Genomic DNA, 60,948 nt, shown 5'->3' with positions numbered 1-60,948 from the left:
AACACACATTCACTCACAAGTGTTCACAATGCAGAGAAGTTGTTTCATCTTGAGTGAGGTTAATCTGTCAAGATTGTGTTACCATTATAGTGTGCGTGCGTGTGTGTGTGTGTGTGTGTGTGTGTGTGTGTGTGTGTGCGTGCGTGCGTGCGTGCGTGCGTGTGTGTGTGTGTGTGTAATCAGGTAGAGAAGTCAGAATAATTATGGGTTTTGTCTCTATTAATGCAAAGAAATGAGAGTTATTTTTCGCTCTCATAGAAGCTTCCTTGCTTTATATGTTGTAGCCTTGAATTGAAAAGTCTAACATTAACGAAAAAAGTCAGACAAAGTGTTTAAGATCTACTTCTACTTGCCTAACTCATCCTTTTTTCTATGCTTTGTAAGTAGCGTTCGTCTTCGCTTTTGAAACCTGGAACTTTATTGAATTTTTTTTTGTGATGAAGATGGACATTAAATGTATGAAGGTGACTCTCACGCATCCAACTCTAATTTACATCTTACACAGTTTTTCTTAGTTGTTCATGTTTTATGTTCGAACCAGAAAAAACGTCTGCTGCCTTCGTAATTAGTTTTGGAGATATTACCATTTGCAGCTACCTTTAAGATTAGTTTTCATGCCAGAGTTTCTTTGACGCCTCAGGATTAATGAGATAAACGTCAGTGTTCTGGGGACTGGATACCCAACATCTACTATATACCACTTTGTTTAATGTGAAACACCTCCAACTAATGCAGAATCACTGCACACTTAAAGTGACAAATGAATGACTGCTTAATTGATTCTCCCTTGCCCATATGTGGGTAGTTATCCCAGCAGCCTGCAATTATTGATGAATTACCATATCATCAATATTAGAGTAATCTCTCATTGCGCAACCAAAAAAGAAAGATTATAATGGGCTGCGATTTGTGAAATATTAAGAGAGGGAGACAGGATCCTTACTGCAGCTCCCTCTGTGATGAGGGAGTAAATGTTCTGGAGGAGTGGCATCTTTTTCTCCCATTACCAAGAGGGCAGCCTTTCCCACTGGCTCCACATCGACGGGGGAGTCAGACATTTGAAGGACAATTGCCAACTTGTGAAAATTTAATCAGGGCCATGCATTAATCAATAAAAGAGGGAGGATAAATGAAGCAAGCACGTGTGCCTAAATGATGACAGGGGAGGCCCCATGGCCCACTGCTACACTTACTTCCTAAATAAATCATTTCCTCTGACTGCCTGGAATGTTCTTTGGAGCATCCGTTCCCAGACTCCAAATCTTCTCCTTCCTGAACCTCTTCTTTGTGGATCTCAAGGCTGTGACAGAGCGCTGGGAGCTGAGTCTGGAGATTCGCCCAACCCAGATAGACCCACTCAGAATATTTGTCACACACAGCACCATTTAATTTCTTATGGGAGCCAATTTAGGGAAAGCTTTGCCTGTCGATGTCATGCAATTAAACCTTATAAACCGGTGTGTTCCATTGCTATGTGCAGTAGCATGTTGGTACTTAATTGCAATGGTGTAAAGTCGCAGGGGAACAAGCTTAATATTTTCCTCTGTCCATAGGCAGTTCACTTTACCCTCAGTGTGCCTCCACGATAATTGCAGGCTATACCTCTTTTTAATACGTTAGCATGGAACCACAGGGGGCTGATGGGTGTTAGTGATGGGCTCTTGGTAGTTCGGGGGTCTTGATTACAAGCTCACACAACACAAATTATTAATTTTAAAGCCAGTGCCTGCAGGAATCAAGAATTCTGTAACAGCAAACCTTAGAGCTTGTGTAACGTGAAGGAGCTGCACACCCAATTGCTCTGAAATCAAGTAGGTTTCTGCAAGTAAACCTGAGAATGGTATCTTGTGCTTAAGGTTGACTTGTTTCCCTGTGGGTTAAGGCTCAGGATCATCTGTCTGTCTGAATGCAATATGCATTCATACATATTTGGGTCTGCCTTCCATCCATGTGAATACGATATCTGAAATGTAAAAGTACCTGGAGTGGAAAATGGTAACTTGAGCCCCGGTGAGGATAATAGCTAAGTCCACATCAAATTGAAAATGCATGCTTGTGGAAAAAGTGTGAAAAAGAACACACTCAGAGACACATTAGGTACACTAGGACCTATACAAAAGAGATAATCTATATAATTTATGAGATGAAGAGGAGAAAAAGAGAAGTAGATGAGAGAATGAGAAAGACATCAAGACACCTCTCTACCAAGGTCAAAAGTGAAAGACACAAAATAAGACAAGAAGAAGCAGGCAGGAGCTTAAACAGGCAAAGATTCCCGTTGGCGCTGTACTGTGCCTGGAGCTCGGTATGAGTGTAGGTAACCAGCTATAGCAGCATGGTATCTCCTGTGCACTGATGTCTTCTATCTCATCCTCAACACTCAGTGGAGCACAGCAATCATTCCTCTCCACACCCTTCCACAGATCTGCACCCGCAATTACACCCCAAATCAAATGACTGTGGGACCAAGAGATGGAGGGACGGCTAGATCAGGGAGGGGCGGAGAGGAGGAGAACCGGGATGGTTATGGCAGATGTGCATTCACATTTATCATGCCTGCTCTGGATATGAGTGGTCGGGAGAGAGAAAGTGGAGAGTGAAGCAGAATTGAGTGATTTAAAATTCATCTAAAGCCTGTTGGTTTAGAAAGGGCATTCATGCAGAGAATGGCTTCAGCATTTTCGCTGAGATTCAGCTTGAACAATAGTGCATGTAAAAAAAGATTTGTCCCTTGAAGCCGAAACAGCTCTTTCTTTTTTTTTTTCTTTTTTTTTTTTTGCATTTTTATGCAAATAGTGTGCTGATATCTACAGCCACCCAAAGGGGAAAACATACGGTGATACCCTGTGAAGACAGGCAAGAAGGAGGTCAGAAACAGGAGTAGGAAGTGTGTGCACGCACGCATGCATACGTGTGTGCATGTGTGTGTGTGTGTGTGTGTGTGTGTGTGTGTGTGTGTGTGTGTGTGTGTGTGTGTGTGTGTGTGTGTGTGTGTGTATGTGTGTGTGTGCATGTTTTCCATTATTCGCTATGCTTTCACAGTCCAGGGACGAAATACTGTGAAATAAAATCTGAAAGATGTGGGTGTGTTTTGTTCGTAGCAGCTAATTTAGCCATGGACAGCTAACAAAAACCTGGTGAGATCACTTTATTCTAAACTTCAGTCAGTTTATATCATTTTCAAAACTCAAAGCAGCGTGGAACTTGGACTCATGTGACATCACTTGAGGTAATTTGTCAGTCTCCTAACACAAATGATTTATCCAACCTTCACATATAACCTGTAGTAGGCTACTTCCCAGGGCAGTAGCAGACCATCTGGTTGGTTGGTTGGTTGGTTGATTGATTGATTGATTGATTGATTGATTGATTGATTGATCATTGGATGGACATCTCTACCTACACCGAAGCAAGTGAAGCCCTTAAAGCTGCACTAATTATTCACTCGTTTTTAACGCGTTTCATGAAATTACCATGCATAACATAAAAGAGGCCGTTCTTGAAACCTGTCGTGCTCAAAATAGCAATCAGACTCAGCTGAGTTAGCAGGTGGAGAATTAACGTACACGAGCATTTAGCATTTCTAGACGCTGAGTCGGCCCAGACCATCTGGCACTGCTCACGTACAAATTGTATTTTCTCACATCCCTTCTGTTCCACCTGCAACCCTACTGCTGACTTCCTTTTATTTTTAATTTGTCTTTCAAGTTGAGTCACTTAGTCAAACTTTATATAGAGAACTTTTCAACTGCATATATTATGCTATATACTCATCACTTATGGATATTTACATAATATATATGTATCTCATAAATACACAATAACTATGACAGGAATATTTCATCCATTATTGCTACAGAAGGTATGCTAAATATATCTGCCTCAAGGTCAAAGAAATACTGTTATTTTTCCTGATTTTTAAAAAGCCAGAAAAGTTCAAAATATCATATATTTATTTCATCCTAGTTTGTCAAAAGGCCTCACTGTCCAGATAGAAGCCCCTTGTGATGAATGTTAGCAGTCACTGATGTATTATCACTGCAAACCTCAAATACTGGATGTTCAACATTGGTGCATCAATAATAGATAAAAATTAACTTAACATGTGTATTTTTTTATAAATACAACTCAACTGTTACATGACATCTCCTTAATTGAAAACTGTTTCTGTTGATTATAAATGTGATGATTACATCTAAAGCTGTAATGCCTCATAGTCCTTTAACAAAACGATGAATTTTAAAATTCTATGAATTTGTAAAATGATGCATCTTCTTTAAAGACTCCAGTGAATTGTCACAACAACTTGTCTTTACTTGATAAATTCATTCCTGCAGACATAGAGAGACTTAATTTGCCTAGGACCATGTTAATTTATTTGTGCTGTAATATTTTGGCACCCGACCATAATGTTTGCAGGCTAGGGTCAAACTTTCGTGGTTAATTTAAAACAGGTTAATTAAAAAAAAAACGATAACAACAGGAAGAAGAAGTTACAGCTGTGGTTCTTCATTCACATCACGTCTGATGCTGTTGCATGAGATGCTTGAATGGAATGAAGAGGCTCATGATCCTGAGCTGAATGTAGAAACACTGACAAAGGTGGAGAAAACAACTAAGAGTTGAAAATCAGTACAAACTGCCCAAATTTAAGTTGGAACTCACCACAACTCTCATGTTGAATTTGACTCAGAAACCTATGTGTATAACAATCAAACCCCTGCTGTGGCATAAGCAATGGCACCTTTATATTATAAGTGATATAAGCCTGATTTCTTACCTAATTCTTTGTAGATATGGGCATAAATTTGTTTGGAATGTGTAAGAGGTGGATTTTTAAGGTTACTTTTACAAATGTGGGAAGTACTCTAGCAGAATTGTGAATGTTTAAAAAAATATATGGTATAGTATCTAAGGTGTCAACCAAGCCTTGTATATTCTCCGCAACCCAGTTTTTGTGTAAATCAAGCAGTACTGCAAATCTAATTAATTGAAGAAAAAAAAAGTGTTCTGGCTTATGCAGTTTATAGAAACTGTCTTTTGCACATAATCCACTGTGACGTCATTATATGCGCCAACCTCTCAGCACCAGCTGCTCTCACTTTTTTACAGGATTTCTGATTGGCTTACAGCACAGATTAAGTTGTGTAGCTTTTGACTGAAATACAATTAAACAGCATTTGATCAAGTATCAGGTTAACATCAACTCTTTATGACCTTGTTTACTCTTCATTCTAAACAGATGTCAGCAGAGACCTGGCAGGTTAAGCTAGATGTGACTGATGTGCATATAAAAACTAGCTGCTGGCATCAGTTTTTGAGGCACCACCTGTTGTAATTCCACGTAACAAACATCTAGGCTTAAATTATTTGAAGTCTATTTGGCATGCTTGACCTTACAAAGGGCCAAGGTGGCAAATCTTGATTTAACAAAAGGCTTAAACTGTTTTATTTAAATGTGAGTAAATTATACCTTTTCCTTCAGTATTTTTTTAAATTTTAATTCTTATGTTCTGTTTTGTTTTTTTGTTTTGCATTTGAGATAAGTACTAGTTTTAATTACTCTAACAAATTTGATTATATTCTCTTGTGTAGACATTAGTATTTGTTTTTTTCCACATGAAATTCATCTTTGCAGTTTCACAAGAAAACTAATCCTCAGTTGTGGATTTTGACAAATTGTTTCGACACGAGATGGGCCCACCTCTAAACAGCTGAGAAGTGTAAATGCTTCAGTGTGAATGACTCAAAGACGAAGTGAATCAGGCAACAGAGCGACTGGTCCATTTCCCCTTAAAAGAGACACTGAAAATGGAGAGCCGGTCTTTGTTTTCCTTCAGAGAACGGAGCAAGAGTGTAGAGGGTGTTTTATTCCGTGTGAGTGAGACAGAATGAACAGATGGGTAGAGAGGGGAGATAAGGTTCATTAGAGAAGGTGTGCAGGAACAAACCCTAATCTCCATTTTAACCTTAGCTTTCGAGGAAGACTGCAGTTGTTGCCGTGATAAAGGACCAGTGCAGCCCTAAACTATGCATGGAATACCGATCAATCCTGTACCATTGTTATCAGGAGGCGTCAGTTAATGCTGCGATGCTAAATCACACTCATCTGCAGGGGCTGAGTACTTTTTTTTTCCTCTGTCTGTTCCCTTTCTTTCATCATGCTCTAGTCTATCTGTCTCTCTCTTCGTGATGTAGGAATGAGTGCCTAGGGCCTCTGATGGCATAAGGGGGCGTTAGTGTTTTGATAAGTATTGATATCAATCTTATAAATCTGAATTTAATGACCTGACGTCCCTGGACTGTGGACATTTGTCAGGAAATCCTCATATGAGGAATAAAGCTAAATAGGTTCTCTGGATTCACATCGACTCATCCAGATAGAAGATCGCTGGCTTTCTGAATTATAATCTGCGATGACTAAAATCCTGTGTTTCTGCCATCAACTCACCCTGCTAAATGCACAGTAGAGAAACTCTAAATAAGGTGTGGGGAGTGTGAGATGACTCTAGGGAAAAGAGAGTAGGAAAGTGAAGGAAGACATGGAGCGAGAATGTTAAAAAGGACGAACAGGAAAAAATACAAGAAGACACACACTACAGAGGAAGAGCCACTGAATCTCAGCCATGGTTGTTACCATCCTCCCCTGTTTCCCTCCTCGTCCTCCTCCCCTCTCTCTTTGGACTGTCTCTTGTGATGGATTGGCCCATCAGTTAGAAATAATTAGGATGAGCTCTACTCTTGTCGTGCTGAATGCAGCATCGCCAGGGAGCAGGGTCAAGCCTTAAAAACAGAACTTCATCCTGCCTTCACTTTATATTCCTGCAGAGTGGGTGCACATAAAACTGCATCATTGTGCTTTATTACTCTGATACCTCTATACAAGATCATGCAAAGACAAGCAGTTCCAAGACTAGTCGCTACTTACAGCATGTTGTAGGCTGTAATTTTTACCTGCACAACTACCGGCCTCAGCTTGATCAAACATTACATTGTAGTCGTGCACACAATATGCTGCAGAACTCCTCTCTGTATGTTACTGATAGAAACAAGGTTTGAGCCTGATGGTATCATCAATTACACATTCTCCCTTCTGACGATACGTTCATTCAGTTATAAATGAAGATGAACTCTCTCTTCAGCTGATGCTTTTGTCCAGACTTCAAGTGTTGTGGTGTTTCGTTAAATATAACATGCAGGGTTGAAACATAGCAGACATACAGGTATTGTGTGATGACATCTTCCTGTGTTGTCAAAACAGTGTGAGGGTGACATAAAGGATTTGTTAAGTCTCAACACACAGACTGATGCGACACTATCAGTAAAGAACAGATTTTCATATTCGTGAATGATGAGAAATTAACAGCAGAGTGGAACAGTGGGTAGTGTGAGTGTGGCTCCACAGTGCACCGGATTATCCACTGGAGTGTCCCCCCTCCAACCCCAACTCTACCCTTAACCCTAAACCCTAATCCTCTGAACCCTAACTTTAACCCCTAACCTTAACCTTTACCTTTAACCTCAAACCCCTAACCCTAATCCTAATCCTACCCTAAGGTTTTAAAATCTTATTTTTTACTTTCAGGTCAGATGAGGTTTTTGAAGTCCCACAAATGTTTGACCATCAAAATACGACTCCTTGATCATGAAAACCCACTCCTGGAATTTGGAATCACATTGATATCTTTATTGACTTGATTCAAGAAAGATTTGATTTGATTAATGAAGATTTCTCTGAGGACCTTGATCAGTAACATCAGAAACGTCAAATCTGTCACCAAACAGTTTCAGTTTTAATTTGATCTTAATTAAAAATCTGTCTCATTATTATCTTTCATCTCAGAAAAGTGACTTTTCATTTTGTGCTATAAATGTAACCATCCTGGATCACCAGTTCTTGACTGTTACTTGGATCTTGATCAGACTGGAATTTGTGGTAAATCTTAAAGGGATGTCATTGTGTAATTCTTTTCCAAGCACTGTAGACATTTTCTATCAAGTCAGATGCGAAAGTTTTATAATTATCTCATTCCTGAATCTTAAAAACATGTCGAGATCCAGATGATAATCTGATGTAGAAGTGGGTTTTTTTTGTTTTGTTTTGTTTTGCACTGGTTGCTCTTAAAATTGAAGCTCTTTGAAACTGAATAGCTTCACTTCAAAAAGACATGGCCAGACTGTTCTTTTCCGTCATTTTCTTTTCACCTACCACTGACCATGCTGCTTTGTGCAACATCCCATCGCTATGATGCTGCAATCAGCTGCTTCAAATCTATAATGTTCGAAATTAACTGTGGAGAAAGATATGAATGTTAGATCCACACCAAGGCCACCAAATCTCTAAAATGTCATTGATGTTGCCCACATACTGTGCATACATACAACATCTTTTTATGCTGTGGAATGTCTTCATTCAGAATAATCCATGTCAACCAATCGGATATCTTGTTTAAAACTGACTGAGATGAATGCAAGTCTAAATGTGTGGAGGTAAATTTGAAGTTTTTCATCTCAGTGCAAGGAACGATCTCTGACACAGCCCTAAATTAATAGCATTGTCTCTGCAGCAGGAAAGAGGACCCCAGACATCTCTGCTCATTTGTAACGACACCCATCCCACTTTGGGTTACTCTTGCCATCTTGGATGCCTCGACCTGTCTCCGGTATCTAATGTCTGCTACCTCCCTCTCTGTCCTTTCCACTGATGAGACCCGAGCCCCAGCGGACCATCTCACCCTTCCAGATAATGGCTTTTTTTGTCAGGACGGTCTGACCTTCTGCACAGTCATTATCGTCATCATCGCCATCTCTCTGTCTCTATTTTTCTCCTGTTTGGCATATATGTAAGACCAAAGGAAGGAATCATTTATATTTTGATGTCTGTGACGTTGGGGTTTTTTTTCACTCTCACACTCTCATGTTTGATCAGTTCCCTCCTCTAGAAAGTTTGGCTAGACTGTCTGCAAGTGTCCCTAAAAGACGTTCCCTGCCTCATCTCACTTGAGCAAAACCATCCAAAACTCAGACGTCTGGGCTGCAGTTCAAACCCTGTGGACTCATCATTTAGAGGACGACCCTTCTTCCTCCTCTTCTTTGTATTTAAAATCAACACCTCTATGACTTTTATCATATAGACATAGCAAACTGATCGTTTGATGAGGTGCCATGACTGTTTTCTCCTACAGGAGAGTGGATGCAGCCATCAAGCAGCTGAAGTGTGTGAATTTTTGCTTGTCTATTTCAGAATCTCATCGTCCAAAAGACAGGAATTGAAGGGTAGAAAATTTGTGTGTATGTATGTTAGCCTGAACGTGTGTTCCTGGGTGTTTGCCGAGCCTTTCAAGTCCATTGAATGCTGCCTTGTCCGTGTCGGGCTTCACATACTGATCACAACGAGTGGCTCAGCTGGCTAGAGAGGAGTTGGAAAGCTTTACGTGAAAAATGACTGGTCACCTCTTTTCATGACCGTCATCCTTTAATGTCCCATAGTTGGCACCAGGTGTGTGCTCTGAGTGTGTCCAGGATTCAACACAAAGCCCTTCATCCCTAAATTGCCCTCTGTCCCCTGGATGGCCTCGTTTTTTATCTCCAAAGAGCCTCAAAGCTCATGTATGTTTAGATAGAAAAAAAAAGTTATCTTATCGCTTTATACCAGATAGACTTCACCTTTGAAATAACCAATTAAAGTTGTGCCATTAATGCTGTGTGTAAGAAACATGTTCTGTCATCAATAAGCCTCCTTGTCTCTGCAGTCAGGATATATTTTACACGATGGTCACAGCAAAACCCTCTTCACCCTGAACTGAAGGGAGGAAGATGGAATTCAATCTCCTGAACACAAACCCATTTTCATTTACACAAAAACAACTCACGCACAGAATGTAAGCCTGTGCGTGTTTGTGTTCTTGTTTAAGAAAGGGATTGCTCTAAAGTGCAGTACAATTTTTGAGAAAATGAGAAAAAAGTTACTACATCCCAAGTTTGAGAACACATTATGCTTATTGAGGAGCAAAATGCATGCTCTTTGTTTTATGTGACAGCCTGATAAGGACAGGTATGCTGCCCTTTTTTTTTGTGATGGAGAAAAATATTTTTGCTCCAATGTTGTCCAGAGACTTGTTTTTAAAAGTGCAACAACAAGCTGTTTCCGAACCACACTGGGGATCACGGCATGGATTTAATGGAGGATAGAAACAACATGGCTATGGATGTTTTCTACACACCACTAGATGATATGTCAGTGTTATCACCAGGAAAGAAATTCAGCCACAACTTCCTCCATCTTCCTCCCACTCCCCACCAAAAAATAAAAAATTAAAAAACCAGTCACCATCTTACATTTTAAAGATCAACATTTCACAAACCATCACTGATATGATTCAGGGAAATTAACATGTCTGACTGCTTTTCATCTTCCTTTTCTTGGAAGTGCAAATATCAGCCTTCCATCACACCGTGGAAAATGTCACATTCAAATCAAATTAAGCAAAGAAAAGAAGAAAAAAAAAGCTCATCTGGTTGTAACGGCCAACTTTTTTTTTTTTGTCACATCTCTGATTAAAAACTTCTCTGCATTCAGAATTTCCTTCATTTTTATGATGCATCATCCTTGTCAGTCCACAAAAGTGTGTACGTCATCCTAAGTTTGGTAAACACAAACCAGAGCACCGTTTGACCGCAAATCCCTCATGTGGGGATGTGTGGTGTGGATCACAAACTGGGACTGGTACGGTGTATCTCTGTGATTGTTGTGGAACAGAAGGAACATATAGAATCGGTGGTATTTTAAGTATTTGCAGATATTTTTCTGCAGAACCCAGCTCTCCTTATGTTGTGTTTATTTACTGCTACTCGTCTCACCAATTATATTGTGTTTTGAACTAGGAGCACAGGCAATGTTTTTCTGTGCTGCAGTTGTTGTTTTTTATTTACCATTCAAATGTTTTCAAACGTGGACAAAGATCAGGACGGAGAACCATTTTTCCTCATCATACAGGGACATGCACAGGTAGAGTCTCAGTTGTCCAGCTCTGGGGATGTGGTATTTCGTATGCTCATTCAGACACATAATGGAATGGGGCCATCGCTAAGGCTGGGACTACAAAGGGGCCACGAATGTCCCTCACTTTGAACACATCCACTCACATTTAATTTAATTTCTTTTCTTTTTTTTACACATTTCAAAAGGATCCACATTGTCTTTAGGAGCTTCCTCCTCATTCTCATTTTATTTGGGTTAAATTGCAGGTTGCCTGAATTTCCTGAAGAAACTGAACTGTTTTGATTCATTGTGCAGGAGCCAAAGAATATCTACAGACATTCTTGTCACTCCTTCTGGTACTTGCTGGTTTAATCGGGTTGAAAGTATCAAACCTCCCACTAGGCCAATGCATTATGAGTGGCAGGAACGCAATTCAGGCAATGTTGTTTTTCTTGGAATGGTGTGCGAAGAAATCCCTCTATTGTGAACAATTTCACTCAACAGTCTGAATTTGGGCTGTATATTACATCTGGAGAAAGTCAAAGTAATAGCAACAGAAAATATCAGGGCCAAGCTCCCACTGCTGCAGCGGGGCTGTATTTTTAGGGTACAACTATTATCTCTGGTGGACATTCTAGACTGAACTATGAATGAAATGATGCAGGACTTTAAATGTATAATTTGCACTACCAAAGCAAATGTAGAATGCAAGCTTACAGTGTGAGAGCGGTTCAAGGAGATGAGAATTTTGGAGGCATGTGGCTTAGAATTCTGTCCCTTTAAGCCCTGTGAGATATCATTCTGGGACGGGTTCCAATTGAAACTTCAAATCCATCTTTTCTCTTTGGTTTCTAATTAGCAGTTAACAGATGATGCATCCCGGAGACAGAAGGGAGAGAGCACGGAATGGTGTACAGCAAAGCCTCTGGTGACGGATATCAACACCTTATGTCACCCAGTTCTTGTGATTTTGAGATTTTTCAGGTGAGTGAGTTCCCCTTTCATTTGCACGTCACAGATCGTGGTTAGGCTGATCTCAGTTAAACTCTTAATAAGCCCTATTTCACGGCATGCAGCCAAGAGATTAGATCTGACAGGGCAAGCGTGGGCTAGTACTGAGACTACAGATCTGTAGGCTAAGCTCTGGATTGGAAATGCTCCAAACCCTGGTACAGCTTGTTGGATGGAGAGCTCCTTACTGCATGATAATACCAGGAGTATGATTGCTTGAAATCCCAGATTCCCTATTGACCAAACCACCTACTATTCTACGCTAAAATCCAGGCCTCTCTGTCCTCCTGAGAGAAACAGCTGTGGGTCGATTTTTTTATTTTTTTTTTACGACACGAGGTAACACATCCAACTTTCTCAATTTCAGATGTTTGTGGAGTTTTCCACTGCTGACCTATCCCACCTTCCACCCTGGAGGAGCTCTGCCTGCATGGCATGAAGTGTGAACTGTTGGTTTGAGCTGCAGCAGCATATGAATCATATTCCATAGGAATCTTAAGATGTGTTCTCTCAGCCCAGGGCACAAGCAGGTGAACTTAGCTTGCCATATGGCTTAGGGGAAGCTTATTAGGATCTGCGCAGAAAACACATTATCCACAGTGGACCAAGGCCACCGAGAGATGATTTCCATTATGAAAGCCTTTAATTCCTCAGCCACGAGTAGCGGGTGAGGGGTGGAAATGTAGAAAAACGCTGCAGGAGAGGAGCTGGCTGCTTGTCTGGCATATAGATGGATGATATCCTGAAGGTCTGTTGACGTCTGACCTCCATTAAACGAGTGATGTTGTTCCCTGAACACGTTTTTTATTGATGAGTGACTTCACTAATTACATTGGTGATGGTGAAAAGGACCAACCGTCAGGTCTCACTGACTTTCCTTGATTTAAGTTTGAACAGATTTAAGAGAAAACTCAAGGCGTGTAAACAAACACATCTGAAATGCATTGTTAGATAAGAGTAAAAAAACAATGATATCTGATATTTCATTTGTGTTCAAAAATTCAACAGATTGTCGATTAAAGTACATTTCATTCACAACAAATGAGAGCGTTTGTCAATTAAAAAAAACCCGACATGCATGATTTTGTCCATTGCAATTAAACATTATAATAAAATTATACTTTGTCAAAATTTCTGGAAAAACATATTTGAAAAACAGCAAAGTGGACAGATCTGCCATTTCCCATGCACACTTGCCATTTTTACCATGAACACAAAATTAACCGCAGAGAGTGAATTATTGGCCTGCGGCATAGCAGCATTGCCAACTTGTTTTTGCCCTTACTATGCACCTGTTATTTATTCAGACAGTATTTGTTATTTTTGTGCTTTTCAACGGGGTGAATCATGGACATTTTCCTTCCTGTCAAGCCTTATTGTAAACCTCAAATATTGAAAATATCAATCTTTTGTAAATGTGGGCTAGAAATCCGCGTCGCCCACGTCGGTAATGTGTACATACTGCCCCCTTGAGGTCAAGTGTTGTAACTGCAGACAGCCAGAGCTGCATAATCCCAGAAGGATGGATGGACTTTGGTTTAAGGTACAGTAATACCTGTGATCATTTTATTAATTACTTATTTAATTATCACTATAAATGTAGTTTTTCTTGCTACGGTGTGAAAATACTGCAGATAGATCACACTACACTTCAAATAAAGGCTACTTGACAAACAGCGCTCGTGCTTGAATTGAGTGTACCTGAAGCTGTGCTGCATCTTCAAATATTATTTGAGGATTATTTTGTTTGTCGTCTCCATGCCAAGGAGCACATCTTAGAGAGTGTGCATCATTTGTTTTTGTAACCTGTAAGAGTAGTAAGAGCATAAAATTGAATTCCTTCCCGAGTTGATATGGGAGCTGTGTGAGGAATGCAAAGTTGAGGAGTATGATACAGCCGACATGATCCTCAGTCAACTGCTCTTATCTCCTGATACCTGCTGTGATGCTAGTTTCATCCAGACACTCAGAAACACAGACAGGCATGCGCTCATCTCTCTGAAATACTTAAGCAAATGTTGTGCAGGTGGCAGAAGAATGAAAGAAAGAAATGGCAAGGTAAAAAAAAAAATTTTAAAAACTCGTGGTTGTGATGTAGAGAAAATATTGCTGTATGAAAGATGCTAGCCAAAAGAAAATAGAATGTCACTCTATCAAATGGCAGAGGCAACTGACCTCCACAGATTGTGCCATTGTGACGCCACCTTCACAAGCATCAAAGGAGACGAAATGAGAGCTGAGAGATTTCCTCCGAAGAGATGGTTTGGCCTCTCCTCTTCCCCTTGAGCTCGTCACCCAGAGTCACCGCTGTGGCTTTGTAACCAACAACAGAAAGTAAGAACTCTGCATGAACCTGCTCAAGAGCATAGCATAACTGTGGCAGTAAATCCACCTCCCTGCTTTTCAAGGTTATTGATGAATAAGCAGAGGAAGTCAGCAATCGGATTTATTTATGCAGGTCTCCTTCTGCTGAATCTCTCACACTTGGTTCCAGAGGGAGAAGATATCCGGCAGAGCATTTGAATGCAAACAGAGAAGATGGGTGGTGCAGCAAATCAGGATGCTGCAGACAGAATGCAAGAGCCTCTAGCTATGGTAACCTGCCTTTATGTGGCTGCTCATGGCCAATAAACCTAAATGCATTAAGCAAGATGCACTATAAGCACCAATAACATCTGTCACTAGACTGAGTGAATCAAAAGACTTTCAACTTATAAAATGTGAAATATGCGTCAAGTATTTAAGTTTTTTTTACATAAAAGAGCACAGAAATAAACTAATTTTCACTCTCTTCAAGCACGAGAATTATACCTGATTTAAAATCCTTATAAATTATCATTAAAGGTACAGTTTTTAAGTGTTGATGTGGATGTCGATGCGACTATCAGACAAGCCGTGTGTAAATAGTTGTGATGTATCTGATAATTGTGGTCTCTATACAATTGAGTGAATGACATGAGGTTTGAAACTTAATTTAATGACAAAATTAAAGTTCCATCATCATGTCATGTCCACACAAACCCACAGGACACCATTACTGCATGTAAGATGACCAACATGTTTATGATTTATCAATAACACAGTAAGTCTAAAAACAGAACGATAGTTGGAGCATCCAGACCATTGTTTAGAATAACATTATTAAATCAGTAACAAAAATGTGATTTTATCCTGCCTAAAATTAAAATAAATTATATCTAAATCCAATGGTTGATACTGAATGCACATAGTCAGTACTGGGTCATTTGTTTTGCAATTAATATGCAAGTTGCCCCACTTCTGAATACAATGTGTGAATGTTGTTCTGTATATTAATATCCTGTTCCAGCTGAACAGGCAGTTTTCAGCTATTTGACTCCCTGATTACTGACACATGTTGGGGATTTTGTATTCTAAACGTTTTATGTGACCATCCCATGACAACAAATAAATGGTACTTTTAAAGGAGAGTAACTTTGAGTTTCCTAATGATTCTCATGTCCCTATAAAACAAGGACCTTTAAGAGGCTAATTTTTAATCAAAGATTTACCCCTTTCCTTGTTTTGTTTTGGTTGTTTGTTTGTTTTTGTTTTGTTTTATGGGGGTTGTTTATTTCTTTTGGGGGTTTTTTGTTTGGTTGGTTGGGGTTTTTTTGTATGCATGTACAGCATATAGCAAGATATGACAGGTACTGTATATAGAAATATCAATGTCAGAGCAAAAACCACTACCACTAGAAAAAAGAAAAACAAAGAAATACACTTTATTGTGCCGTTGGTGGGGGTTTTTTTAAGATAATTTATTTTGCACGCATAATTAATTCAATAAAGCAGAAGTTCTTCATTCTTCTGATCAGGGATAAATATAGTACCAGAGGTGTCCACAAGGTGGCAGGACACACATGTTGGAGAGTTGTGATCTGTTCTAAAGAACAAACGGGCTAATTTAAACGGAATTAGGTTCCACGTGTGTCTGCATGTTACTAATCTCTAATGTTACTAATCTCTTGATTGTTGAATACATTTAGCTTTTCTGTTCATTAATTGTTGTTGGGAGGATTAAACAAATGGACTACGTTTATTATTTCTGCTTAATTAAATTGTCAATTTCATTTATTTACAATTCCTGTGTTGACATTAAATGTATAATAGAGTTCCACAATGGGGGCGGAAGGTAAAAACGTAGTTTTAATTCTGCTGGTGGGGTCAAAGTTCACCAGTTCGCCTCTCAAAATGGCGGCTGAACCAACACGGGAGTGGAGCGATGAGCAGCTCAAAAGTGATGACTTGGCCAAAAAAGACATTATAAAGTTCATTCAAGACAATGCAGCACATTCGGTATGACTGTCGCTCTATGTGGTTTTTGTTTAAATGTTTAAATGTGACGTGTTGAAGCTCCCTGAGCTGCAGCGTTAGCTTTGAGATGCTGTTAGCATCTAGCTGCGCACAATGAATGGCAGTACCAGAGCGTTCAGAGGAAATGGGATTTAAATGCTAGCTATGTTATTTCATCTTGTGGCGTTATTTCATGTCGCCATAAGTAAAACCTGTCGGACATGTGCGATCATTTTTTTAAATTAAAAAAAAAATTAAAAGGTTTGAAATCTGTAAAATATTCATTTTTATTTCTCTCCCAGTTCCTCAATGAGCACAAGCTACTAGGAAACATCAAAAATGTGGCCAAAACAGCAAAGAAGGAGCAACTGATTGTTGCCTACAATCAGCTGTTTGAAAGTAAAGTAAGTGATGGTTTACTAGACATTTCATGATGCTGAGACCTGTTTGTATTGACAAACAGATTGAGGGTCTGCTTGTTTTACCATCTCCAGAGGTTTAAAGGCACAGACCCGGTGGAGGATGTCACCGAGCAGGTGAAGGCTGTCAAAGTGGAAGAGAAACCCAAAGTCAAGGCAGAGGTTGTGGATGAGGTATGACTGCAGGTGCTGAAATAATGTGATATTGTGTGTCTTTGCACATGCATCAAGTACAAGATCTGCTTCTTTTTCGGTTTTCACAGGGTCCTCCCAGATACACAAAGTCGGTGCTGAAGAAAGGTGACAAGACAAACTTTCCAAAGAAAGGCGACAGCGTGAGCTGCTGGTACACTGGATCGCTGGAGGATGGGACTGTCTTTGACACCAATATTCCTACAGGTATGACAGAAAGAAGGAAATAAGAAATAAAATGTAATTAAAATGAGTAACATCTATCTTGAAACATACTGGGAGACAGTTGGCAGTAGCTGATACAGGAGTGATGTGACCACGTTTCTATCTCCAGGTTAAGATCATGCACTCTAGATGTGTGTGGAATGGTGCTCAAAGATGAGCTACAAAACCAGAAACCGTCTTTCTGCTTTTTGTCACTCAATTCTGTGTAGGTTCTCAGTCATCCAGGTCATGGTTATCCAAAAGCTGTTGAGTCGATCCACTAGATGTTAAGACAGTTCTTGAAGACGTTTTGTGTCTCATCCAAGAGAGGGTGTTTCCCGGCTTATTTCCCTGTGTATATTGCTGTAGATTGCTGTAGATTGCTCTACAGTCAGAAGAGCAGTCTGGTGTATGCAGTTAAATGCAAAGAGGAATGCACAGATATCTACATAGGGGAAACCAAACAACCACTACACAGATGCATGGCTCAACACAGAAGAGCCAACATATCAAGTCAGGACTCGGCAGTCTTCCTTCACCTCAAGGAAGAGGGACACTCATTTCAGGACACAGATGTTCAGATCTTGGACAGGGAAGATAAATGGTTTGAGAGAGGAGTGAAAGAGGCCATCCACCTCAAAGTGGAGAAGCCATCTCTGAACAGGGGGGGTGGTCTGCGACATCACCTTTCTCCCATTTACAATCATGTCCTTTCGAAACTCCCAAAAAGATTATCTCAGCAGATTGACCCAGGTGATGTGTCTCATGCTAATGACCCTCGTTAGCATACAAAGGTGAAACTCACATCTCAATGACCCCCTTTGACACCCCCACCAACAATCGTTGAAGAGCCAGACGGGTTTAACGACAGTCGTTGGAATGTGAAAAGCACTGACTACACCCCACAGGGTTTATAAACTGGGACATGATCAGCCACCCTCTGAACTGAAGAAGTCTCTGGGATGAGAGACGAAACGTCTTCAAGAACTTTCTTAACGTCCAGTGGATTGACTCAACAGCTTTTGGTTAAAACAGATGCATTCATCCTGCTGTGTTTTGTCTGCAGCTACAAGGAAAAAGAAGCAAGCAAAACCTCTCACCTTTAAAGTTGGAATGGGCAGAGTCATCAGAGGAGTAAGTGAAGCCAGTTTTAGTTTTCGTGCAGCATTTGACCAAACTTCAGATATTTCTGCATTGTGGCACATCGACATAAGTAACTTTCCCTTTTCAGTGGGATGAGGCCCTCCTCACGATGAGCAAGGGTGAAACCGCTCGACTTGAGATTGAACCAGAGTGGGCATACGGAAAGAAGGGTCTCCCGGACTCCAAGTATCCTTTGCTTTGGCTGACTTTTTTTTCCTTTACTGTGTCCATGTCATGTAATTATGCACACTGTATATTAGTCATAGGACTCTAATTTAAGTCCCAACACAGGCTTTCTGTGAGGGAATGTCATTTGAGTTATTACTACTTGTTTTTTCTTTAACCCTAACTTTACCAGAATTCCACCCAATGCAAAGCTAATTTTTGAGGTTGCGCTGGTGTCTGTGGATTAGACTAACAGACTAACAGTGGCCAGCATGCACTACTTTTTATGGAGGGAATAATTACTCATTATAACATCTTAGTTTCTGCTGTTCTTCTTTTGTCTCTCAGCACAGGTTACAAGAAACGTCAGCCTCTCTTTATGCCCACATGTGGCGGCTTGTCAATAATGTATATATGAGACACCCTGAGACCTTATTCTGTATTTTTATTTTGCATGTACAATGGAAATGATGAATAAACCAACTTCAGAGACTAATAGTAATTATTTCTTTCTGGTTATCTTGCAATGAATGGTAAAATTTACCTAGAACATTGCGAAAACACTTCACACAATGTTACATTGCATATGAGTACTGTAATTTTGTTTGTGGTAAAAATTACAACCCCTTGCATGTGTTGGTCCTTTGGATCAACTGATACAAAAAAAATCATTTACAAAATCCCGCCTCACACCCTAAGCCAGCTGGGATAGGCTCCAGCTCCCTGCTACAGTGGACAAAGCAGTTGAAAATGAATAATGTACATTTGACCCCATTATAGAACAAACTGCAAGAAGTTCAGACTTGTCATTTGTGCAACTCAGAATCAGAAACATGATTGTCAAGTTGGATAAAGAGAAAAGCTGATGAACCTCTAGTAACATGTGATTACATTTCAAAATGCTACTGGATTTAAAGTAGTACTGCACATATCACTCTTCAAAGGACACAATGTCATCTTCAGATTACAACTGCTGTATCCGCCGCAGCGGGTCACGGGGAGCCGGAGCCTATCTCTGCGGCATAGGGCGTGAGGCGGAGGACACTCCGGGCACGACGCCAGTGCACCACAGAGCCACACACAAAGACATACAAGCATGCACACACACTCATTCCTACGGGCAATTTGGAACGGCAATCAACCTGAAGCGCATGCTTTTGGAGGTGGGAGGAAGCCAGGGAACCCATGCAGACACGGGGAGAGCATGCAAACACAGAGCGGGACTCGAACCCGGGTCCACCGTGTTGTGAGGCGGCAGCAGTAACCACTGCGCCACCGTGCCGCCCAGGACTTAATGTACCTTTCAGAATATACCACACAAACAGCTCTTTTTGTCCAAGCCAATTTTTATTCTGTACAACAGGACAGCATTTAACTCGGTTAAAAGGGAGGAGCAGACGTCTCCTTTTGGGTGTATAAACACTTAGGAGTTGGCATTGGGTCCCTTCTTCTTTCCAAACGTCGGTACAACATTCACAAAGCGCCTGTTGTACTGGATGCGACGCTTAGCACGGCCAGTCTTCTTCTTTTTCTTCTCCTGTTTGTCAACCTGGATAAGAGACAAGGAGGAGTCTGATATTGATCTTTGATCAATCATGTATTTGTTAAGTTTATACATCATCAAGACCAGTAACAAAACACTGGGACTTGAGGCAGCGCAAGAGATGTAGCTGTTACCTTGGGTGTCTGACCCCTGACTTTTCCAGCACGGGCCAGAGAGCCGTGAACCTTACCTAAAAGGAAGGGTGGGCACAGTGTCAATTGATCTGTTCACGGTAATCTCCAGATTACACACCAACATGAAGTCCACAGTCATAGAAACCTTGATTGTAAATTTACCATTGATCTTCAATGTCATGGCTTATTGTGGGTTAGAGGCAGTAAAAACAAAAATATTCCCAATCAACAATAAAACTAAAAGTGTGATGCATCTTCAGACTGACCTCCCAGAAGCCTGCCGGCTACATCCAGGGTGCACTGCTCTGAGACGCCACAGGCTGCCAGGCAGGCATCATCCTCCAGTGGGCATCCAGCAAGCAACAGCACCTGATCCTCAACCAGGAGACCCTCTAGAGTCTGAACCTGGGCCTGAAACACGTAATCAAATTACTCATGGTGTTTCTATTTCAACACATTACTCAAGTCCACATGCATAAAAATAATTGGAATTATATTCAAATTACTCTTACATCATCACAATGGCATCTAATCATCACCTTGAAGATAATTTACCTTGATCTGCCCAACAGTCTCCTGTCCAGTCACCTCAAGGGTGTGGGTGTTCTGAGCACGTAAGAAGAGCTGCATCTTGATGCTGGAAAGAAACACCCATCAAACACGCGATCAACTTCAGGAAGTGCAGTATTAATATATTCTTGGCGAGCACACGCTTGTGACTGCCAAACAGGCTTGTTTTTCATGTGATCTAGGACGATTACTAGATTACACGGAAACTTATATTAACAGGAACTTAAACCCATAAGGAAAGTGTTAAGTTGGACGTAAGCCCTGCATCCAGAGCTGAAGCTATCTTGCTTTTGAGCTGTTGCTAATGCTAACTAGCCTCGTGGAGCACACGTTTCATTAAATCGCTTAAAAAATACACGAGAAGTGTCGACCTACACACATTTAAGTACGTTTGGTCGACAGTATCGTGAGTGGTGTATTTCCTTCCCAAAAACTAACAGGGTGTTTATCTTTTAGGCTTTTTCTATTACAGGTTAACAGGCCTTACCTCGTTTGATGCTAGTCGTTCAACGCTAAGCATAGAAAAGGAAGTTTTAGGGACAGCACAGCGCATGTGCGGAAATACGTAACCCAACCAAAAGATAACCACGCCCACCACCTTCTGCAGGGCGCCGTTATCAGCAATGGGGGAGGTTTACTATCTAAACTCACAATGGTACATTAGAAAGTGCAATTTTAATGTGTTCTCAGGACGAGGATTATTTTGGCGTCCTCAGCCAAAATTTATTTTTCACTCAATGTCGTGCCGAGTGTATTAGCTCTTCAAGGAAATTGCAGAAATATTACATAAGCTACGAAGTGATAATTTGTAGCGTCCAGTAAACAATAGTGGGAGTCATCTCATGCCTGTGTACGTACTCATTCAGCCAGGTTATGGTTATCCAAAGTTGTCAAAATCAATTTATTGGACCTGTACTTTGATCCCCGTAGGGAAATTTTTTGTTGTCTTTCTTTGAAGTTCCTTGATCACGTTTCCCCTCTAGTCCAATAGTCACAATCGGCTCACAGGTAAATAGATAAAATACAGAAAGAAATCCAGACATAAAATGGAGAAGGGAAAAAGAACAATGGTAAACACTGGAAAATGTATTTAAAAATAGACGTTTCATCTCTGGTTGTGTGATTTTTTTTATGACATTTTCACTTGAGAGTTTATGAAATGAAAAAAAGATTTAATAGAACAGACACTTCTGGATAACAATCTGTTTATTATGAAATCAAGTCAAAATTAAAAAAAAAAAAAAAGGAGGAAATCTTCATTTCTTTATGGGAAAAGAACCATGAAATATTTAAAATCTATCAGTTTGGGAAGAAGTACGAGTCAGAGGTACATCAACAAATGCTTCCCTTACAAGGTTAAATCTTAAACACAAAGAAAGAGACCAAACTAAGTCATCCAATCTAAAACTTAGAAACCCTTCATCACATGGGAAAACTTGATCTGCCTTCACAAATAACATGCATTAAGGAACCCAAAAATGGAGATGGATAAAGCAATTCACATTTTTAAACAAGCCTAATCAACATGAATGCCATGGAGGGCCTATTGTATTTTATTCCAAACAATAGCTACAAAGTGTAACTTAAGTGATTTGAGCACTAAAAAACCCAAAGGAAAGAAAATCAGCTTATGCAGTTGCCTTAAAGTCTCTCCATGGCAACCTGTTGAGTAGCACTGTTTAGAGATGCAGGCAGGTCAGAAAGGATGCTTTCCTCTGAGTCTCTGTCTTCATGTCAGGATTTTTTTCCATCATGTTGGAGGGGGAGGGTAGTACTGGTTATACTGGGCATATTGGTTGTATTGGCCCCAGGAATTCTGTCCCCAACCACCATATTGCTACAACAAAAGAATGGAAAGAATAAGTTAACCAGATCATATTTTAGACTCACTGAAAATGGACATATGTGCTTCATATGAAAGTAAGGAAATGTTTGTGTCCATTGAGCCCACCTGGTACCAGTTGTAGTTGTATGCAGAGTTGCTGGCCTGCGCATCGGTCATTGCATGTGCTGCGGCAGAGGAAGGGTCTTCTGTACGCTGTCTCTTGAGATCAGGCTCCTGAGAGCTGGAAATGCACAGTTTTCCATTAGTAAAAACAATGAATATGGCACTGACTAACTAAAGAACAATTTGTTTTGGCTGCTAATGCTTGATTGGAAAGTAACTTGAAAAACTTATCTGGTCTCACAAACCTGTCATAGCCATTCTCAGCTTTCCTCTTTGTGGATTCACTTTCTGCCTGCAGGTTTTGATTTTGCTCATAAGTAGCCACAAGCCTACATAGATAAAAGAATGCAGGTTACTTACTTTTACTTCCGATTAATTCTCTAATCTTCTGCAAAACAACATGAAAAGTGACACTCACACATTGATGTCAGTGCCAAAGTCCTCCAAAAACTCGACTTTGCGTTGGCAGAAGAGGAGGCGGGAGTCAAGTGGCATCGGGCTCTTCAGGGCTCGGTCGAAACAAGCCAAGATCTCAGTCTCATTCTGCATCACGTCTCCACTGTACTCCAGCTCAAGGAGATTTAGATAGAGCTTGGGGTTCGTCTGTTAAGCCACAAAATATTACATTTAGAAATGGTAAATACAGTGCGCCCTCATTCCTCATGGTTAATGCGTTCCAGGAACCACACGCAATTAAAAAATTCCGCAATTGAGCAACAATTTATCTTATTATTTACGGTCATTTAAACGTTTATGACCCTCCCCATACTGATATTAAACCACCTTCTGTTTTACTTTTCCCACACTCTTCTCAACCGTTTAAAACACTTGTGTCACGTTGAGACTCACGGAACGAAGCGCACTTCCGGATGCCATCAGCCAATAGCATGCACGTACGGTATCACGTGACTGCCTACCAAAAATCTGCGATGAGGTGAAGTCACGAGCGTTAATGCGCGAATGTGCGAGGGCGCACTGTAATACATTTTCAATTGCATGGAATATGACCATTTGTCCTAAAGACAAATCATGATGACTCAAGTTTATCGGCATCCTGGGAGGAATTTATAAAGAGAGAAAGCAAACTGCATAATTACATATTATTGTCCAGTTTTACTTCAAGAAAACAGTCAATTTAAATCAAATTTAAGTATTTATCTGGTCATATTTAGGGAAAAAACGCACTGGTGCATGTGAGCCTATACAGTACAGCAGAAAATCCAGAGCAGAGGCGACTGAGCATGGTAGTACACTGGCTTACAGACCATTCAACCTTCTACTGGCTCCTACAAATGGAAAGGTCATTCATTTGAGTGTAAATAGATGAATAAAAGTTTGCAAAATACAGGTGGTTGTCAACTTACACATTCGGAAATACAAACACACACCGCCATATCAAACTATTGAACTGCAGTTCTGCTTTCTGCCACAACACTCGCAGAGCAACACTGCTGCATTCTAGCTTCTTCACTCGTTTCCCCTCATATTGTTGTCTCTATGAGCATCTTAGAGCATCAGGCTCCCTACTTTGGATACTTTACTGGATGATCAAGCAAAAGCGAACGAAGCTAGTGGTAGTGGGGACAATCTTTCTGATGTCAGCTCTGCCACTCACCGACAATAACTCCACCCTCCTCTTCTTCTTTTGCTCTAAAGGTAAGCTACATGCTACAGTATCGTAGAGTGGATCGTCAACATCGCAGCTGACTGGCTGTTGCTGGATGCGCTTCAAAAACTTGTTGAGACTTCCTTAAAGGGTTTTCTTCTCCTCAAGGATTAAATTATAAGAAGCCAAAGTTTATCATGAACTTATCTGAATTCAAAACAATCATGTGAATCACGAGTCATGCTTAACGGTAGATATTGGAACTATACGTATAGTAATGGCCAGGAGTTTTGAGAATGACAAATACATTTTCACAAAGTCTGCTGCTTCAGAGTTTTATAACGTTTTTGTCAGATGTTTCTATGTTATAATGAAATACAATTTGAAGCATTTCATAATTTTCGAAAGCTTTTATTGAGAATTACACAGAACTCATGCAGTGAGTCAATATTTGCAGTGTTGACCCTTCTTTATCCAAGACCTCTACAATTCTCACTGGCATGCTGTTAATCAACTTCTGGACCAAATCAAGACTGCTGGCAGTTCATTCTTGCATAATCAATGCTTGGAGGTTGTCAGAATTTGTGGGTTTTTGATCCACCCGCCTCTTGAGGATTGACCACAAGTTCTCAATGGGATTAAGATCTTGCGAGTTTCCTGGCCAAGGGCCCGAAATCTTAATGTTTTGTTTTGACTTTTGCTTTATGGCAAGGTGCTCCATCATGCTGGAAAAGGCATTCTTGATCACCAAACTGCCCTTGGATGGTTGGGAGAAGTTGCTCTCAGAGGAGTTTCTGGTACCATTTTTTATTCATGGCTGTGCTTTCAGGCAAGATTGTGAGAGAACCCAGCCCCTTGACCAAAAAGCAACCCCACACATGAATGGTGTCTGGTTGCTTCACTGTTTGCATGAGACAGGACTGATGGTAGCGCTCATCTTGTCTTCTCCGAATAAGCCTTCTTCCAGATGCCACAAACAATCAGCAAGGGGATTCATCAGAGAAAATGACTTTACCCCAGTCTTCAGCAGTCCAGTCCCTGTACCTTAGGCCAAATGTCAGTCTGTCCCTGATGTTTTTACTGGAGAGAAGTGGCTTCTTTGATGCCCTCCTTGACACCAGGCCTACCTCCAAAAGTCTTCACCTCACTGTGCATGAAGATGCCTTCACACCTGCCTGCTGCCATTCCTGAGCAAGTTCTGCACTGGTGGCAGCTGAAACACCTTCAGGAGACTGTCTTGGCGCTTGCTGGACTTCCTTGGGCGCCCTGGAGTCTGTTTGGCAACAATTGAACCTCTCTCCTTGAAGTTCTTGATAATTCGATAGACGGTTGACTGAAGTGCAATCTTACTCGCTGCTATAAACTTCACTGTTAGGCCCTTTTTGTGTAATGCAATGATGGCTGCACGCGTTTCCTTGCAGGTAACCATGGCTAACAGATGAGGAACAATGGCGTCATGCACCAGCTTCCTTTTAAAGTGTCCAGTCACTCAATCATGACAGATTTATCTCCAGCCTTGTCCTCATCATCACCCACACTCGTATTAATGTGTGTGACACCTGTGTGTCATTGAAATTATGGCTGGTCAAAAATGCAGTGGAAATGTGTTCATTTTCAAGGCAAAGACGGACTTTGCAATTAATTGCAGTTAAGCTGATCACTCCTCATAACACTCTGGAGTATATGCAAATTGCCATTATAAAGACTGAAAGAGCAGACTTTGTGAAGATGTAACATTTGTGTCATTCTCAAAACGTTTGGCTATGGCTGTATATTTCAGTATACTATATGCTTTTATTCTTATTTATTGCACAGTAACATGATATGTGCTTTTAACAGTTCTATAGTGATTTGAAGAGTCCAATAATTGATCAGACACAAGTCTTGTACATTGCCATATCTTCAGCCACTTTTTCTACATTATGGTTAACGCACGTTGCTACAGGCTGATATGTTTTTATTTTTATTGTACAGTAACGTGCTTTTAATGGTGATTGTATGATTCCAGTATTTGCCGCAGATATGATTACTTTTAACTTGTATTCATTCATTCATTGTTGATACCCGCGTCGTCTTCTGTCGCGGGGTGCCTGAGCCTACTTACAAACATTTTAACTTAAGAACAACCTCCGGGTACCAATTGTGTTCTTATGTTGAGGACTACCTGTAATTAGTTTGACTAATACGGGTGGCAGTGGCTCAGTGGTAGAGCATCACAGCGGCAGAGCAGGTCATCCAATGTTCCAAGGTCAGCGGTTCGATTCCCACTCCCGCCCAAAAACAAGAGTGTGAGCTGACAGTGGGAGGTGTCAGCTCACCTCCGTAACACTGCCGAGGCGCCCTTGAGCAAGGCGCAGTCCCCCTAACAAGCTGCTCATTGGGCAGCCCCCACAAAGGGGCTGGCCGCCACTCTACCTCCTACTGCATGCTTACAGGCCCCCTTATGTGTGGTTGTGTGCATTACGGGGGCCCGTACACACTAATATGCATGTGCGTGACTGACTAACATACTAAAGTGTGCATTCTTAATTTCCCTTCGGGGATTATAGCAGTTTATAAAATAAATTTTTGATAAAAAATAAAATGTGAAATTTTACACTTTACTGTGGGCTTGGTTACTCAGTCAAATGTCAATGTCCATCATTTATGTTTGCGTCATTCAAAGGCCATTAGTGCTCACCTGGTCTTTTTCAATAGCATCCAGCAGCACCTTCCTGGCTTTGCTTAGACTCCTCTGCACCTTCATTTGTAGCCTGGCCAGCTTCACAGCATAGAATGACGACTCACTAGAATTCCTTGCAGACTCCAAAGCCTCCTTTAAGAGGGCCTCAGCTTCGTCCAAGTTACCACGACGACGCTCAAGACTGACCCGCCGAAGACGCACCATGGCCAGACCTGGGATTGTTGCCTCCAACGACATCAGGATGCGGCGAGCCTCTTCAACATTACCTGGGCAAAGAAGCAGAACACAGTCAGTGGCATAACTCATGAAAGAGTCTGTATCACCATGGAGACATTCAGCCTTGATGCTAAAGCTATTGATTCATAGTAAAGTTATCCCACATTATCTTCCAAGACCAAGTGTGTGTTACTCACCTTGCTGCTCCTCAAAACCTGCCCACAGCAGGTGGATGGCTGGTTTCCTAGGCAGATGGACGGTGCACGCTTTCTTGAAGACATGTCTCACACCATCAGTGCTGTAGCCCTCTAGATATTTTGCATACTTCAGAGTGAAAAAGAGAAAGCAAGTTGGAAGAAGTGCAGGAGAGGATAGAGAAAAAGAACAGAGGAGAAAAAGAAAGGCAAGAGAGACAACACATTTTTAAACCTAAATTTTCTGTTATCAGAACATGTGAATTTCTTCATTGACAAGATCGTTCTTAGAAATTTTCTGTGTAAACCCATCAGCACCTTCATGGAACCAATTAGATAAGTTTCTGTAAGGTAGTGGGAGACGAAGAAGATGCAACGTAGTAGTTGGCAAATGCTGCAGTCATATCTTGTGTGGCAAGCTGGCCATCCCCTAATACAACAGATACAGTCACATATCAACGTTACACGCAAAGAGAGTGCAGGACGATTTACTGTGTCGACGTGATTATCATCGTGGATGGGGAAGTGCAGGACGGTCGCAGGAGTGACAGAGCGGTTAAAGGCCACGCTACCTTGATCCAGAACTCTTCGTAGAGTGCACAAGCGATGAGGCATCTTTCAAAAAGCACAACCACACGCTCCGGAGTCCCATTCTCAATTTCAAAGTCCAGGTATTCTTTCCAGTTGTTCAGCTGGGTCTTCTCCAAGGCTTTCACGTGAAAGTATGGTCTCTTGATCTAAAACACAATGAATCAATACATTTTGTTAAAAAAATTAAGACAATTTTCTAAGAATTACCTCTAGCATGGACAAAAAAACAAACAAAAGGAGCTACATACCCCCTCCTCAAAGGTCCAACGCTTGCTGACTTCATGTTCATTGTGGTTGAACACCTCCTGCCGAACTTCTATCACTTTGTGGCGCATATTCTCGATCTCTGTCACTCTCTAAAGACATATTCACAAAAAAAAAAACAACAATACTTGGTCAATTTCTTGTCTAAATGACGAGATGTCCACGTGATGTCAAATCTGCTAGTCCTGCAACCAAGGATTTACATCACCATCAGCTGGACAGAGACAAGAAGCCTGTAGATAGAGGCCGTATGTATGCACCCTGCAAACAGCCTCTGGGTGCCGGTTGTAGGCCATGGCTGCTCCTTTAAGTTTAAGGGCGAGTCCCTGAATGGATGCCAACTTGAATCCCCCCAGGTATTCATTGGCATGGCTGCTGACATAAAGACACCTCTCAAACCTGAACAAAGCGTTCTTTCCATCTCATGGTGGAAAAAAGGCAAGCTCCCACTAACCCCTGCAGTGCTTTTGGAATGGTATCTCCCATGCAAGTTTACAATGTTTTTAATACCTTAGCAGGGTCCGACAGGTCCTCTGTACCAGGTGGCAGATCCTCTGGAGGTGCAGGTGTCGCTCCATCTTCACCAACCATGGCAGCTAGGCTGGATTTGGAGAGCTCAAGCCTCAGCATTACAAACTCCTCCTCTGCCAAAAAATGTTTGGGGTTGTTGTTCTGCACATGATCTTTGAACCTAAACAGATTTAACCAGGAAAACAAGATTTAACAACAAGCTACAGTACACTACAAAGAGCACTATTCTATTCAGTGCAATTTCCTCCGGGATTATTAAAGTATCTATCTATCTATTTCATTTCTATCCTACCTCTGGAAGTGTTGGGAATACAACTGTGTAGGGATGCCCAGGATGCGGTCATAGATGGCAGTGACATTAGCCAACTTCTGCTGCTCTGTCTCCCAGTTGATGAAGGACTCCCACAGACGGTCTGAGCGAAAGTCTGTACCTGCTGCGAGCACTGCATGTTCATATGCTCTAATGGTAACAAACAAAAGGAAACATTAATTGCGTGATATTGGCCGACTCATTGACAAATATTCAATTCCAAATTAAGTCAAATAATAAAAACAGATACAGGAACTTTCTGCTGTAATAGAGGGCATGACTCTAAACATGGAAAAGGAAAACCTGTTAGAAAACAATATTTGACTCACGCCCGGATGCGTCCCTCAGTCTCTGGGTCCGTTAGGTCAGAGTTCTCTTTGATGAAGGTCAAGTAGTGCAACCACAGGTCCACACTGAGTGGGATGGCCTGCAAGCCTCTTCTGTACACCTTGGGGGAAAAAAGAAACATGTAATTATCATCTTGTGACTGGAAAAAAATTTTAAAAACCAAAATATGTTTTTAAATTAAGATAATTAATCTACCAACTTTTTCAGTTAAGTTATTCTTCAAATAAGAATTGTATTTCTTCACATTCATTTTACTAAATTCCAATTTAAAATTGGGAATTTATTGGAGCAAGAATATTCCATTACATTTCAAAAACAGACAAGGTTAGCCTATCTCTGTAGCAACATGGGCTGACACACTTTATTTAAAGAAAAAAAAATTGAAGTTTGGCTACTGTACTCTGGTATGCTATTATACTTTGATTGTTTTAATCAATTCTTCAGCCCTAATAAAAACATTGAGAAATGAGAAAAAAATATTCTTCCGTCAACAGACTGATATTCACCTCTTCTGAAACCTGTACATGGCCATGCTTCTTCTCAATATCAGCATACTTCTTCCAGTAGCCATAGCAGTAAGGATAACGTAGAGAAAATAGATCGAACGTCTTCCTAACAGCTGCAAGGACATTCTGTGGGGAATCATAACATCAAATGAATCAGTTAATTTTAATATTGGCAATGACAATAGTCCCATTCATGTACTTCAGTAAAACTAAATTTCTGAGAACAATTTGACCTTTTGTGTTCAACTTTAGGTAATATCTAAAGTGAACACGTCTGCATGTCTGAACTTACCTCTTGCTCCACATACTGCAGCAGGTAGACCCAACCATTGAAGTCATCTGGGTTCTCTTCACAACCTTTAAGAAGTCTTTCAAACTCGCTGGGCAGTTCTGGTTCTGGAGGAACGAGTGGTTCTTCTGCCATCTCTTGGTTGGACGTTTCTTCCAGCTCCATGCCATCCCCTGTTATCTGTGTCGCCTCAGTCCCATCTGGAGAAGTTAACACATAATCAATAAGTATAACTGTCATTTAGTTGACATGATATCTACTTATGTCATGTGAGGGTAATGAGTAATTCATATAAACAGTTGTTGCAATTACCTTCTTGAAATGCAGGCTGTGGCATAACACTCATTTCTTGGTTGTCTTGCTGAGAGCTCCAAGCATCTGCTTTGTATTCTGGTGGCTGCTCTGGCTCTGGCTCCTCTGCGGGTGGAGGTGGTGGTGGTGGTGGAGGTGGAGGTGGCGGCTGCTCCTCTTGGAAGAGCTGAGCACTGGCTAGCTGAAACTGCTCAACAGCCTTTTCCACAGATCCCAGCTCCGTGGAATTATTTTGCTGATTTTTTTGCTGTTCTGCCCCTGTAGCCTCTTGGGACACATCTGAGTCCTCAGGCAAGATGTTGGTTAGTGGCTCTGGAGCAACTTGGTCCATGGACCAATCAGCAGCTTGGCCTAGAACAGGAAGATCAGGCAGAAAGGCATCCCCATTGCTTTCCATGGCAGGGGACTCAGAGTCCAGCATTCCAGTATTTGTGTTTCCTGAAAGATGGAGGTCTGTTGAAAAATTGGATAATCATCAGAGGTGCACCAAGAACTCAAGTGACACTAAATCAATTGGTGAAAGTTTCAAATTTACTGTCAAGTCATTTTCTAGCAAGTGACAAATTGTTCTTGATTTTAATTTCATAAAAGCAGCGATATTTTTTATTTTCTCTGAATCATATCGAAATAAACTGTCAATTTGTAAATTTCAGACCAGTGAGCAATTCTGGAAATCCAAGTTACAAAACCCTGCATTGGCATTTAATGACCACCTCAAAGCAAACTGATGTAGAGTTTGACTTCTAAAGTCTAATATGTTTTAATAAAATATATTAAAATGAGCACAAACATTGTTTGCCAACATTTGCACAACATTGTTTGCCAATGACATGAAAGGTAAATAACCACAAAAAGCGCACATACCAGAGAAAAGGTATTTTCTACAAATTCTTTCGTGGCGTTTGATTGTTATTTGTTTCTATCAAATCGATCTCACAACATGTAAATTGGCCTCTAGCTATTCTGTATCAGCGTGATAGTTTCACAACACACCAAATTATTATAGATGCAAAAATCGTATCGACATTTTCAAAGGCGTTGACGCTTTGAACTTAAACAGTCACCAGATACGAAGCGGTCGCTGGCGAGCGCTACTTCCTCGTTCTAACATTAACATAGACTTGTGCTATCTAAGCCCCCCCCACCACCCCCCGCTAGCGACTAAAGATTATCCACGTGACGCGATATTCTTTACCTCGACAGAGAGACTGTATAGCTAGCTACGTGTTCCGTCGAATTCCAATAATGTTAGGTTCTGTGTTGTTTAACGATATCGTTCACCGTTTGAGACCAGGCCGCACTCTGCAGGTTGTTCGCACAAGTCAAAGTTAAACGACAAGTTAGGCCTAGCCGCCAACCCATTTCCTGAACAGCCTCGGAGAATTAAAGTGCGTCGCGGACGACGCTAACTTTGCATTAATGTTGACATGTTAACGTAACATCGACTGTGAATTCATGTATGAACAATTTTACTCAAACAAGCTACTTCAATACTGTATACCACGCTTAGCTAAGTAGAGCAAATACAACGTGCTCCGCTTTGCTCCGCCATTCCAGGAAGTAGTCGGTACCATTAGCTTCTCCATATTAGCTACCCGGCTAACGGTGGAATTTTCCGAGCGTTAGCTTGCTGTCGAATGGCCAGACTTATACCCAATTTGCCGTAGTTTATGAAACTAAATTGTGTTTTATGATCTTACCAGTTTCGTCCATGAAATATAGGTCAACCTTGATAACTTATGTATAGCTTTCGAAGTCTCTTGTTCAAACTATTCAGCGGAGACCAGACGCGCTTTGCCGACCATTCTCAACTTAATGGAGCGATAAGCCAGGAGCGGGTCTGAGCATGCGCAGATGAGAACCCGCCCGTATGTGTGAGACCACTTCCCATTTCTACAACCCTCTCATTTCCTATACACTAATTACGGAGACATAAAATGCGGAAAATAGTTAAGTTAAATCACTTACACCACATCAGTGGAGTAATTTGTAGATTAAATGTCTAAATAAACGGATCGATACGTGTAGATAGCGTTAAGTAACACAAAGGCCTACATCAGACGTAACTAGTACCCGAACACATGGTTACGGGGTTAGTCGTTTTAATTTTGGAGATGATCAGTCAGCATGTTCATGTGTTTGTAGACATGTAATGCGGACCCGAAGACATGTAGTGATATTGCTTGTCTTACAGGTAGAAAATATAAATTGACAGTACTGTATATGTATGTTTAACATTATAGATAATATCTAATAAAGTGGATCTTCTTAAATTTACAAATGTCCGCAACGATAAATCATAATCATCTGTGATCCCAACCTTTAAACATAGTATATCACGATGAAAGATGACTATTTTCTGATTTTAAGTATTACTTTAACTATATTGATTCTACGTGTCATAATCTACTAAATATATTAGTGTTTTTTATCCATTCCAATCAGCAGACGTAAAACAATAGAGGGACTTTCGTCTACTCCCACTCCCCCCTCACAACCTCCACGTCACTAATTATGCAAAGTCCGTTTTGAATGAATGTCAGACATGTTGGACAGACGAACGTCAAACCGGTCTTGAGGTTAGCGCCACTAAAGCTTCACATCTGCTTGTGTAATGTATAAACTCGTAACTAGGGCGGCAGATATTACTTCAGCTGTTATTACCTTCACAATGAAGGCTAAAATGGCAACGACCATCCACAAACCGGTATGCAGTTCAAGTTTTGAAGCGCGCATGCGAAATGGCGAATAGTGCGTTTGAGTGACAATCGGAAATATTAAAATTCCAGTGATTGCTGTTAACGCGTTTCCCACACTCAACGTGGTTAGTCTTTATAGAGTTGTCCTTTAGTGTTCAGTTACCATAAGGTAGTGAACACATGTATTAAAAACAGAAACAGTTACCAATTAGTGCAACCAAGGAGATGGTGGTGACCTTCTCAAGCACCCGAAGAGCCGTCACCACCATGATCCATGGTTCTCTTGTAGAGGTAGAACAATACCTAGGTTCTATCCTTGACAACTAACTGAGGTTCTCCTCCAACACAGAGGGGATCCAGGGAAAGTACCACGAGACGATGTACACAGTCAGGATACTGAACTACTTTTCTCTTAGCAAGAACATCTTGTTGATATTCTACTACATTTTCATCTGAAGAGTTGCAACTTTCTCCACATGTTGCTGGTATCACTCCATCACCTTACAGGACGTGGCCAGCCAGCACAACATTTTGAAGGTGTGTTCTAGGATTATTCAACTTCCCGCTCATTACTTAAGCACTCTACGAGCAGCAGACAAGTGGCCTGGCTTGTTAAATTCTCAGTGATCAACGCATGTTCTGTTCACAACATTTGATTGGCTGTAATCTGATCGCACGTTCTGCTGTTGAGCCTGTCAGACACAGAGAAGAAGAGCGACCTTTGTTCCCAAAGCTATTCTCTTCCTGACATCTAAGGGGCTGCAATAACATTTTAGGATCTAAGCTTTGTGCATGACCTATTTATCGCTTTGCATAATCTGTTACTTTACATTTTTTATAGTTATCACATAGATAATTATACTTCTTTGCACTTTTATGGACACTTCTGCCTTATTACCTCAGCAGCAACTACTTATACCATTATAGCAGTCCATGATGTCACACAATCTGCTACTTTTGCCAACTCACCTCTTTGTATTTTCTTTTCTTACTCTTTTAATGTGCCACTCCTCACCCTCACTATTGTAAAAATTGCTTTTAAAAAAATTAAACATATAATAACACTCACATTGTAAAAAAATAAACATATTACCTTACTTAACACCCCAAACTGCTTCATTATCACTTTTGGTGGCTTATGGATTGAGTGTTATTTCAAACTATTTGATGACTCCTGTCAAACAGATTGTACAAATGTGCCAAATCATACACTGTATGCTAATGTTGTTACCTACACTTGCAAAACCAATCACTGCATAACAAAGTTTAAGTGTCCCATAAGTAAAAAAGCATAAAAGTACTTGTCCCCAAAATTCTGTCCAGTGTGAGTACACCACAACACAAGTTGTCAAAAAATGTGTACAAATACTGAAGGTGGAGGATTTTAGGGGTCAACAGTCCAGAGCAACGGAGAGTGTGGAAAAGAGGTGAAGAAGTGTGTACAGGCAGGATGGAACGGGTGGAGGAAAGTGTCAGAGTGATGTGTGATAGACGAGTTTCAGGTAAAATGAAAGGAAAGGTCTACAAAACTGGTGAGACCAGCGATGTTGTTTGGTCTAGAGACAGTGTCACTGGGGAAAAGACAGGAGACAGAGCTGGAGGTAGCAGAGATGAAGATGCTGAGGTTCTCTTTGGGAGTGACCAGGAAGGATAGGATCAGGAATGAGTACATCAGAGGGACAGCACATGTTAGAGGTTTTGGAGATAAAGTCAGAGAGGCCAGACTGAGATGGTTTGGACATGTCCAGAGGAGAGATAGTGAATATATTGGTAGAAGGATGCTGAGTTTTGAACTGCCAGGCAGGAGGCCTAGAGGAAGACCAAAGAGGAGGTTTATGGATGTAGTGAAAGAGGACATGAAGGTAGTTGGTGTGAGAGAAGAGGATGCAGACGACAGGGTTAGATGGAGGCGACTGATTCGCTGTGGCGACCCCTGAAGGGAAAAGCCGAAAGGAGAAGAACAGCCTGATGCACCCCAAAACAAAAATTGTCCAGGCCAAATGTCTTCAGATGTGATCAAGCGCTATATAAATAAAAGTTGATTGATTGATTGATTGATTGAATGATTCGAGAGATTAGATTTAAACTGACAGAATCCTCTGTTATGCACAAAACAGGTGGTGCTGTAAGAGAAAAAGAAGAATCATAACATTTTAATTCCAGTTTCTCGTTTTCACTTCTTATTGAGATTATGATCCATCCATACGAACACAAAATTAGATTTTTATTTTTTTTTTCTAGCAGCTGAGATATCCGAGCTGAGAGGGAAGCCCTGAACGCAGCACGAGTGTATGTGAGCGGTGTAGAGGAAGTGGCGGCTGATCTGGGTCCGCACCTTTTCCGGTAACACAGCACCGCCACCGATGTGACTGAACGGCTGGGGAGAGAGAGGGAGAGAGAGAGCGTGGAAGAAGAGAGCGGCTAGAGCGGGGAGAAACGGCTGGGGACCGGGGGATGATTGCCGCAGATGTAAGTATCGATTCTAGTCTTTATATTTTGTGTTTGTATTTCAATATTCCACCAACAGAGTGTTTTTTCCCCGATCCAAAGTTGTCCTCTGTACTAACACCCCTCCCTTATCCGGACCGCTCTTGTGTCACAGGGGGGAGAGAAGAAAGTCGGATGAATCAATGACCCTTTGAGCGCTCTTCCTTTGGACGTCCTGTTGCAGAAACTGACCGGAGATCAACTCTTTTGCTACATTTTGATGAGAGCTCGGAAGCACATCGACAAGTGTGAACAGCCGACAGACAAGGAAGTGAAAACGTCGGGCTTGAATAAGGCCCGATTCATACAGCAGGCTTAAAAAATAACAAGTCCCAGTGGTAGTAAGTGGATTTTTGTGAACTCTGGGTTGTACTTTTTTTTTTTCTTGCATACTAAGTCACCCGATCAAGTATAGTAAATACACCCCCACCCATTTGTGAAGTGCTAAACTGACCCAGCTCCTGCTGAATGTTCACCGCTCAGGTCTGATCATCATAGTTCAGATAAGTGTCAGGATCTGTCAACCAGCTGTCCAAACTTGAAGCCTTTTGACTCTTGACACTTGTGTCAGCCCACCGCTGCAGTCACGCGGAGGCCTCTCGGCGCACAGTTGTAGTCTTTTCTCTCATTGGAGAAGTGTTCGTTTTTATCCTCACAAAGTATTTATGAACAGCAAACAAGATGGGAAAAGTGTTCGCAAAGATTTTTGGCAACAAGGAGATGAGAATATTGATGCTTGGACTTGATGCAGCTGGGAAAACCACCATTCTGTACAAGTTAAAGCTGGGACAGTCTGTCACCACCATCCCCACTGTTGGATTCAATGTGGAGACTGTCACCTATAAGAATGTGAAGTTCAATGTCTGGGACGTGGGCGGCCAGGACAAGATCAGGCCGCTCTGGAGACATTACTACACCGGCACCCAGGGCCTCATTTTCGTGGTGGACTGTGCCGACAGGGACAGGATCGATGAGGCAAGGCAAGAACTCCACCGAATCATCAATGACCGGGAGATGAAGGACACCATCATCCTGATTTTTGCCAACAAACAAGACCTCCAAGATGCCATGAAACCCCACGAGATCCAGGAGAAGCTGGGGCTGACCCGGATCAGAGATAGGAATTGGTACGTTCAGCCCTCGTGTGCGACAACAGGAGATGGACTATACGAGGGCCTGGCCTGGCTTACCTCAAATTACAAGTCTTAATGTTTCTCCTTTCACCAGCCTGGAGGCAAAAGAAGTAGCTGAGAATGAAAATGAAATGAGAATTAGTTAAAAGAAATGCAATCTGAAGCAATTAACACCGTGACCTCTCTGCTGAGTATATATGTCAAAGAGAGCAGCAATGATATATTTTTGTTTGTTTTTTTCTTTTTGATAACATCGACTTTACTATAACCACCAATTTTGTTTGAACAAAAGACAAATTGGGGGTTTTTTTGGCTGGCTTTCATTTTAGTAGTTTTGCTTTAGTTCACCTTCTATATAATCAGTTCTGTTTATACATACAATAAGTTTAACTTTTAACTGTTGTTGCAAATTCTTTTGTTTTCCTTCTTTCATCTCTTTTCTTTGAGGGGACTTTACTTTGGGATACTCTTATAGTTTCTCCCCTGTTATGCTGATATTCTCACGACCGAGCTACATATCCAAAGGATGGGGGTTTCTGAAAACCATCACCAAAATCTGCATATCACTTTCGTGGCTGGAAACTCTGGCCTGTGTCGTGTGTAAGAATGTGCATTATGGGTGTATTAGGAACTTTTCATAACTGTTTGTACCGGGATGATTGAGGAAGTGTGTTTGCATTATTCCCTGTGCAGTGATTACATCCAACATGTCTACTGTGACAGTTTGTTCAAAAGACACTATGTGGACGCTGGATATTCACACACACTGTGATATGGATATATACTTTTGTTGTTTCTGAACCTGTTTTCTATTGTTCTTTTCATCGCCTTTTTGTTTCTCCGAGAGCTTCCATTACTGTTGGGTATTTTTAGTTGCAGTTGCCTTAAAAAGGGACCCAACTTACAGGTGCCTCAAACCCAAGGGAGTTACACGGCAGAATGTGTGCTTGAATGTTGAGTTTGCACTTTGGGATGGAGGGGGGAAGAGGTGGGAGGGGGTACCAACTAGCTGGCTGTGCACATTTACATTTCCTGTTACTGACTTTTGGACCTCAGCAAGTGTCACAACTATCTCCCCCCACCACCGCCTCCAATGTAGGTGCTTGACTGCAATGTTCTTTATTGTTCTGTTGTTATTCATCCTCATCTATTTGTACACTTCATGATCCAGCAGACACACAATATCCTTCTGTTAGTAGTTCACAGATTCTGCTGATTTATTTCCATTCCATTTTCTTGCGATGCTGTTGAAATAATAAAAAATATATATATCCAGATCAGTTCAGAGGTGATGCCTTTTTTAAATAAATGTGTGTGATCGCGAGGGGAGGAGCAAAAGCAAATTTCCACTTCTGAAAAAGCTCAAAAAAAGGAGAAGTGAGAGTTTTTAGGCCATTGAAATGACTGCAAGAGGAGTAAAATGTGAAGTGGTGAGCCTCGGCCTGTTTCCCCTCTGCACTCGCTTGTGTGAGTCACTGGCTGTGAATAAGTGATGAGATCTCCAATTTCAGCGTAGTGATTGTCAGGTAAAGCCCTGCTTTGACAAGTATCACTTTGTCCATGTGGGAGCAGGCTGAACAAATGCTTTGTTTTATATATTTTTGACATTACAAACAAAGACCGTAAAATTCAAAGAGTATATGTGGAACTGGTGCAAATCATGAAGAGCAGAGGGGTAAAGAGGTTACAGAAGAAGCAGGATGCTATCTTGTTAATGGGTAACCTAAAGGGATTCTAAACACACAAAAAATAAGCCAGAAAGCTTCTGCAGCAACATACACCATGATTTATAAGAACATTGTGATTAAGATTTTACTTTCTGGTGAGAAAATGCTCACAAACAAAACTACAGTGTCAAACTGAGAGCTTGATTAAAGTGTCAAGTGTACTTCATGAAAGGTTTCTGACTGCCTGGTCTCTTGCCCAGGGTAGTTTGCCCTAAGGCACGGACTGGAGATGAGATTCAAGCTGGTCTTTTTTTTTTTTTTAATCTTCTTTTACACACTCACGATTGTGTATCTTGTATTTCTAGGCCAAAATAGCTGTGCGTTATATCATATTCCTCTCTGCATGCACGCAAAGACAGATGTGAATTGTGCCAAGTGACATCATCCTGTGATGTCAGGAAATGCTGCAAAGAAGAAAAATATGTCATGAAAATGGATGGCTTAAAGGCCTGGGTGAGCAACCACAGTGCAGTGAGCGTTTATTTCACAACTTTATATTTAATTACAGTATAAAAATTGAGGTGCACTCATCTGGAGACTTGTCCTTTTAGAGGTATGACATTTTTAATAGGTTGCTATAGAGATGTTCCGAAAAGTCCAGGAATTCCTGTGCAGGAATGCTTGCTCTCTATCTGTGTTTGCTCAGTTTGACCATGTGGTGTTTGTACTGTGGCTGCTTATTTGAAGTTTGACCTGTTGCTCTGTTGAAAGCTGCCCCACACATGTGACACGTCCACCGTGAAGGACAGGGGCAGGCACTTAGAAGAGAGACGGGAACACAAATGCCACAGCCTGTTATCTTCTCCTGCAACTGCCGTCACTTTCCAGTATGTTTTATTTAATTAGACGCACTAGTTGCAGGAATTTCCTGTACTGTATTTACTGAGCGTGCGCTCATAACGAAACCACTTTATTTGAATATTTGACGCCAGTGTGAGACTGATAATGTTTGCTTATCATTTATTTTTATTCATGCCAACAACTACTTGTCTGTTCTCAAGTGATGGAACACAGAAAGGGAGGAGAGGTCTGATGTTGCATCCTGATTAGTGATCCAGTGAATCGTGCTGCACATGTCAGACCTTTTGTGCAGCTGTCACTGCACTTGGCAGCGGATGCACCGAACCCCGGCTAGCTTCAGACGCTGTCAGTCTCACCTGTGATACTTTGTTAAAGCGCCCTATTAAAGTAGTTCTGTTAATGCGACTCCATTTATACTAAGACTACCAACAGTTGCATCAAAACTGTAAACATGATTCACTAGAACTGACTATTGTGCATCTTTTCATAGTCATATTCAACTTTAATGTCAAATGTACCACATATGCACTATATACAGCACAGATGAAATTGCAGTCCTCTCAGACCCACAGGCAGTAAAAAAACAAAAACCAATCAAAAGGCTTGAAGTCTCAAACAATACTTTTGAATAGAGCTCATTGGCATTTCCCCTGTTTTCCTTTTTGTACTCAGGCAATCTTTGATTTTCATCTCCCCACAGTTCTTCGCTCAGGAAAGCAGTGAATGTATCACAAATTGCAATATGTCAGGCAATTGTAATCTAAGCATCGGCTTTCAAGGAAATATTAATCTGTTTGCCAAGTGTTGAACCAGCTGTTAATGTAGGTCATGTCCCTGTAAATCTAATCTAATACAATCAGTGTTTATTCTGCAGGACGTGAGAAAGGCACTTATTGTGGTTTTATCACTCATCACATAATGATTTTTAGAGTTGAATAGACACATTTTCATTACTGCTGTAGTCACACAGTAAATGGGTCCTGTCTCTGACTATAGACGGTGCCCGCAGCTGTTTCCATAGAGCCGGGGAGTTTAAACATGGTATGTTCACAAGCTCAACGGCAAAAAATCTACTGCAGCACTGAGGGCTTCACACTCAAGGTTTTTCTCAAGTTTGCTCACATGTGAGTTGGGGGGTAAGCTTGTTTATTTCTTTGAGAAGTGTCACATGATAAGAGATAAAGCTATAGCCACCATAGCACAAAGGCAGGACACAGAACAGAATAACTGCAGTAGCTCTACTATTGTGGAAGTCACAAAATCTGCAAAACAACACTTTTAAAGTTCACTTTTTTACATATTATTTCTCACTACATGTAAGAATAATTTTATATAATGACCTCTGCCAAAAATTTAGTTTGTTTTTTGATGTGTCCATTTCATTAAAATTACACATAAATATCCATAAATTACTTGGTAGAATATCTTCAAACCTGATGGAAGAATGAGACATATGACAAAGTTCAACCTTGACATTTTGTGAATAATAAAGAAGTAGATCCATGAATTTTTTTTTTCTCCAAATACCTTAACCGAAGCCTGAGGGAAGCACTTTCATGGAAGACGTCTTGTTTGGATTTAGATTAACGTTCATTTGAAGGGAGCTGTTGGGGTTTGCTGTTGATTAAATACTTAATTGAAAATCCTCAACGCACAAACAAATTGCTCATCGCCTCTTGCTTGCTGAATGGAGGCTTTCAGCTATTTATTTATCTGTCACTATCCCCCAATTAATCACCATCTTCCCAATTCTTGTTCAGCTGACTGAGGATAAGAATCAACCATGAATTTCTTTTGTTACCACCTTGAAAGCACAAAAATGTCAAGTTTGATTGGATGATTATCTGCAGTTGTCATTTCCTGTCCAACAACCACTGACGTGGAGAAAAGGAGTTTAGGGTTTGCTGGATGAGCCACAGAAGCCTCAGAAAATCTTAGTGTCTTGGTTGTCATGGGGTCCTTTCGAAGCATGTCATAAAAGCAGCATGCAGACATTCAGCTTCCAGGGCCTCATAAGCTTTAGGAGTCTCTTGCTTATTGTATTTTCCTTTGCGTTAGACAATGTGGTAATAATTATAAGGAGCTCTAGGCATGTGCTTGCACTTTGAGATGATGTGCTGTGGGAGTACAGCAACACAGATTCAGGCACACAGATGTAATTATAGGAGGCTGAGGCTGCTTCTCACTTTCTCACAATCTCCTTCTTAAATCACAGCAGGTTGAGAGACTTAAAAGTGTGAGCTAAAACCCCCGGGTCGGCTGCACAGGTTGTTTTGTTCACAATGTTTTTAATTTAGATTTTTATGTTATTGATGTGGTTGCATTTAAGCTCTGTAGAACAATCTCTTATGTAGTAATTTAATAAATGTGAAGAAAGTTAACACTGAGAATAATCTACCTGCAATACTGTAATGATTCTTGTTGACCCAGCAGATACAAAAATAAATAAATAATAAATTATAGTGATCTATATGATGGTTGTTTTTTTTAATTACAGATAGATTTTTTTCCTTGGTAGATAAAGACCGTAACAGATTGGTTTTCATTTGTGATAAGGAGTGTTGTGCTGCAACTTTCCTGAATGATAAATAGCAACCACAGATGTTGATTTAAAGGAAAAGTTAACAAGGTTGTGGGGGAAAAATTCAACATACATGTCTGATGTTGACTAGGACAAAACAGGCTTTAACAATTGTTAGTCTGATGTAAATTATGTGTCTCGTAAACAGCACTGCAATTATCCAGCAACTTTGTGTTGCTGAGATGTGTAAGGTGCAGTAGTTTAAATGTATGTTTGGCCAGGAGGAGGGGAATCAGCATCATTTAGTAGCGTTTAGAGGAGGAAGGATGTAAACACTCATTTATGGCCCCATCTTAGAAAAACTCTGACTATATACGGTATATGTATGTCAGGCAGTTTGTGATCATTCTTAAAACAAAAGGTTTGTTCATTGAATGTTAACAGGTTTGAGTCAGTAAATTGGATTTTCCAAGAAACAGCAACAATGACTTTATACAAGTAGACCCGTGCTCCCGTTTTCCTGTTTAACGGACAAGTCACAAAGATCGTGCAGAAGATGACATCTGTAAGAACGCCACAGCTGAGGGAGCATGACCTGTCAGGAGTCGAGGAAGTCTGCTAGACAGGTAGGAAGGACGGTGAATGCTCAGCTCTTACATTAGTGTGTAAATAACAACCTGTTTGGCCATGTGTAATGACTCAGGACTGACAAATCCCCAGAGCATCAGAATATCAAACAATAGCATGAAATCCTGTTGGTAGTAACCATGATGAGCAACCTTTTTAATACCCAGAACAATATTGTAGGTTGTCCTGAGTCTATCTGCTACGGTATACCTCAAACAGTGGTCAGCTTACAAATATCAATTGAATAGCCAAATACTCAATAGTACAATATAGAATTCATTGCTGCGACCATTATGAAAGTAGGTCAGGTTAAAAATTTTGAATTCAGGGTTGTCGCAGGATGTTGCAGTCTCTGACTGCCTTGTTGTGTCGGCAACCCACAGCTGGAATATTTATAAAGTGGAAGAAGAAGCCTGCCATCGCACAGGATGACATCTTCTGTAGGTTGGCATGTTTAGTAGGTTAACTGTAGGTCAGACGATAAAACATTATTTACAGGTTGTCCTTAATTTAATCATATTTGAAGCAAATCCTTGCTGTTGCTTTTCGGGTGGTGATGAAAATAATCAACAAGTAACCTCATGAACATATTATTTAAAGGTTTGCTGTTAGAACCTGTTGAAGTCTGGTCAAAGACCGCCTCACGTTGTGTAATTATTAATAGGTCTGTGGTGGAACACAGTCAGACTGAGCAGGGAGCCAATTATTCTAAATGTCGCTCTCTTTCTGGTGCCTGTAGGCAACCTCCATCTTACACAAATGCAGAAATAGTGCCACTAATACAACTTTCAAACCTAAATAACTCACAACACTTAATCCATAAATCATCCCCTCCCTCCGTTTCTTATTAATGACCCATCTGGCAAACCATCTGCTAATCATGTAAGGAACTTGTGACGGCAGCTGTCAGTGCAGCCTCTGTGTTTTAGTTGTGTTTAAGTCTGACAGGTTGATGGCAGGTGCTCCATGGAGCTCAATGATCTGACATCTGAACTCACTAGTCAGTTTAAACTGAGCTGCAAGTAAGCCATGTTTCCCTGAACATGACAATTTGTGACTGCTTCACAGCCAGCTCCCAATGACAGTTAAATACTGAAAAACCCTATTTTTACTGCTCAAATAACTCACAACAGAGGTTGTGCTTGTTATATGTGGTGCAGATTTATTTGCTCCATTCTAACCGGAATCTGGTTCATAATTTCTTTTTTTATCTCCTCAAATGACCTCCTTGTCTTGTGCTTGTCATATGATCTCACGTCATCTCTTCTTGTCTCACTCAATGATGTAATAATTCTAAAAATGTCACCAATACCCTAAAAGCAGTACATATTTGGAAAAGATTCAAAAAGTTGAAGCTGCACTGAGTATACAATATACTTTGTAAGACTGTGCCTTTTAAAGCAAAATATACAATCAATTGCCACACTTTATAATCCCATTCATTTTCAGTGTTTTGCAACAAACCTGCTTGTGTATGCAATTAGTTTTCCCCGCAGGGAGGCAAAATCACTAACAGTGCCTGTTGTGTCCCAGTATCCAAAGAGGAAGTGAATTTGCTGAGCCATCTGTGTCCTCATTGAGTCGAGGTAGGATGGTGTCTCTCATACAGACAGACAAAACGTTGACGAGCCACATGTGCATTCATTGGAGGCTCAACATGCTTTTAAAAAGGATCAACGTATGATTCGTAATAAAGCGATTTTAGCAACTCAGCTGTCATTTTTTTGCGCATTACATCCAGAATTCTTCACCACTGAAGGGTTTGCTCAATTACAGAATTTTTTTTTCTTTGTTTGCTCTGGTTTCTATGGCAACACTGGCACAACTCAGCAGCAGATGGATGTAGCACAGCTAAGTGGTTTAAATTGACAGTTTTGACTTCATTCCTTACTACCGATAGTTCAACCAAGTATCTATTCCCATCTTTCAAATCCCAACCAGTTAAATCCAAATTGAGGCAGCTTTCCCCTAAGGTGTGTTTACATCAATGATGCAATAATATTCCATTTGCAAATTATGGGAACAAGTCACATACGAGATAAACTCTTTTATGATTGTGTACAGCATGTGACACAGGACACGTTCCTTTTTATTTGTTTATAGAGTTGATTGTAAGAAGTTTTTCGGTCCATCCTGTGCAGACTTTTCATGTTCTCCCATGTCTGGATTTATTTTCCTTTAAATAATCCAGCTTCCCACCTCAGTCCAAAGACACGAGATGTAAGTGGTTTTATGATTTTAAATTGCCAATAGGTCTGAATGTGAGTGTGAACAGTTGTTTTTCTCTGGGATGAAGTGGAGGCCTCAGCCGGAATGGGACCCTTCCGCCCTACTGACCTGCAAAGAATAAGTGGAGAGGAAATGGATGGATTTTAGTATGCATGTTAATGCAATTCATGTATACATATTTATCTTTTGTGTATATGTGACCATATTTGTGCATGTCACGGTTATTTTGTTTTTCTTAGGAGTGAATTTATCGCAACAAGATCCTGATTTGTGTACATTTTGCCTGTTTTGTTTCACTTGAAACTCAGCCAACCAAAAGTACATAATGATAGCAGAGGTAATGCTTTCCACATGCTCACAATTAGGCATACAATCTGATCTGTGATTTCCACACCAAATATGGGTTCTAGATGTCTTGTGTGATGCTACTTTTCAATGTGATATAGAGTCAACAACAAATTCCTTTCCAGCATGGGTGGTTAGATTAAATACGTTCACTGACATTTAAATGTCAAACCTAGCTGCCATAAATGGAGAATTTAAATTTGTAAATGCTCTGGATCATGAAGCTGAACTACATTTTTATGATATTTTGATGTCAATGCTACTGTATACTTTGTTTAACTCTGAACAAAAAGATGACCAGAAGCTGCAGCAACACTTGCAGGCAGTTCAGTGATTTACAGTGCCTTGCGAAAATATTGCCCCCCCAAAAAAAACCTTTTTGACATTTTTCCACATTTCAGGCTTCAAACTTAAAGATAACAAACTGAAAATATTTGTCAAGAATCAACAACATGTGAGACACAATCGTGAAGTGGAACCAAATTTATTCAACATTTTATATTGTGTCTACAAATAAAAAACTGAAAAGTAGGATGTGCAAATGTGAGACCAAATGACACACAGGTGCACTCTGTTTGTCATTGTTGTCATTTAGGTCAACATTGGATCATTCGGAAGTCATCAGGGAACTTCTGGAGTCAGTTAGCTGAGCTGAGAGAACAGGGGGCCAATACTTCTGTGCATCCTACTTTTCAGTTTTTTATTTGTAGACACAATATAAAATGTTGAATAAATTTGGTTCCACTTCACGATTGTGTCTCACATGTTGTTGATTCTTGACAAATATTTTCAGTTTGTTATCTTTAAGTTTGAAGCCTGAAATGTGGAAAAATGTCAAAAAGTTCTTGTGGGGGGCCAATACTTTCGCAAAGCATTGTAACTTGCAAGAAATTGTCTGACTGATGAAGCCGTCATACCGCAGGAGTGAAGTCAGTCATAACTGCAGTCTAAACATCTGACTTGCTTGACGACAGAACTGATATCATGCAATGATCATATAAACTTTATTGCCTGTTTGCAGCAGTGGAGAAGTTCTCTGGATAGAAAAGGGGCCTTTTTGAGCTAATATCAACTCTATAAAGATGAGCACCTTTCCTGGTACAAGTCAAATGAACAGGTTGATTAATCCTTTCATCCTTTGTTTACAGTTAAAATTAATTACCTAAAATGTAGTGTATTTTGTTTATTCCAAGCACTATTTACATTTTAACTTCTTAGTAATACTCAATTGAGTGAACAACCCTGGCGGTGCAAACTGGATCCTGGCTCTACTCATTGATCATTATGGCCATAAACAACATAAATCAAGAAGAGCAGTGAGGTTGCCTCCTGATGCATGGTGGTGGTGGGAAGAAATTGCCTAAGAGGGTGGAAAGTAGGAGAAAAGAGGGAGCAGGAAGATTAAATTGAGAAAATGGGATTTCAAGAAAAGAGAAACTGAGAGAAAGAGGGTGTGGCCTTATTTCAAGAATTGCAAAGAGAGTCACACTTACTGCAGCACAGGTACCCACACATCTGGTCCATCCAGTTTCTACATTTTAAGAAGTATGCTGGAGGTGGAACTTCTGATCAGCATAGTAAAACTTGTGTACTATTGTAACGCTTCATGAAGTGAGCCAATTACTGTATGAGCACACAGAGCTGTTCTTCAGAAATGAAGGGTGTGGTAGTTTACTCACATGGTGACTCTTTCATGAGTCATTACTACTTGCAACTGCCACAATACTCTCCTTGAAGTTCTACTTGGTCTTTGAGGGAGATATTTCCATTTTTAATGTATTGTCATTTCACTCACGTGGTATCCATCAGTGCGCACAGGTATCTTTTCTTATTTGACCACACACTGTCTAATAGGAATGACAACATGACCTACATGCTGAATGGTGCATGTGCGCCTCCCGACATGCAAGCCACTACATGTCACATGAACCCGCCAGAAATCAGAGCAGACTGCTGTGATGGATGAGGGCAGTCCTGCCACCACGAGGGCTGGGCAGATTGTCACTTACACCCACATTTGCAGTCAATCCACAAAACCTGCTTTTCATACTATGTCATTAAAGAAAACTAAATGTGACATAACAGATGGAGTCAACACGCACGCAAACGTTGGATTACAATAAGTTATTGGCCATGTTTTGTATTTTTTTAGACAGGAAGTTTGATTGCACTTGAGTAACTTCATGGAGTGGCAAGTTGTGTTTTACAGCTGAAATGCGCTGCCCTCATGCGGTCACAGAATTGTGTAGTTAACTATCATTCTGTCTCAGTGTGTAGGAAGAACAGACGCTACTCCAGCGTGAGGAGCGCGAACAACCCACAACTCAACCCCAACTCTGTCTCTGCTTCCTGTCACAATCTCTCCGTTGTTCTATACAATTAAGACCACAAAAGAAAAAAAAAAAGCCCCAAAAAATAATGTAGAAAAAAACGTGTGTGTGTGAGAGACAGAAGGACGGGGGGGTGGGAGCGTGGTGTCCAGTCGGCCTGTATTTGTCTCCAGACTCCCAAATGAAAAGCAGATAGGAGTAAAATGAAACGTCTAGTCTGGGGCGCAGTGGTGACCCACATTTTACTTAAGCCACACTCACACCATATCTCATGATGCCAGACTTCAGTATCACCAACATATTCCGAGATATTCGATTTATTTACACACAATGACCTAGTCTTTTACGTTAAATATACCGGTTCCATCTTCTAGAAGACGTGGGCACTTCCCCGGAATTTCGAAATGTTTCATTTTATTTTATTAGTGGGAGCCAGCTGGAGATCAGGACGCATCCATTTCTTATTCCACGGGAAGGTTCAAATTTGAGTCCATTCTTACATTCGACGTTTGATCACTTTTTTTTTATCCCCTCAATGCTACCACAAAAAAATAAAGAAGTTAAAAGTGTTATGAATACTTATGTCTTCTCTGGCAGGCAACTTTATAAACTATGTCGACATATGTTTTTATCGTCCACCCCTGTAGAAGTGGTACCGCCCGCTCCCCTCCGTTAGCTCTAGTATCCTATGCTACCGAACAGATATGATGCGATACTAACTAGCAACGCTAGCATTAAAGCTACGAAAAGATGCGACTTCACGGGATTAAATCAAAACAACAAACTATAAGAAGTCTGGAAAAACTTCAGTCAGTTGTGTCCAAACTTTGTTAGACTACAACCATCACCACTTCCTTACACTTTCGAGTGTGTTAGCATTGTTTTATCTCACCACTATTGCCTTTGGACGCGGTTTTTTTTCTTCTTCTTCTGGAGCAGTTCAGTCTGATGAATTCACCGAAAAAAGACGGAGATGATGATGTGCCCGTTAAAGACCCGGTAAAATACGGCGAATTGGTCATTTTGGGGTAAGTCTCTTAAACTTATACTGATGCAAAATATGTCTTAAGATGGGAAAAGATTACAGCGTTAAAATTAAAAAGGTGAAATTTGTAAGGGCTCCATCAACACATGAACCCAACAGATGACGTGTGGATTGAGCTTTAATCCACAGCCGCCCTCACAGTCGTCGCGTTTCACATAGAAAAATCCATCGTAACAACATATTTAGAGAATTATCTTCTGTGGCGGTAGTAAATGCCACAAACTTACTTTATGCTTCTAATAAAAGCATAATCTTCTCAACTGCGACGCCTGATTGTTCTCATATCATTTGTGGTGCTTTTATGTGTGAAGGATGCTGGATGTGCTGCAGCCGTAGCACACACTGCTACTACGGTTTCATCAATGGTTGTAGTGGGGGAAGCAGCTGGATGGCTCAGGATGAACATTCCAGTGATGTCATACTATGCTGGATCTGAGATTGGTAAAATTAGGATTGAGGATGATATCATAGTATGAAAAATGCATGCATTTTACACAATCTGGTTAGTAATAAAATCCTGTTGTATTACTAACTACTTACTAACTGAGTAACGTAGGAGCTAGATGGCCATTCCTGCCAAGGAAGGAAGGAAGGAAGGAGGAGAAAAGCCCTTTTCATCAGTAGCAAAAGAGCAGGCAGGATGTGCTGATGACAGCCACCAGCTTCCACAGCATTTCCACCCCTGCAGCTCCACCACAGTGTGTGTAGGGTCTGCAGGGAGCCCAAATGGCACAACACACATACACAGTCGCGTCCAGGCTTACACGGGCCTCCCTCTTGCCCTGTGGAGCTTCCTGTGTATGCCAAAGATAACTGACCTAATGGCCTATCTCTTCCCCTCTGGCTCAACATAGAGGAGTCTGTAGCCCGCCTGTATCAGAATACTGATGAGTTACCCTCCTCGTCATCTGACTGTTGGAACAGAGCAGTCCTTCACATACTCATCAGAATAAGGAAGTGATCACGTCAGGCCTGTTGTGAGGTTTTGATCATGGAACTTAAAAGGAAGCATGCACTGTGTGGCAGTATGAAAAGTGTCGCAATGAAAGTTGAAGATGTGTTTCCATTGTGTATCACTTTTTGTGTTGTGATTCTGGTGTGGTTTCATTCTAAGTACAGTATTTTCTGCGCTATAAGGCGCACCTAAAAGCCTTTAATTTTCTCAAAAACCGACAGTATGCCTTATAATCCAGTGTACCTTGTGTATGAAAAATGTTTTAAAGTAGGCCATTCCTTGAAAGTGCCCCTTATAGTCCAGTGCGCCTTATAGTGCAGAAAATACTGTAATGGCCACATGTTTTTATCATCTCTATGGTTTTGCTATAGGTTTAGATCATTCTGGCATCTCAAAGTTCTGTATACCTTTTGTGAATATTATATTAAAATGCAACACAATCTACAAAATGTATGAATGTCACAACAATCTACAGTTGTGGATTGTGTGCTTTTAAGTGAATAAGGAAATTATTACACAAGTGGTAAAGCTTAAGACTCAGGATCATCACTGTGTCGTCTGCCTACAAACAAACTGCAGGTAACTTAAACAGCAGGCACCTTCAGTCCAAGCAGGTTGTTGTTTCTGCTGCTATTTGCCAGTTTTCCTGTCCAGGGTGGTTTAACTTTGCATCTGTCAGCCTTGATGATCACATGCTCCATGTGGTCGATGTCTGCTTCACTGCAGGCAATGTGATCTTTGTAGTGGCTGCCTGCCTGCCATCCCTCATTGCCTTAGTTAGTCAGGGCATCATATACAGCCCAGAAAAGCTAGACTCACTTTCAAACCAGTCCCATCACTATGAAGACACCCTCTGGTTCTCTATTTATCTCCCCCACACCTTTTTTTTATTGTGGGATCCCCTGTTGTTCCTGTCACATTTGTGCATCTCTCATGCAGTCCCATCGATACCACTCTCCCGCCTCTTTGCAGAGTGCTGACTTTACCAGAGGTAGGTCTCCATGGTGTGTTTGGGGGGGGGGGGGGGCAGGGTTCGGCAGATGGAGTGAATATTTCATATCATGCTTTACGATGTGCACACGCATGATGCAGGTCAGAGCTGCCCGTGCAAACACACTTGGTCATGCTGTTCATCTACTGGTATTCCCCTTCAACCCCCTGCCTGGCCTTGACAGTATCTCACAATCTCCCTGCCCTTTACTTAATTTTATTAAATTAGCTTCTGTCTTCTTCTCTGTGTCTGTCAGGACACTACCTAACTCACCTCTTTCCTTAAGCTGATGTCCTGTCCTGTGCCCTCCTTTCTGTGGTCCCATTTCACATCTTATGCCTCTTAACCAGTCCCTTTAGAAACTTGCCCTGGCAAGGAGCAAGGAGCATCCTCAGATTGAACTTACATGAAGATAAAATATCACACGTCACTGCGGCTTGTTTGAAGATTTTGCCGAGATACCGATCTCCATACCAAAGTCCTGCTCAGCGCCAGTTCTCACAAGACATCACAGCTGGTAACCACAAATGCAGAGCACAGTCATTCATTCATCTTCTTGAGGTTGAAACGATCGTAATCGTCTCAACTTCAGCCAAAGTTACAAGTCACATGTTCTGATGGAGCCTATCACATCTAGCTATGGACGAGAGGCTGAATGACGCCGTCTAAGATGTTAGCTCATCGCAGGGCCACATGAAAGACAGACAACCATGCACTCGGACACACACCTACGGACAATTTGGAGTGTCCAATTCACCTAAGCCACATCCTTTTTGAGGTGGGAGGAAGCCTGAGAACCAAGAGAGAACCCACAGAGACACGAGGAGAACATAAAAACTGCACAGAAAAGCCCCAGGTGGAATCAAACCTGGGACCTTCTGGCATCAGCACTACCCACTGTACCACCATTCTGCCTTTACAGAGCAGATAAAAATGAATTGTAAAGATTTTTCATTCTCATGGTCCCCTGTCTTGTTTTCTACAGCTAATAGTCATTTGATGATGTAATTACCTTGTCATTTTTCAAAAGACCATTGATTGTTTTCCTCATGAAATCTCTTGATAAATCGATCACGGTTACAGCTTAATTTTACAAACGCAAAGAAGGCAGTGGTTCCTACAGCCCCCCACCCCCCTGTGAAGCCACAGTGAGAAAGATTTGACCAGAGTCAGACCAGATGCCCTCTGATTTGATCAAGACCCCCATGAGTTTAGCCCTCTGGGTTTCCTCTGAATCATGTTTAATTAGGACCATGTCCTGCTCTTCACTTGAAGACCTAAAATTAACTCATTGCCAAACCGATGTTCAGCTTTGTGTCAAGACTTTTATTAAATGACTATAACACCAGACTGATTTTAACTCATTTATTTTAATAAAATGGGAAAACTGCCTCAGTGTATGAACACAAGCTATACAGTAGTAGTTATATTCTCATGACTGTGTGGTTAATGGTGTATGACATTACTGAATGCCTGAGCCTCATGTACAGGCTGATGAGGGAGGTCAAGTGGTCTTTTTCAGCAGCAATTTGATGTAAATCATGACTGGCTCGTTGTGTTTCAGAAGTATACTTAATAATAAAGCCATATAGTCAAGGTGTACAGTCACATGAGCCTATATTTCTGAAGACATCATGACAAAATCATGGAAATTTTACTCATTACAGATTTCAAAGAAGTATGCAAAAAAATGAGATAACAGCACTTCTCCCACCACAAGGCCTTCTCAGTAAAGCTTGATGAGCTGAGATGATTGAAACGATGTGGTAACATGAGTTGTTTGTTGTTTTCTCAACATTAGTCTGAGTGTGACGTGCTCATGTCCTTGTATTGTCCCCCCTGTCCTTCCTGTTCTTTACTGGTCTCCAGGTACAATGGCTCTCTTCCGAGCGGAGACCGTGGGCGCAGAAAGAGCCGCTTTGCTCTGTACCGAAGGGCCAAGGCCAACGGTGTCAAACCCAGTGCTGTGCACATCCTCAACACACCACAGGACAGCAAGGTGTGTGGGTGTGTGTGCGCTGGAACATTTGCAACGTGTGTGTTTGACAGTGTGTCATGTTCCTTCCCCTGTGACTTCCTCTTGAGCCAGAGGAAGGATAACGAAGCCTGCTGGCTTTTTTTTGTGTATGTATGCATATGTGTGTGTGTGTGTGTGTGTGTATTTCTGTGTGTGTATTTGTGTGTGTATTTGTGTGTGTGTTTCTGCTTTACAAACCAAGATTGTCAGATGAATGACACATGATGATGTTGAAGTAATATTATATTTTTAAGTCAGGTTGCTATAACATTTTTTTTTTGTGAATGCATTATCAGACAATCATTTTAATTATTTAATAATTATTATTCTAATTAATTATTCCTGTAGCTACATCATCATCATGTTTGTGTCACAAAATAATGAAATCTGATGTTTGAGCAGGAAGATGAGACTTCTAGAAAATGACTGGACTCTGCTTGTTGCTGTTGCAGGCCGTACACAGCAGGGGGCAGCACAGCATCTCTTTTACTCTGTCCCGCAACCAGACGGTGGTGGTTGAGTACTGCCATGACAACAACACAGACATGTTCCAGGTAATAGAAAGGAAATCACAAGAACAGAGGGACAGGAAGCCTACGTCAAACACACGGCTCATTTAAAGGCTCCCTGTGCAGCAAAAATAAACCTACATTTGTCTTCATGAGCAATTTTCTCCCAAAATATACTGTTATGTAATATTATCAAAGAAATTTCTAGAGTTGGCAGATTATTTTTGTACACTGGGTTCATTAAGTATTATGAATAGAGACATGTGGAAAATCTCCAGGTGCTGTGTATCTATTTTTGTACATGGTGTTCTGCTCCTAAAATAGTATCAGCCAATTATTTTCCAACATGAGGATGACATATCTGACATCCACGTCTCTATGGCAATAAAAGCCACAGTTAAGTGGGGACAAGAACTGGAAAACCTTTGTACTTGTGTTGTTACATATCAAAGTACTAAAATTTAATACAAAGCTGGTTATTTCAGCCAGTCATTGACATATGATGAACATTCCTCTGTGCTCTGTCCTGCAGATTGGACGCTCCACAGAAAGTCCCATTGACTTTGTGGTGACAGACACCTCTGGAGGGGGGAAAGAGGGCGAGGACCCCTCCATCGCTCCCAGCACCATCTCACGTTTTGCCTGCAGAGTTGTATGTGAACGCAACCCACCGTACACCGCACGCATCTACGCGGCTGGCTTTGATTCATCCAAAAATATCTTCTTAGGGGTGAGTGGACTGACAATACTCAGATTGCATTTATTCAGTCATGGTTGAAATAGTTATAAATTCCTTAATATTCTATTTCTTGTTATAAATCATGCTAATTTTCATCATCTTTTGAATGCCCTCAGGAGAAAGCAACCAAATGGAAAAATCCTGATGGGCACATGGACGGCCTGACCACAAATGGCGTTCTAGTAATGCACCCAGAGGGGTTCCCAGAGGACCCCAAACAGGGTCTGTGGAGGGAGATCTCGGTCTGTGGAGACGTCTACGCCCTGAGGGAGACACGCTCCGGACCCAGCCGGGGCAAACTGGTGAGCTGTCGGCATTTGGTCGCCATGTTCAAGTGGCTGAATCGTACTGTTAGTGAGGTTTCTTTCTGTTAATCGCCTGTCGGTGTCGATGGCTGCAGGCGGAGGGTGAGAGCAGCGCCCTGCGTGACGGCTCATTGGTGGATCTGTGTGGCGCAACCCTGCTGTGGCGTACCGGTGAGGGGTTGATGCGTGCTCCCACACTGCGTCACCTGGAAGCCCTTCGCCAAGAGCTTAATGCGTCCCGCCCCCAGTGTCCCGTAGGCCTAAGTACACTGGCGTTCCCCAGCCTACCCCGCAGCCACAGGTTGGTTCCACAGTCTGTTTCAAAAATATTCATTACCTTCTATCAGGAAATTCTCACACTTTTGATTAATTACTTCAGCCTTGAAGAGCGTCAGCCCTGGGTGTACCTCACTTGCGGTCATGTCCACGGACGCCACGACTGGGGCCAAAGATCCGAGAGAGTGGAGGAGCGGGGCGAGGCAGACGGTTCCACGGCACGTCGAGAATGTCCCCTGTGCAGGAGCGTAGGGCCTTACGTGCCCCTTTGGCTGGGCTGCGAGCCTGCGGTGTACGTTGATGCTGGAGCGCCTACTCACGGTTTTGTGCCATGCGGCCATGTCTGCTCAGAGAGGACAGCCAGGTACTGGGCTGAGACCCCGCTTCCACACGGGACCCACGCCTTCAGACCCATCTGCCCCTTCTGCTCCGCTGCCCTCAGCTCCCCTGGCTGGACGCGGCTCATCTTCCAGGGTCCCATCGACTAGTAGTCACTATTCAGCAACACCGTTCACTTTCACAGTAACAGGAAGAGTCCTGAGCTTCATTCACACTACAAACATGATCAGTGTTCTGTATGGATAGGGAACGGTTGAGTTAAGTATGTGTGTTTTACACTCAGGCCACGTATTCTGCACGTACTGTGTAACAGACGCTCTCAGATGTTGTTAATGAATGCCGCTCAAGGCAGAAGAATCCCAGCCCTTGTTTATCCTTTAATGAATGTTGATTGGTACAGGATTAAACAAAAGTCCAAAAATAGACAGAATATGGTCAACAGGACAGTATTATATATATATATATATATATATATATATATATATATATATATATATATAAAAATCTCTATTGGGAGAATTCTGCTGATTTTTTTTATGCCAACCAAATTCCACACAAGCTGATGTCACAGATGACCCAGTTTTCCCGACAGGCACTTTAGAAATAAAATCTACTCAGGAGTTTAACCAGTGCTGCTTGACTCCTTTTAAAACAAGTATGATCATTCTGTTTTTTAATGGCACCACCCTCAGGCTAATTTTAAAGTCTTTGTCGCCTCATACAGGCTGAGTCATCTTGTATTTAATTGTTTCGGACAAGCAACTGTTTTATTCAGCTGGTCTGCAAGTGTCTTCCATGGATCAGTTTTCTGTGTCCTGACCTCAGTTTAACACCTTCTTTCTCACATTCTCACTTCCTTTTTAACTGACATTGTGCATTTCTGACAAGAACATAGTTTTATTTTGTTTTTATATAAACACTGTGACACCACTTCAATCACCACACATCAGTTGTTACCTATTTTGTGAAATCTATGCAGAGAGAGACCCCATAAATGTGATCCCTTGTGTGGTATTAGCTTGGAATGAAAACCTCTTAACTCTGTTGCACTAGAGGGAAACATAACATGCCATATCTTCTCAACTCCAAGAATTCATCCAGATCCTGTCCAGATTATCGAGCACCGGGGGGTAACCAAGGGCTGGGAATTAATATCGGTAAACTCAGATTCATAACTCTCTACAGCAATAACAGCACTGGCATAGATAAGCTAAATGTTGTGCAATGTTTAGCCAGGTGTTATGTCAGCAGTCACTTTGAACATGGCTTGAATGGTTTTCAGGTTAAAGGTTCAACCAGGGGTGTGTTCGACATCATGAGCTTTCCAAATGCGATTCAACCAAAGCATTGGGTTATAAAGATGAGCTTCATCAGACGGTGATAATTGACTCCATTTATGTAAATGCTCATTTCAGATGCATTAGCTGAAACATGCTGACAGGAAATAAGCATGTTTGGGTTGCAGAGTAGTAGCAGCGGTTGTGAATAAAAGTATCACACAGTTACTATTACATGAATTTGAACACCCCTCTGGTTCCTGATTTGTGCTAAACAGGGTCCGTGTTGGTGTGATGGGGTGTCAAAAGGTGTGACCTTGCGTAACCTCAAAAGTTAACGTTTTTATGTTTCAAAGAAAACTATTTTGTTAGGAAATGGGGAGGGATTATTTTACATGTTGAGTGTAAAAAAAACAAACAAAAAAACCCCAGCTATTTTTCTAAATGATCATTGGTTTTAGTTAACCGTCGTTCCTCCAATGTAAGCAAGTTGTGTATGTTTGTGAATATTATTGTGTGGTAGATGTAGGAGAGCTTGTGAGTGAAAAAATGTTGCCAACACTGTGTCCAACAAACACACTTAACAACTTTTTCCATTTATAAACAAGAAAAAACAAGCATTGCCCAGACAATGAATGTAGCCAAATACTCGGGCTATGTTTAGCCATCTCTGGTGCTCATATTGAATGGTCTATATTGTGATACTATTTTTGTAAATTAATATTATGGTGTAACTTGGTGAACTAGCTAAAAAAAAAAAATCAGATAATTTCAATAATAGCCTCAAGTGTGGAAGATGTATAACCAATAATACACGCTCACATCAAAATCGTGTGTAGCTTGCATGTGTTGAACGTACACATACGGTATGTACACTATACATACTCCTATTGGAAAACTTTGCACGGTTGATTGCAACCTGTTGTTCATGATGACGTCTTGTCCACACCCAGTTGTCTTCCGAGTCTCGGGCTGTTAAAACTGCACCACTTCTGTTTGGGCTGTTTGGTTTCGCAAGACAGCTTAGAAAAATCATCATGAGTGATAGATGTGTGATGTTGGGAATGAAAACTTTTAAATCCTGCTTTGTACTACTATGCTAACAGTTTCCACCAAACTGGTTTTACTTCACAAAGATGTCCGCACTAACACAGGTTTTTCTCTACCATTTAGACCAATCATGGAACATTTCAAATAAGTGAAAGCCAGCACAGTGCTTTCTAAATATTTATTATTTGAGGTCAAAGACCAAGATTTTAAAATCTCCAAAGTGCAGTGTATCAGCTCAGGATATCAGATTGACAGCTGGCAAGGCCTGAAGGAAGCAGGCAGACACTGTAAGAAGGTGTTAGATGTCAGGCAATCATCTAATGCAGCCTGATTACACAGGGTAACAGAAACCACAGTTTTAGTAACAGCTATACATGGGTTTTAAATACAAAAAAGTAGGGGGGGGGGGCATCCGTGAAGATTCTCAGTCACCCAGGTAATGGTAGATCTCTGAAATAAATCAAATGAGCTTGGAAGAAAAGCTCCTTCAGTTCTGAGCTGAAGACGCGTCTTAGAGGAGAGGTGAAGAACTCTTTAAGCATTTCCTCCAAGTCCAGTTGACTTTATTAATTGCAGAGAATAAGAGTCCAAGTAATGTGGTGCAAACTTGCTAGACCCTACTTTTTTTTAATAGTAATAGTACTGTATTAAATAAGTACAGTTAGTTACTTCAAAAGTGAAACACAGTTGTACTGTAAATCCAATTTGCCATGAAAACCTGCTAAAATGTCTACTCGCGTATGAAAACATTTCAGCTGCCCTTTACTAAGCACGCCAAATCAAGTGAATCTTACATTTTCAGATAGTATATATTGCAGCTAATGTAACGCCATTGGCATGTGGATGGAAGAACAGTTACAGCACCGTCATTGGCTTCTAGTTTAGACCATTTATTTAAACTGAATTTTTAGTTTTCGTAGTGTTTGTTTTATTCTCTTTGGGTTTCAGGTGTCCATATGCAATATCCTTCTCTTTCGTTCTTAGATTTACATTTTGGGGAATTTTCTAGATACAGTGTGTTTGCATGGTGTCACTTTGTTTAATACCTCAAATATTGATCATTAGCTCCAACTGAACTTTTCCCTGTTAAAAACTGAAGAAGCCTCTTGGGTGAAAAGTCCTCAAACAACTTTAAGTGCAGTTGATCCCTTTTTCTTTTTTTTTTTTGCTCTTCTGAATCTTGCTTTTTAATTTATGTATCAACCGATCTCCGTTAAATATGAAAAAAAACCTCAACTCATAAACTCCTCTTCCTATAGATGAATGACACGTATTATACAGCATAAAAACCTCACAGTTACTAATGCATTCCTTTGAATACATCTATGTCATGTACAGCTATTTTCATTACTTTGTATCATATTCTTCTGTAATTGTCCGGTGCACAGACAATCGCTATACACATGTCAATAAACCTGTTAAAAAGTTGCAATTCTTCTATTTCTGACTGTTTTGTCTTCTGGTAAAGAAATACAGGAGCAGAAAACTCTGAACCTTTCAAGTATGATTCAGGTGTGCAGTGATGAGCAGCGCATCCAGCAGATGGCAAACTCCACCAGCTCTGAAGCCTGGCAGCAACGCACACAGAGATGAGGTTGCTCTAAGTTGCATCACCTCTTTAAAATAATCAACCGCTTTAATGAGCAGTTTTGGCAGTCATGTTTATCACCACGCAAATGTGATAAGACGCCTCAGAATTAGGGGAAGCTTGGTTTAAAATAGAAATTTATAAGACTTAAGTTTGGAAAGAATTCCTTTACAAAGAATTAAGAATTTCCACTGAGCATGGTGTTATTCGGAAGTTTGTTCAGATATTGCATCTGTCTCGAAACCAAGAGGAGGAGGCTCCTTCTAAAGATGCCTTTCGAGGATTCAGAAGCCAATTTCATGGCTTCCTCAATGCCACATTACGTATAATCTCTACCAAAGCATGGGAGACAGAAAGCCAAAAGCTGGCAGAAACTATCAGGGACTGTATGAACAAAGTCACTTCTGTTATGAGGCCTTATGATTGACATGAGAGTTACATGTCCTTCGTTTGAACATATTCACACATTTTCTGAGATCATCATACTAAAACATTCACATCATAACAAACACTCAGAAACCTAAAGTTAATCTTAGTTGCTTATTCTTGAACTTATGTGTAGGAATAAACAGTAATTCAAGTGGGAGTGCTCATTAGTATGTTATTAGTATTTCGTAAGTATTTCACTTAGCAGCTAAAAGTAGTTTTATGGATTTTCCACTTAAGCCATTTTTTTAGTCACAGTAATAAAATATTTGGAAGAGTGATGTCAAAATCATGACAGCAGGATAAAGGATAAATTAAATGAAGGTTAGATAGACAAACAGCTAAAATAAAGACATTACAAATTTGAATAAAGATTAAATATTTTAATGTGTGTGTACACATTAAATAATTATTTTATATTTTTTTGTACTTTTTTTAAAATACATTTTAATACTTTTTGTATACTTTCTATACTTTCATGATTCCCTTGTAAAACATTTTTTTTCCCCAGCCTTTAATTAGCCACCTAATGCAGTACGAGCAGCTTGTGGTCTGGTGCCTTGCTCAAGGGCACCTCGGCAGTGAACTTAAAGAGTGAACTGGAGAGGTGAACTGGCACCTCTCCAGCTACCAGTTCACACTCCATACTTTTGGTCCATGCTGGTGGACCCTCTAATCCTCAAGCCAAGAAATAATGGACTGAGCTACTGTGTGTTTTAAGTGACCCTATGCAGAAAACAATAGTCTAGCACCGACCCACATCAACCACAGACACCTTCAAAATCACAAAAGTCTGATGGAATCTGCCACCCTCTGATGATGGAGCAAGAGCTTTTTAAATATTGCCTATTTCCTATCAGTGATCAGTATGAGTTAAGCATGAGGAAGGAGATGAGTGGGGAAATTTGCAAAAGGAACAAAAACGTGCCGTGCTTATATTTCTATTAAACAATGAGGATTGTATACACACATCCTTTTAAGATCAATCACTGTAGGGAATGTTTTTTGATCTTTCCTGTTCTTGTCTGATGTTGTTGTCAAGGAAGCAGCTTGATGGTTCACGGGGATGACAGAAGTATACTACTTCTTCTTCTTCAAGTGTGCAGTGCTCACTGTGAAGCACATCAACTGAATTCACCTTGATTAGTAATATATTACATACATCCGGTCCTAAAGGCACGTTGTCAGCTGACAAGATAACTGACATAATAATAGCCACAAAGCTACCTAACAGATCGTGAACAATTACTTAATAATTAATCGACAATAATAATCAAATAATTAACAGCAACTTATAAATAAATAATTATAATAAAGCAATTATCATCCATTAATTAATAGCTAATAGGCATATTCACTTTACAATAACACAATAATTGAAGCGTGTATATGTGTGACATACATGCAAAAATATAGCTGCAGTATTTTGAAATCTATATTCATAATGATATTTTGTACTGAAATGGTAATTAAATGATCTTCCTTGGAGTTGTAATCAGATTATACAAGATCAAATATTCCAGGGCATTTTGTACAACCTGCATCGACAGGAAGTGCAAAAGCACCTCCTTCCTGCCCCGAGGCTCCTAGTGTATGTGCGTGTGTGCGTGTGTGCGTGTGTGTGTGTGTGTGTGTGTGTATGTGTGTGTGTGTGTGTGTGTGTGTGTGTGTGTACCATGGGACCTAGCATAAATGAAGAGGTGGAGTTCAGCAATTCAGTTCAATCCTCAGTGGAGGGATTTGTAGGTTTTGATCCCGGGTAATTAATGTGAAACCCTCCATGGGAAGTAATGGATCTGAGAATGGGATGCTTGAAGGGGACTGTGTACATGCCTTTTTAGGCATAGCGCGCGCGCGTGTGTGTGTGTGTGTGTGTGTGTGTGTGTGTGTGTGTGTGTGTGTGTGTGTGTGTGTGTGTGTGTACACATAAATGCATTGTATGTATAACATTAATAATCGAGTTAGAAGTCTTTGTCTTTGTAGACACTGGACTCTCTCTGAAGGTAACAGGTGATGTTCAGTGAACGTCTCATCCGTCCACCCATTAACCACAAACAC

General features: G+C 40.9%; 5 protein-coding genes across 5 annotated transcripts; 3 read left to right on the top strand and 2 right to left on the bottom strand.

Annotated features, from left to right (window-relative positions):
• Positions 1 to 16,196: 16,196 nt before the first annotated feature.
• fkbp3 (FKBP prolyl isomerase 3) lies at positions 16,197 to 18,921 on the top strand. The gene is made up of 7 exons (XM_068341882.1): positions 16,197 to 16,309; positions 16,609 to 16,710; positions 16,801 to 16,899; positions 16,989 to 17,124; positions 18,188 to 18,255; positions 18,353 to 18,450; positions 18,623 to 18,921. The coding sequence occupies exons 1-7, from the start codon at positions 16,205 to 16,207 to the stop codon at positions 18,675 to 18,677; spliced, it is 663 nt and encodes a 220-aa protein (XP_068197983.1). The 5' UTR covers positions 16,197 to 16,204; the 3' UTR covers positions 18,678 to 18,921.
• Positions 18,922 to 19,755: 834 nt separating this feature from the next.
• On the bottom strand, positions 19,756 to 21,238 carry faua (FAU ubiquitin like and ribosomal protein S30 fusion a). The gene is made up of 5 exons (XM_068341883.1): positions 21,164 to 21,238; positions 20,662 to 20,743; positions 20,373 to 20,517; positions 20,107 to 20,162; positions 19,756 to 19,978 (listed from the first exon to the last, which is right to left on the bottom strand). Exons 2-5 carry the CDS (start codon positions 20,734 to 20,736, stop codon positions 19,853 to 19,855), a joined length of 402 nt encoding a protein of 133 aa, XP_068197984.1. The 5' UTR covers positions 20,737 to 20,743; positions 21,164 to 21,238; the 3' UTR covers positions 19,756 to 19,852.
• Positions 21,239 to 21,844: 606 nt separating this feature from the next.
• On the bottom strand, positions 21,845 to 32,307 carry prpf39 (PRP39 pre-mRNA processing factor 39 homolog (yeast)). The gene is made up of 15 exons (XM_068341881.1): positions 32,175 to 32,307; positions 30,475 to 30,927; positions 30,166 to 30,362; positions 29,874 to 29,999; positions 29,349 to 29,467; positions 29,002 to 29,169; positions 28,689 to 28,869; positions 28,163 to 28,270; positions 27,896 to 28,060; positions 27,327 to 27,453; positions 26,911 to 27,179; positions 23,043 to 23,227; positions 22,870 to 22,953; positions 22,628 to 22,742; positions 21,845 to 22,513 (listed from the first exon to the last, which is right to left on the bottom strand). The coding sequence occupies exons 1-15, from the start codon at positions 32,185 to 32,187 to the stop codon at positions 22,427 to 22,429; spliced, it is 2,397 nt and encodes a 798-aa protein (XP_068197982.1). The 5' UTR covers positions 32,188 to 32,307; the 3' UTR covers positions 21,845 to 22,426.
• Positions 32,308 to 35,459: 3,152 nt separating this feature from the next.
• arf6a (ADP-ribosylation factor 6a) lies at positions 35,460 to 38,070 on the top strand. The gene is made up of 2 exons (XM_068342924.1): positions 35,460 to 35,642; positions 35,776 to 38,070. The coding sequence occupies exon 2, from the start codon at positions 36,342 to 36,344 to the stop codon at positions 36,867 to 36,869; it is 528 nt and encodes a 175-aa protein (XP_068199025.1). The 5' UTR covers positions 35,460 to 35,642; positions 35,776 to 36,341; the 3' UTR covers positions 36,870 to 38,070.
• Positions 38,071 to 48,094: 10,024 nt separating this feature from the next.
• Positions 48,095 to 58,304, top strand: LOC137613491 (E3 ubiquitin-protein ligase pellino homolog 2). Its single transcript, XM_068342763.1, has 7 exons — positions 48,095 to 48,401; positions 52,234 to 52,363; positions 52,834 to 52,935; positions 53,423 to 53,620; positions 53,746 to 53,931; positions 54,030 to 54,235; positions 54,314 to 58,304. The coding sequence occupies exons 1-7, from the start codon at positions 48,322 to 48,324 to the stop codon at positions 54,696 to 54,698; spliced, it is 1,287 nt and encodes a 428-aa protein (XP_068198864.1). The 5' UTR covers positions 48,095 to 48,321; the 3' UTR covers positions 54,699 to 58,304.
• The last annotated feature ends 2,644 nt before the right edge of the window (positions 58,305 to 60,948 follow it).

This window comes from Antennarius striatus, chromosome 19, assembly GCF_040054535.1.
Source record: "Antennarius striatus isolate MH-2024 chromosome 19, ASM4005453v1, whole genome shotgun sequence".
NCBI lineage: Eukaryota > Metazoa > Chordata > Actinopteri > Lophiiformes > Antennariidae > Antennarius > Antennarius striatus.
This window is presented reverse-complemented; position numbering and strand designations above follow the sequence as displayed.

What these genes read in the sequence shown, in the direction of transcription:
- fkbp3 (XM_068341882.1), top strand. Translation starts at nt 16,205, where the DNA reads ATGGCGGCTGAACCAACACGGGAGTGGAGCGATGAGCAGCTCAAAAGT. An exon ending in TGGGCAGAGTCATCAGAGGA is followed by an intron (nt 18,256 to 18,352) that starts GTAAGTGAAGCC and finishes TTCCCTTTTCAG; the next exon opens with TGGGATGAGGCCCTCCTCAC. An exon ending in AAGGGTCTCCCGGACTCCAA is followed by an intron (nt 18,451 to 18,622) that starts GTATCCTTTGCT and finishes TAACTTTACCAG; the next exon opens with AATTCCACCCAATGCAAAGC.
- faua (XM_068341883.1), bottom strand. Translation starts at nt 20,736, where the DNA reads ATGCAGCTCTTCTTACGTGCTCAGAACACCCACACCCTTGAGGTGACT. An exon ending in AGACTGTTGGGCAGATCAAG is followed by an intron (nt 20,518 to 20,661) that starts GTAAATTATCTT and finishes TACGTGTTTCAG; the next exon opens with GCCCAGGTTCAGACTCTAGA. An exon ending in AGCCGGCAGGCTTCTGGGAG is followed by an intron (nt 20,163 to 20,372) that starts GTCAGTCTGAAG and finishes CCTTCCTTTTAG; the next exon opens with GTAAGGTTCACGGCTCTCTG.
- prpf39 (XM_068341881.1), bottom strand. An exon ending in ACAGCCTGCATTTCAAGAAG is followed by an intron (nt 30,363 to 30,474) that starts GTAATTGCAACA and finishes TAACTTCTCCAG; the next exon opens with ATGGGACTGAGGCGACACAG. An exon ending in GCTGAGAATGGCTATGACAG is followed by an intron (nt 22,743 to 22,869) that starts GTTTGTGAGACC and finishes GTGCATTTCCAG; the next exon opens with CTCTCAGGAGCCTGATCTCA.
- arf6a (XM_068342924.1), top strand. Translation starts at nt 36,342, where the DNA reads ATGGGAAAAGTGTTCGCAAAGATTTTTGGCAACAAGGAGATGAGAATA.
- LOC137613491 (XM_068342763.1), top strand. Translation starts at nt 48,322, where the DNA reads ATGAATTCACCGAAAAAAGACGGAGATGATGATGTGCCCGTTAAAGAC. An exon ending in ACACACCACAGGACAGCAAG is followed by an intron (nt 52,364 to 52,833) that starts GTGTGTGGGTGT and finishes TTGCTGTTGCAG; the next exon opens with GCCGTACACAGCAGGGGGCA. An exon ending in GACCCAGCCGGGGCAAACTG is followed by an intron (nt 53,932 to 54,029) that starts GTGAGCTGTCGG and finishes CGATGGCTGCAG; the next exon opens with GCGGAGGGTGAGAGCAGCGC.